Source organism: Mercenaria mercenaria, chromosome 4 (genome assembly GCF_021730395.1).
Source record: "Mercenaria mercenaria strain notata chromosome 4, MADL_Memer_1, whole genome shotgun sequence".
Classification (NCBI taxonomy): domain Eukaryota; kingdom Metazoa; phylum Mollusca; class Bivalvia; order Venerida; family Veneridae; genus Mercenaria; species Mercenaria mercenaria.
Window position 1 is genome coordinate 29,968,334 of NC_069364.1, and position 72,089 is coordinate 30,040,422.

The following is a 72,089-nucleotide window of genomic DNA, read 5'->3' on the forward strand; positions in this document are numbered from 1 at the left end:
TAAAAGAAACATAATTTATAAACAGCATGCCTGCATAATAATTAATTTTGTCAGACTGTATCTACATGTGTAATGAAGTAAACTCCAGACAAAAACATAACCACAACACTGTAACTATTCATCAAAACACATTTTAAAACAGCACAATCAACAAAAAAAAATGAGCATATTCTAATTCTGATATTTATAACTAAGCAGATCTTTATTACGTTTACAAACATATCTACAGCTAGACAACATGACATACCATTTATATTGATAAAAGCCGATGACATTGACGTCATCAAGTGTGTTGACAAATGGTTGATTTTCGAAAACGGCATGATTTCTGACACTGAGGCGGTAAACCGTCGCATAAATAAAGCGTAAATAATGCGGTCTTATTATATAGACGTAGTCAACAAAGTTGCCCATGCCAAGTTTGAGACAATCGAGGTGACATAAGACTTTTTATGGGTGAGATAAAGAAAGACAAAACAGCAACTAATGCAAAAATGCATCATAAAGCCGTTTCGTACTTTGACGTTTCGACAGACAGACAAAATTGTGAATACATTTTCAAGTGATGCTAAGGCTACAAATATTGTAGAACAGTTGCCTTATACAGTATACACACTGCTGTCATTACAGCGTATGTCTACAGTATCACGACGACAAAAGCAAACTCTCTGTATGACAAAGGGAATTTGATCAAGCTCATAGCGTGTCAGAAAGTGCTTAATTATACATACTCGTATATGATGTTATTATTGTGTGTTCTTGTTTTCATTGCTTCGCTATTCATTTATTACGCCTTGTTATTTTATACAATATTTCTTTATTTTAATTGTGTGATGTAACTGTGTTCGCATTCAATGTTTTGTTTCTCTTATTGCATTTTTTCAGTCATATTTTTGATTTTGTAATTGTCATCATATATCTCGATATGCGTATTGTTTGTCGTCACCCCTTGAACAGACTAATTTGATTATTCTTTAAGTGCCGTGTGGTAGCTGTAAAAAGTCTTCCCGTACTTGGATTCAGTGTTGTTATATTTTCTGGTCCTTTGGGATCATGGATTCCATTCAATATATGTATAATTGAGGTCCGCTAAAGCCGGTGCTAGGGGGCGTGAGAGCTGTTGCACATTTCATTATCTCTCATGAACAGACTCAATCAAACCGGGTCTGCTATTATTCTTCTTGGTTGCGTTCTTTGCTTCCAAAGGATCTTTTTACAAATTTTATTAACTATCACAATAACAATCTTTAAGTGCCGCATGGTGGTTCTAAAACATCTCCCCGTACTTGGATTCAGTGTTGTTATATTTTCTGGTCCTTTGGCATCATTGAGTCCATTCAACATATGTGTAATAGAGTTCCATAAGCCGCTACTAGGGGGCGCGAGAGGTGTTGCACATTTCATTATCTTTCATGAACAGACTCAATCAAACCGAGTCTGCTATTATTCTTCTTAGTTGCATTATTTGCTTCCAAAGGATCTTTTTACAGATTTTGTTAAGTTATATGCTTTCAAATGATCTTCTCCCCTAGAGTTTGTTGCTGTTTAACGTTTAACTGCTGATGTTTCCTGATTTATTGCGATAACGGTTGCTATCACAATCGGTACAAGTAGCAGCTGAAGACCAATACATAATACATTGTTATGTTGCATTCATCTTTAGGCATAAATGTGACATTTCTAATATACTCGTCTGCCGTAATATAGCTTACGATAGAATATAATTTACCAAGGCTGTTGGCGGGCATTTGTGAGCAGGTTAATCAAGACAATGTATCCCCTACTGAATATCTCGATACGAAATAATTACATATAGCTTATGGGTTGTGTTAGATTAGGTGAACAGATTTTTGTGCTTCAGTCTGAGGGAAACGGGAATCTAATGAACAGTAGGAATGATGTGATTTCTCATGGCAGAAATGTTGTTACAGTCAAACCTGTCTATAAAGACCACCCTTGGGAGAGCAAAAATGTGGTCTTTATTGGGAGATGGTCTCTTTGGAGCCAGGTGATCTCTGTTTAGAGGTGGTCTTTAACACAGGTTTGACAGTATTAAAATTTCTTTATACATAAAAATAGATATATATATATATATATATGGTTTTGTTTGAAAGTAATAACGCTTATTTTCCCAATAAACATCCATTTCCTTACTTTCATCATGTCTTTTAAAGACAAGTGCATACAATCCACAGATATCGCAACATACTAATCATTAATCGAAACGGAAAACTCGTGAAAAATATTTCGGTAAATAGTGGCGGTTTAAAGTTAGCTCAGACAAGAAAAGTGCTCAACGTGAGCTATTAACTTTTCGCGGTAACCGACACGTACCATCATGACGTGTATGACCTTATCGTAACATAGCAATGTTCTATAGTGTTGCGGCGTTACGTAATTCTTACTCCTGTGGTTTTATTTAATTCATTAAACTGTTTAGCATCACATCATAGACAGACATGCTTGTGTAATTGTCCGTAGGAATGAAGATGCAAACATGTTGCCTCAAATTTTGTTCCTGGTTGGACGTGCGCAAATTCAAACTTTATGGTATACCACTTCTTTAAGTCTCCAAATTGATGCAAATAACATTAACAGCACAAGGTTTACTTAGGTTTGAAATGGTCAACACAATTCAGAATCTTTAATTTAATATTGTTTCCAACCTGGCTGTTTATATACTATTCCGATTAGAACATCCTTTGCTCCTGAACATCCTTTGCTTGGACGTTTCTTGTAAAACTTTTTTCACTTTCTTCAGTACAGAGTTCTTTTAGAATCGTCCAGTGACTGTATGACAAGATGGACAAGACACTTTAAGACTGGCCCACTAGAATTGAAGAAAATGCGTATAACATCTTTTTCGAACTTACGGTTCTCTTTGCAATACAGGGGCGTTTTTTATCTTTTCGCTTCCATTGCTTATCATCAGCCCTTCTCTGTTGCTGAAACATGTGCTCCCAGGTTTCGTCGCCTGTTAGCAAGTTAGAAACAACCCGACTATCACAGCCTTCGTATGTTTTCAGAAGTTCTCGGGCACATTTAAGTCGTTGTTTCTTTTGCTCCTCAGTGAGCAAATGAGGTATCCACCTAGCGCAAACCTTTCTCAGGTCCAAGCGCTTTTTCAGAATTGTTTGTACACTACCTTCTGATATGCCAGTACAACAGGCTATATCTTTCACCGACAATCGCGCACATTGTTCGACCACAGCTTTTACAGCAGCGATGTTTGCCTTGGTAACAGAGGTTTGAGGCCTACCAGAACGGGTATCATCTTCGACAGATAAGTTCCAAGCTTTAAAAGCTTTAACCCAACTAAAACCTGTGCGCATTTAAATGGCCTGAGGTCCAATATATACCACACAATTCATCATATATCTGCTTTGAATCCATATTAAGCCGAATGCGGTATTTAATATAGCTGCGAATTTCAGTCTGTTCGTACATTTTCCAATATGACAAATAAATTGGTCAGTGTATATGACTGTTTGTATTTCAATATAAAATAACTCGGTCATTTGAAAAATAATTTGCACGAAATAAACGGGTATCGTTAGCTATTGGACACACCATTCACGTGCAATGAAGCGTTTTAAAAAATACCTGGGATATAACTACGGAAGCCCATTAGTGACAGAACTTTTTGCAGGACCCTCGTGTTTGCGAACTTTACATTTGCCTTAAACACAGATCAAAGAAACCATTTTATTTATAATATAAAACCAGAACGTCGTTTACTTAATAGTTTACGCCGATATATACATTGGATTATATTTATATTATACTATGTTGTATACATAGTAATTAAAACTTTCAAAGTCTACTACTTAAGTTTTTTTAAAAAACTTTGAACGATCATTTAGTGAATCCAACCCAATAAATAAATATAGATCTCTTTACCGTTTCCTCGTTTCCTCATCTTTTTATAATTACAGAAATATTTCACAGTCTAAATTTTGAAACAAAAGAGACAACTCAGTAATTTGGGATTTCACTAATTATGGCCTGTATCAAAAGTAACAGAAATTAAAAGAATTCAGAGAAACATAGTGTAATCTTAGGCCATTTTCAGCACTTTGAAGCCAGTTTTATTAGAATTGCTTTGTATTGTACAAAATTCAAAACCCAAGAGTCGCAATGTGTCGATAAACGTTTTGAGTGGAAGAAAATCATATGCTATTTATAAACCAAACCATACTAAACATTAACCTGAAAGAAGTATTAAAGACATTTCTGTGTAAGCATAGCCTTAATATTTTATTACCAATACTTTTCAATTTAAGAATACTTTCAAAGGATGTATTTTGTTTTCAAATATTGGTTTTTCTAAATATGATCTTTAATGAAAGGTCCCGTGGTAAATCTGTCTTGAAAGTTATTGTGTTATTTTTTTTTTTTGGAGCATATCAAACCAGAAAGACATAATGCAATACAAATATTTAACAGCCAAATTCATCATCAAGGATACCGTATTTCCGTGTGTTTATTTATTCAAAACAAAGAAAGTACTTGTAGACACTTAATGAGCCATAATACCACATAAACCGGCATTGATTTCATTAGGTTTCTTTCTATTTCAATAAACAGCGCAATTAATTTGTTTTGTAAACAAAAATGTTATAACCATCCCAGTGTTGTATTCTCCATTATTATAAAAGCCAACACATAGATGAAAAACATCTTCAAGAAAAAAAGTCTACCAATTATGGAAAATGTCCCCAGGGCAATGGAAATGACATGAGGGAAAGTTTTGTAGTGCATTTACTTAATTTCACTACCAGGCAGAGTAAACAGCTATCATTTCTGTTTTTATGATCTAAATTATTGATGTCATAGCGTTATTATGGTAACAATTTTCTTTGATATCCCTTTTGTTTTTAACTTTTTTAAATACATTTTGCTACTAGAACAATGTTGAAAATATGTTGATGTTTTTATGTCTGTTTATGCACTTAAATCAAAACAAAAAGGAGTATAAATGAAATAATGTTTTTACTCGCTTTTTAAAGGGAATTCCTATAGTTTTTTATGCGCATCTTTCTGCGCAGCCGACACTATCTATGGAAAATTGAAGTGAAGTCAACATTTGTTGAAGCATGTGACAGACAATATTAAATATGAATAATCTTGAATAAAATAACTTTTTAAATAAGTTTTATCAGTAATCAAATGTTGATACTGGTTTATGTTGTATTGACATGAATCATGCCTGACATGTATCATGCCATTTGTGTGGCTGTGTTTTGACGGCGCATTTTAGTACAAAGACAGTGTTGTTCATATATTGTTAGACAATTACCTTTGTATTGATAAGACAATATCTCCACTCAGATTATTTAGTATTCAATTATAGAAAGAATTAAGTTTTTAAAAACTTTTTTTAACTTCTAGCAAATATACATGTTATCAGTTTGGTCAGGTTCGCGCTATTTTTCGTCAAAACAGGTGCTGTATTCAAGCGGTCTTAACATAAAATTTAGCCTGGTGACTCATACATTTTAGCCATATTTATGTTCACAATACAATTATTTATACACAAGAAAAACAGGAAAAAATCTATGGAACACTTTTTTTCAAAATTAAAAAAAAATATTCTTCACTATGGGTATTTTTCATTGAAAAAAGTTCACAAAAGTGAATACGAAACAATACTTTTTTTAAATTTGTACCAATTATTGTAATGAAACAGTATTCCAAATATGACTATGATATCAAATACGTATATAACAAAATCTGTAAAAAGTATAAACCCTGTTGTGTTGTCTTCATGCATATTTTGGTTGGTATTTATAAAAAAAGAAAATTATGAAAATGTTGAAAAATCGCTGGCAGTTTCAGCAATAGTGGGTGTGTTCAAAATATTTTTTCACTAAAACAAGCCTGGTGACCCATTGTTTTTATTTGTTCATTGTTTTCAGCACAAATTTTCCTATCATATATATGAATTTGAAAAAAATCTATGAAAGGAAAAAACTGTATGAATTCTCTTTAAATTAGATACACATTTTTACTGAAAATCACCCTGGTACTTTATAACATCACTATAGAATTTTCAAAGGGATTGTAATACCACAACTGGCAGATATATCAACATGAACATCCTTTCTGTATATAGTCTTTTCGTATCAGAAATAGAATGACGTCATTGTCTAATATAGTCAATAGACCCTTTTTCGAAACCATTTTGCAGAGTTATCTGCGCATTGTTATACAAAAGGAGGTGTAGACTGCTGTGTGAAAACATAATCTTACAAAATTTAACTCTTTTTTTTAGTTTGTTGTTATAATATTATCTTGATAACAAGAACAAATCATTTGTAGTGTTAAAATATTAACTTTAATAAATTGCTGATTAATAGAAAACGTTTATGAAATCAATTATTTTAATAAAATCTGCAAAAAAAAAAACAAAGACAAATATCAAACAGGGAATGCCACGTACCAAAAACGCAGTCTCCCCAACAACGCGGTATAAGATACTTCTCATCTTGACAGAGGCCGAGACTTAAGACTGGCGAGAAACCTTTGCCTTGGAATTTTAAAATGTCACTCCTTTCCTTTTCTGTCTATGTCGGTCTGTTTTATAATTGTTCATAATTATTATATGTTCATGCGAATCAAAACCAAAGAAGCATGAAATTCGCGCATACAATGATACGATGTGATTTGATAAAATCTCTGTAATGTAAGTTGGTATTATATTTACAATGCGTTAGATATTTCAATAAGATAAAGGTGTTGGCAGCATGCGGGACACGGGACATTCTTGCTTGATTGACATCATCATATTTACTAGCTCATTACAGAGGCTAGTCAGTGTTTGTATGTTTATCGCTAAAGCCGTTGATAAGGGGCGTGAGGGGTGTTGATCTTCCCAATACCTCTCATGTACAGACTCAATCAGACCGAGTCTCTAGTTTTTTTTTTTTTTTTGGTTGCAGTCTATGCTTACAAAGGATCTTCATATAGATTTTATCTAATGCAGGGGAAATGTCTCAAGATTTTCGCCTCTTTTGACATAATATGCATTTGTACCGTATTTTCCGGACAATAGGCCGCTGCACCGTATTGGCCGCAGCCGTATATTTTAACTATATCAAAAATAAAATTTATGGTATAGGCCGCTCCGGCATATTTGCCGCGGCCAATACTCCGCAATGCGGCGAACTTGACCATGCTGTATAAAGACTAGCTGTCCTCGATAAAGAGTCATTGAAGTCGGTTGTATTTACTGGTAAGCACACTTGTTAATCCGTCGATTGCAGTGAACTATTAAGTCCGAACTGTAAGTTATCGTGAGCTGTTTTCAAAGGCCCTATCGGTAAAATTGTCCATTCTGTACTTTTTACCTGATTCGATCGGATAAATAAATATGGCTACACCGACAAGAAAGAGAAAATTGTTTGGTTGCATACGCTGAAGAGAATGAACGTCGGTATGTTGGTTGCTACTTTGAGGTATGTAACGGAAAACACTTTTCTGTTCGGTAATCAGATTGTCTATTTGCGTCTATTCATCTTTTGTCAACAGAACAATAGAGATGCGAAACAACTGGGCTAATTTCACAGTTTGTCTTTCGTGGAGATTTTACAAAAATGGGAATTCTTTATATTATGTACATAAAACATATTGATTTCGTGTTAAAATCTATTACCAATACCGAGATGTAATAATGATATTATAAATAGACCGCATGAAAGGCCCATTCAGAAACAATAAAATGACGTATAGGCCGCTTCGACGCATAGGCAGCACTCCTGAAAATTTTACTTTTTTAAACGTAATTGTCCGGAACATACGGTAATATATGCAAGTAAGAAGTTAAAATAACAAAAGCGATTCAGAGAATCTAGGTGTATTTCTGATACATTTTTGTGTATTTCCCTTTGATGTAATAGCAGTTTTTCCTTGGAGATAGGGTGTGGCTTGGAGGCATTTTCGCCACTGATTTTTTGATAATTCATGTAAACATAGTCTGAACTATGTACAGGTCGGCTTTGCTCTTAGTTACCGTGTCTACTTTGATTTTTTGCAGATAACCTATAACTAAATACATTTTTATTTTAACGTTCGTATTTGTGCTTTTGTCAGCAGAAGATTGAGTAGAAACATGGACGAAAATATATAATACAAATGGATAGAGAGTTCACTGTTAAATAAGACCTATTGCATTTATATTTCCATTTTCTAAGTACACACCTGTGTTGGATATTTTATAGCTGGCATGATCGCTTTTATACTCGTATCTAAAACAAAGTCCCGAATTAAGTATTCTTTTTCAAAACTCAAGTCTGAAAGACATTAAGCTACTAAAATTAAACATAATCGTGAAAAAAGGAAACATCCAGTTCATACCACAGCCGCTTATATTTCCAACTTGGGAGGCAAACTTTTAGCATCCTAATATATGCAAAGCTCGGTACAAAAGAGTTTACAAAGAAAATACAATGATTTTACTTGTAATAAATACCCTAATGCATCCAACTTTATTACAAAAACTGTGTATAATACATTTCAAAAAAGAATATTAAATATCGTAGCGGGAAGAATCATGCTACGTTCATATTCTGTTTGATGCTATACATTGTATAGATGGGTTATAAAACATAATATAGTACCGCAGCCGTTTTACTAGCTTTGTGCTGGGTCTACTTTACACGTTACAGGTCTTTGACTTATAAACCATATGATATAAATATAATTATTATGATGTATTAGCAAAATTATACACAATAGGCCATTTTTCAAACATTTTATTTCCTATTTAAGCTATTTTTCGCGTGCAATTATTCCCTTTGCCTATTCGGAATGACCGGTTATCTTCATGATCATTGATAATTGTCGTTTCTCTTGACATGTTAATGTTATCATAAAAAGCGGATCTCATCAAAACATTAAAGGCCAAAATGTCGTGAGATATAATTATTTAAGGTTACGTTGTAAATTAAGATTCATGGAGTTGTTCTGTTTGACCTTCCACTTCTAAACTTTGAATCTATTTCAATAAAACTTTACTATCACAGGCATTAAAGGCTTGTAGTAATCGAGTGCGGTTCTCACTTGCATTGAGCTGTAAAATGATGAGTTGAATTTAAGTGTAAATTGAAGTCATCATCCTGCCCTAATCACTTAACCGATCCTGCAATGGAGCATTTATAATTGTAGATCGCTAATTAAATTCGCAGATATATTTCCTTTGCGACAAACACTTAAGTCACAGTAACCAGACACAAATAACCAATTCCGTGACAGTCTGAAACAATTAAAAAAGCGCCACATACTTTTCATAGGCCATGTATATTGACTTTTGATATTTCAAGTTTTTGTCAAAATGAGACCATATCCTCCCCTCAACCCCTGAACTGAATCGGCAGCGAAACACCTCTTACTGCACATCACAAACTTCGCAATTCTTTGCAATACAGTGACGAACACTTAAGTCACCGTGACTCGATATTACTAAGACATGTAATATCGAGTGCGGATCTTACTTGGATTGAGCTGTATGATTATGAGCATGTACTTCCTTTGCAACTGAGCGACAAGAACTTAAGTAACAGTGACCAGATATTATATGAGTGGCAGGTAATATTATATGCGGTACTCACTTGCATTCAGCGGTACACAGGTGAATGCCGTGGCAGACTGAAACAATACAACAATCGCCCCATATTTTCCATAGGCCATGTATATTGACTTTTACTATTTAAAATTTCATTTTCTTTCTGTCCTAATTGAGACTGTTATCCTGCCCTAACCGAACAGATTCGGCATCAAAGCACATCTTCCTGTACTCACAATCTTAACACACTTGTATTGTTTTTGTATTCTTTGAGATACAGTGACATACACTTAGGTCACACTGACCCGATATTATTAAGGCTTGATATATGGAGTGCGGTTCTCTTTTGCATTTAGCTGTTTAATGTTGAGGTTAATTTTAGGTCCAAATTGAGACCATCATCATGCTCTAATTACTGAACCGATTCTGCATATAATTGTAAATCACTAGTTAAATATACACAGATATATTTCCTTTGCAATTCAACGACAAACACTTGAGTCACAGTGGCCGATTATCACTAAGGCCAGCAATATCATGTGCGGTTCTCACTTGCATTCAGCCGTACAAAGATGGGTTCCGTGATAGACTGAAACAATTCAGCAAGCGACACATATTAAACATAGGCCATGTGTATTGACTTTTGATATCTAATGTTACAATATATTGTCTAAACTGAAACGCTCATCTTCCTGTCAACCACTGGACCGATTCTGTAGCGAAGCACCTCTAACTGTAATAAACATCTGCATATTAACGAAAATGAACCAGTCTTATCGTAATGTGCCAACTCTTAAAGGGATGAATATTACATTATGTCTGATCTTGTATATATTGTCATTCGATCTGTCTAAACTGTACCATAAATAGATATGAAATTTGGCAAAACCTAGGTTATGCAGATCTCTCGTATTATTTTGTTTACTTTGTGCTAAATAAATATTTACTTGACTGATTGGTTGTTGTTATCTGAGCAACATTAGGCATGCCATACCCTAGTCCTTTCTTTAATCCCTGTTCTAACTTTTACTTCTGCTGATTTAATGTTATTGTTGTTGGGCACTCAAAAGATATTCTTGGACCGGCTTAACATTGCCTAACATTAATTAATTTCCAAACGAGCTCCTTTATTCGTTATTTAAATACAAACTAGGCAAACAAGACCATGTATAGTCAGTGCAGTGTTACCAAAACAGACTGATTATAATTACTAAATGAATGATTATTAAATAAATGAGATTTACTTCAAGATGTACATGATACCTGTCAGTAGGCTTATATATATATTATGTATTTTAGATGTTTTTTTTTGTCTGCGTATGTAACCGTTATATGAAGTTATCAGCACCTCTTTGCTGTGCCAAAAGCTTTACTATTATATGCAAGAGGTTTTATATCATAACAACTGTAGTTAATTTATCAGCGTTTGTAATGCGTGATGTAAACAATAATCTTGATTTATATTGTATTGTAAATTTGTGCCTTGTGAGTACACAACATAGTAATTCAGTCCATATCTTGCCGATAATATTTTCTGTTAGACTGTGTTTCGTAGACGAGCGTAATAAAGTTAATATTTGATATATTCTACCATCTTTTTCAAATTAATCATATTCTTAAACTTTTTAAAAATAAACTGGAAAGGACAAGACTCAGCGTAATAATTTCCACGTAACACACATCTCGCGCTTTCGTATTCGGCATGGATAAAAAATTTTAATTATTAGATTTAGAATATTTATTGTCCGTGTAAAATATTAAATATCTGCAAGATCTTTATTTTTGCTTATATTTGCGTGTTTCATTGTAAATTGAAAATGTTCGAAAAACAGTATACAAATGGTTTATCCCAACTGCACTTTGTGTTTGAAGTTTAAGAACGTCGCGATTTCAACATTTTGAAAAAAAAATAATTCTACAATTAAAAATCAAAATCACGCTGAAATCATCCTCAGTAAGATAATTAGCTTGATGGTAACTGCGTTCTAGAGCGACACACGCCATTATATGACAACGAGCAGATATATTTTGTATTTAACAAGCATTTTTTTGTTTCCTTAGATCTTATATATGGTCAATAGGTATAAAAGACCACCATAGCGGTTTCACAAGTTTCTTAGGAAAATCTACGTATGCACTCGAAAATATACTTATTATAGATTGTATGTTCTCATTCACGTCAGAAGTGGTACCTTTAAAAGAGAGATTAGTTCAGTGAAGTAGAATTTAATTTTATAGGATACTTTGATGAAAAAGCTAAAGAATATATTCGCAAAACCTTTTTAACTCTGATGTACATTCTCCCGAACTATATTAACCATTATGCTCAAACGTAATAGACTGAATCATTGTAAAATAGTTTTGATGACTAAGCGCCCGATCAAAAGGATCTGCAGCCAATATTCAACTTTGTCAATAAAGAAAAATTCATGTTAGGAGATATTTTATTTTCCTAAATAATTTATCGAAGCAAAACAATGCCATGTATGCTATAATTCTTACAGTTATCGGCTAGGTGCCATTGGAATAAAGATCAAGCAGGACAATTTACGACAACGTTTGGCAGTTAAATTGCCTTCTATTTGCTTTCTATATTCCCTGCATTCTAGACCACTTCCTGTGACAGAGCATTTCTTAAAATAATAAGATTCTTAGACATTTTTACCGTAGTTTCTGTAATGACGTCACATCATATTAAATTGAAACTTTGTGATTACGCAAGTACTCAAAAGAGCTATAGTTTAAGTAAGAGTTTTTGATTTGCTCCATTTTAATATCGTCATAAACACGCGAAGGTATAACTTAAAGCAAACTAATGTTCTGGGATTAAAATATAATCAAGACTCTATAATTGATATCTTTCCTCATAATAAACACATTGTGCTCACCAGACAAGCCCTTCTTTTCGTGTTTGACATAGACAAGAGGTTAAGGACAATCCTAATATGGGGACATGGAACCATCACAAATACAACTGACGTAACAGTCGAAAAATTATTGCTTTCTTTTACAAGTAAACGGCTTTGTGAAAATTATTTAACAATATTTGTATACATCTTTTAAAGTTTAGACCATTTATACTACACGAGACACGAAGATGTGAAAGCATCTCGTTCTAGTTCGCAAACGTGATATTAGCTAGAGAACAGGCAACTGCAACGGACAGCTGTTCAACCAATGACTTAAAACAAGCTCCATTATATTAAGTTTGAATTTATAAATAACGGAATTCAGAGATTTTACTCATTACTGTTTAATAAATACATCAATAAAAGAATTTTAGCAGAGCTTTCCAAATTACCTATTCGTGACTGACATCTGTTCTCCAGTTTGATGCATATAATGCCATTCATTGCAATGTAATAGAAGTCTCGTAGAAAATTGACTTAATGATTGAGATGGAAGTGCGCAAAACATGCTTTTTAAAGGATAAAAGTCTTTGCATATTTTGTATTTTATGTTGAATATATGCATACTTTATGTTGATTAAGATGACTGCGGAATATTCTTCTGGTTTTGTATTTTAGCTCCCGTGAAACAGATCAAATGGATACATTCAATATTTAATGGTGAAGTAAATCCTAAAAGGTCAGATAATCATTAACACTCCGTTAGTCAGCTGGATTATTTCATTATATGGCAGTTTTATTATTGAACGGTGAAAAAATCCAAGAACTGCAACATGTTGAATCAACATGGTCTAAACTATTTGGCCGCAACAGGTATGTGAGACCTTCACGCAGTAATGATAGATTATTGTATATTAGTTTTCATTATCGTATGCCTTAGGAAATCCATAACTTTATGAAGACAAAATAAGTCTTTTTTGCATTAGAAAGAATTTAAATAAGAAATATTTACAAGAAGTCATCCACTTTTATGAGAAATATTGTGTTATGCAGATCATATCTCTATGTCAAGCTGGAAAATTAGATATAAGCTGTATCAAACACGTTTGCCCTTATGCATGATTAACATAATTGCTAACTTTTGTCTTTTAGCTTCTATACGTTTTGTATCATGAATGCATTTCTTTGTTTTGGGTTTGTCAACGTTTTTAGACAGCATTTTCTTTTCATTCCCATTCATTTTCCTTTCACTCTTAACGAACGGCGGGCAGTTAACTAAGCCTGTGTTCTTCGATTCTGCACTTTCTCTGCAATATCTCCACATGCGTCGGAGCTTGAGGACGAAAGATTGCAGACACCTACGCCTTATCCGAAGATCGAATACTCGACTCAGAAAGTCAAAGACATGTGCTCTCTCTTTTGAGCTAAGCGGGTGAAAGATCATGAAATCAAGTTTAGGACAAATGTACAATATCTATGTGCACAAAACTCGCGTTAGATACACTGATTTACAGATCAAAATTTTATATATTTATATCTTTTAAACTCGAGAAATAACTTCGACCCGTTGCTGGAAACTGTTTACAGTTTTCTTGAAATACGATATCCACAATTCGTCTTATCTTTTGTAACGATTCGATGATTTCATATTATTAAGGAGCCGCAAAAATGGGAAAGAATCATTTATTGCTTAGAAACAATGCACCTGGGTAGAACCAACGAACTGGATGGCTTCGTCAGATGAAAATAAAGCCATCCAGCTGGCTTACGGAAGGTCGGTTGTTCTACCCTGGTGACCGCCCGTGATGAAATAATGTACAGAGGGGCAACTGGGTCTTCCTCCACCACCAAAAGCTGGAAAGTTGCCATATGACCTATTATTGTGTCGGTTAAACGCAACAAAGCACATCGTGCATCAAATGAACTGTCTAAGCATATAAACAGCACCTGCCGTCAACATTGAGTTGTTAAATAAAACGCCAAAATGTCTGCTAGAACAGAAATGACTTGGCAATATATTTGTAACTTGTATGAACCTTTCAGACCTGTCAAGGAGTAACCAACAGTGAGAGACTATTAATCTAAAGTGTTTAAAATGTGTTGGCTTAAAGGTAAATAAATGAAAATGAATTAAACTTATTTATATATATTGCATATTACATCATAATAATTGATTGATTTTTTTTCACTACGGGACCTAAATTAATGCCTTGCGCTGGTGATTAATGAACATTTTGGCATATAAATAACGCATTGTTTCTATAGTTAAGGTTTGCTTAATACGTTATCGATATGAATACTTACAAATTGATCCAGGAAATTTAAGACGTAATAACTCTTCTGTAATATCACTAGCTTCCTTTATCATGGTATTTGCCGTAAAATAGCAGAATACTTGAGATAAATGTACTTCATTTGTCAGTTCTAGTTTGAAATCGATACGATGTGCAGATGTGACTTAATAACACCGTTTTTGCATGGAACCAAACATTTTCTCCTCTATTTAAAAAATACTGTACAATGAATCGGTCTAATTTAGGAGACAAAATATAAATATATCAATAGCACCACTTGATAAAGATGACACTATAATTTGTTTCGGACGGACTATCATTCCCTAAGTAAACAGTTATGATTCATGACACATTGACTCTTATATATTCAATTATTCATTTTATATATTAAGGGGACGCATACTTTGAAATTAGAAAAAAGTGGGTGGGGTATTATAAAATTTACCTGCAAAAAAGTACAAGGTTTTGGTAAATGAAATGAATACTGTTTCAACTGTTATAAGTACACAAAGGATTGCTCACTAAAATAAAAATGAGAAAAACTTAAACAAGAAAGTTATTGTTGAATTACATAAGACTTCTTGTGTACATTCAAAGTCAACAATTAAGACTTTTTGGTGCGAAAATAATAGTGCTTCACTTTGTCCAAACATTTATCAATGTCCTACAGATTCTAATTTAAAGAAAGAATGTGAAATAAGTTCACTGTCTTGCTTTTCATTTCGCATATGTGAGCTAAAACACATTATTTAGTTTGTTTACAAAGTAGTGCATAAGAAAAGATACGGTGGTCAAGGAATGCCACATTACAAAACTAAAAAGAGTATATTCCCTTTAATACATTAAACATTTATCGTTACAGAAGTCTAGTGGCTTACAATAAAGGCCTAGAAATGTTGCCATTATTAATTTTTAACTTGGTATTCATGAACTACAATGCACTTAAATATCAAAACACATTCAACAAACTTTTGAATTGTATTGTCTTAAAAATCCCAAAAATAAGGTATGAAATTTGGTTGAGAGGTCCAATCAATGTGTACATGTGCAAAAGCAACATTCTAATCTTGTTTACAAAAGTTACTAATAAACAGCAGGAATGTCAATGATCAAAACTGGACGAATATACAGTTATCCTCACTTTAATGTCATTTATAATTTGTCCTTGAATTCTCCACCATACTTTTCATAATTCTGTTTGCACGAGTTGCACGAGAATGCTGTCATTCACATAAAAAAGGGGTCAAATAAATTGTAAATGCAATATCATCTAAACGTAATTAATGGATTATGCAATTCAAGATAAACTTTATCTCATAACGTAACGAACATGTATAATGTTGTAACAACAACTTTACTTACACTGATTTAAGTAGCAGTCGGTTTATAAGTGACTTTATTGATTCATTTTGTGTTTTGTTATTGTTGTCAAAAAGTATAACGGAAGTGCCTCACAACTGAAGCGGAAACCAGTTTGATGCGTAAAATAGTCCACTGTAAGTAATATTATTTGACAAATGTCCACAGAAATTAAAAATTTTCTAATATTAAAGACGAATATCTGAATAGTATTCATTATTTGATAAGAAATTGTAATCATCGACATGTTTTTTTAAAAATCGTACACGTGCTGACACCTAAGTTGTCTCCCGTTGTTTATTAGAGTTACCTTTCGTTCGGCGCAGTAATACATTTGCAGTGAATCGCCGAGAAGTCGTGGGAAAATTAAAAACCATGTAAACAAACTAAAATTAACCACCTTTTCAAGATAAATTTCAAGTGATCGACATTATGCACTTAACCCGCTTGACCTGTGTAGCATCTTAGATATCTGTTCTAAGGTATTCATTGTGTAGAATGTCATGTTATGCCCTTGCAATGCTAATCCCACTCTGATTTTTTTGTTTACATTTTTTATCAATGACAAATATGGCGTCCATCCCGAGATGAACAGACGTGGCGTTAAATTTTTACATGTTTAAGCAAACCTGGTGTGTTAGAAAGAAAATCTCATCCCTTCAACATTATTTGGAACACTGTTATTGTAAAAAAACTGTTTTTTCCTTATACAAAAGCTTAATATTTTGTGTTGAATGAACTTTCACAAAGACCTCTGTTTTCCTATTACATTCATAGTACCACATCCTTATCCACAAAATACTGAATATTACAGGTGTCCATCAGTATTATATCAGTTTAGGAATATGTTTTTTATTTTCCCACCATCGATTTCTTGAATATGCACCCCTTCCGCATTGCTATATGAACTGTGAATGTAGCAATATGCGTCCCCTTAATAGTGTTTGTTCAAAAACGTGGCAACCGTAACACCGTTGTGCCAAAAGGAAAATTAATTTTCTTGCAAAGAAGTGTTGACATTCAGTACAAGATGTTACAGTCACTCTAAAAACTGCACGATAACTATGATCAATGGTCTACTAAGTGTCAAGGCTATATAGCTCTGACTGTTTTCAAGAAAATACAACTCAAAGGTGCAAAATAAAGACAAATCTTAGAAAAAGACTACACATTTTGTAATACAGTACTAAACATTATGATAGCCGTGCAATATTCCCTTGAAATCAACACAAGAACAGAGAAACAAATGATTGTTTCTGTATTTTCTTAGACTGACATGGGTGGTCATTTTGTCCTACTTTCATGTTTATCGTTTTTCCGTAATCGGTCGGAAATTCTTCGGGATCACGTGATTTTAAAATTGTTTCAAACGAATATCTGTTTAAAGACGCGCGACAAAATAACTGTATTTCCATGATGGTAATTATACACGACTTGCACGAAAAATATGAAATGTACAAAATTTATGTTTAAAATTGACAGTGACATATATTAGGCAAAGACAATGTGTTTAATGTCTAAAATCTTATTAAATTAATGTAGTCATATGTACATAAATCAGTGTATTTAGGTAAATTTCAATCACATTTTGTTTCGGCAGTGTAAGACAGTTTTTCATTTATATTCTTAAAACTATACTGAAAAGAAATTAACTGACAAAGTTTGCAGACGAAATTGTTAAAACACTTTTATTCGGGAAGGGCCTGAATTGTCCTCCCGCAAACTTGTAGTATAGCTGTTTATTACCTGTATTATAAGAATGATTTTCATGAAGGTTTTGTGAGTTACAAAATTGTTGAATTCCATGTGCTAAGTTTGTAAAAATCACGTTATCGTTTGGGCATATAATATATTTTGCATCTTTTTATAAATTATAGCCTCGTTTCGGAGGATTCTGCCGAAAAAATCCGAAGCTGCTCGACGGGTTCGTAAGCAGTCAGAAAACATACTTTCGGTTTGACATAGGCAACATTTTTTGTTTATTTGTTAGTTATTCTTGAACATATTCATGACTATTTGGTCAGATCTGATGCAGTGAGCCATATTTTCAGTAAATAGGAAGTCTCAGCTACAAACTCTGGTTTTCATATAATACTCGTTCGGGTTTTAGTAATGGACCTTTAATCAATTTATAAGGAAATAGAAAGTCTTTTTCTACAAAGGTTCCGTTATGTTTACAATATGCAAGAAAACTATTTTGTTACTTGCGTACTGACCCAGTGAATGATACATGGATTTTACATTACCATCGTATTATTTATTAATAACATGAAAACACTGAAATCAAAAGAACAATCAATAAGCCGAGTAAGACAGGAAAAGTAATGTTTTGTTTTTGTAGAATACTTATTATAAGAAGTTACTATTTTAAAGGGAATTCCTATAGTTTTTTATGCGCATCTTTCTGCGCAGCTGACACTTTCTATGGAAAACTAAAATGAAGTCAACATTTGTTGAAACATGTGACAGACAACCTTAAATATGAGGAATCTTGAATGAAATAACATTTTTGATCAGTAATCAAATGTTGATACTGGGTTATGTTGTATTGACAAGTATCATGCCTGCCAGGTATCTTGCCATTTTTTGTGGTTGTGTTTTCAAATCGCATTTTAGTACAAAAACAGTGTTGTTCATATAATGTAAGACAATTGACTTAGTACTGATAAGACAATATCACCTTTCAGATTATTTAGTATTCAATTACAGAAAGAATTAAGAATTAAAGAAAAAATTAAAACTTCTTGCAGATATACATGTAATCAATTTGGTCAGGTTCGCGCCATTTTTCGTCCGAACAGGTGTTGTATTCAAGCGGTCTTAACACAAAATTTAGCCCGGTGGCCCATACATTTTTAGCCGTTTTCATGCTCACAATACAATTATTCATACACAAGAAAAATAGGAAAAAAATTCTATGAAACAGTTTTTTCAAAATTAAAAAAAAATATTCTTCTCTATGGGTATTTTCATTGAAAAAAGTTCACAAAAGTGAATAGGAAACAACATTTATTTTTCATTTGTACCCATTATTGTAACGATATAGTATTACAAATATGACTATGATATCTAAGTATATAATAAAATCTGTAAAAAGAATCAACCTTATTGTGCTGTTTTGATGTATATTTTGGTTGGTATTTATAAAAAAGCAGAAAATTATGAAAAAGTTGAAAACTCGCTGGCAGTTTCAGCAACAGTGGGTGTGTTCAAAACAATTTTTCACAAAAACAAGCCTGGTAACCAATTGTTTTTATTTGTTCATTGTTTTCAGCACAAACTTTCTTATCATATATGTGAATTTGAAAAATGTGTATGAAAGGAAAAAAACTATAGGAATTCTCTTTAATTACAAAAAACAATTGCACAGCTATCGTGATGTATCTAATGGTAAAATCTCATTATTTACATAGTCAGTATCATAATTTATGTCATGCATGGCGAATGTCTGTGCTAGAATTGCTCCCCTGTCATTTGTAATGAGAAATCGATAGGATGTGCAGCTGTGACTTTATGGCAACGACTCTTGCAAATTACATAATGCAAAGTGTATCCCGTCTTATGTAGCATACGTAACGCAATTATATCTACGTAATTAAGGACAAAGAAATACTTTAAGATCTGTAACGCTTTAATTAAGGTAAGAGGCTTATTAATGTGCGGCATCCCTGCTGGCGAATGTCTTCTTTACATTTTACGTGATAATTTCAATCTTTTATGTGTAAAAAATACCGATGCATATATAGACTATGATAGACTATTATTTTTTATTACTGTTTTATTTCGTAACTGATCTGAATATCAATATTACCTGACGTATTTTTGTAAAGGCCAGGGAAAAATCTGGCATTTATGAGGTACATAGGGATTTGTCCAACATCTAATGATAGAAGTGGGATAACGCAGCTCCTATGCCGTTGCGCCGAGATGCCCAAGGATTTGTTTTATCGTTTGCACGTTACATTATTCAAGGAAAAGGCACAAAATTCGCAAAACAAGAATCAGTCTAATCCGTCGATTACGATCCAATCGTAGTTGTTAGATTTGTATGATGTCTCTAGTAATTTGTGAGAAATGGGAAATCCTTAAAATGATATAATGCTATAGCCATTTATCACGTGCAGCTCATGAAACCAACTACAGTAAGATGGTAGAAAACCAATAACATCGGCAATATATTCGTCAAGTTTAGTTAACTCGTTACGGCGTTTTTATACACTTCACTGCCATTTAAAATGCGAGAAGCACTGTAACAATAACTGTTATTGATACAATTAAGTCTGACATCTTTCAGAACATGCAGACAGACACAGTAGTGACCTAAAGTGAAACTGCGTTATCCACTGTAATAACATTGTCTCCCCAATCTCACACTCGGGAGTATTATATTGAATTCTCAAGTTCTTTGGAATCATAGAATCTACTAGTATTCAATCATTTGTATAATAGAGTTTTGCTTATGTCCGTGCTAGGGCTTTTGTAAATTTCTTAACCTCTCATGATATTATGATGGCTGATTTCTGCCATTTCGTGTTCTCGTGTCGGCGAGGCAAAGTGTCGAAGTAACGAAAACACGAAAGGTCGAAATATTGCTTATTTGTTGTGTGTTCACCTTTCGACTTTCGAGGCGAATACACGAAGTAACGAAACATTAAAGGCGAAATAACGAGCTTTCAGAGGCGTACACACGAACTTTTGTATAATTAATCACTTTTCGTGTCGGCGGGTATTAAAACTTCGTGTTATCGCCCTTCTTTCGTTGTGTCCTCGTGTACTCGCCTCGAAAGGCGAAAGGCGAACACACGACAATTGAAGTGATTTCGACCTTTCGTTACTTCGACCCGCCGACACGAACACACGACAAATGGTTCGTGTAGGGTCTGCCTAAATACAGTTATATACAGTAATGAACCAAGACATATTTTATGGAATATAAATCATCATCCTTCATAACGTTAGGAAAAATATTATTTTGTAATAATGATAATAATAATAATAATAATAAATGATAATAATAATGATAATAATTCAAGGCCCAGGGCGGCGTAATGATGCCCCGTAAGATTGGTAGAAGCGTAATGTATGTATAAATTTAATACCAGCCTTAAAATACTTGCACAATGACATCTTTTATGGAATACAAGACATTATCTTTCATAAATTAATGAGAAATATCATTTTATAAATGGTAAAACACATTATCTAGATAGCATTCACAGGCCAGGTCGGCGTAATGATGCTCCGTAAGACTGGTGAAAGCGTAATGTATGTATAAATTTAATACCACAGATAAAATACTTGCACAATGACATTTTTTATTGAATATGAATAATTATCTTTCATAAATGAATGAGAAATATTATTTTATATGCGCTAAACACATCATATTAGATCACACTGATTATCAGTAAAGCTTGTAGAGGTGTACGTAATGTATGTAAATGTCATAACAATGAGTGACACGTTTTATCGAGTATAAAAGATTTTCCATAAATAATTATTTTATGTGTGGTAAAACGCATTATCGAGATAGCACTCGTAGCTGAGTCAGACGTAAGGATGCTGACAAAGTAGTATATAGAAGGCATTCTTTTTTGCCCCACAGCATTTATGTGTTCAAGCATAAGCAATGAAATGATCGCAATATTTATTTACTAATTTTAAGTTAAACACAAAGTGTATAAAATATTGAGAATGCTTGATCAATGTTATCTAACTTTCATAAGCAATTCATATTTTCTGTGTGACTAACGCTGTAGAGTTTTCTTACGTATTCGAAATTTTAAGTACATATGCATTTGATTTTGAATAATTACTGTCGTATCTTCTTGAACTAAGTTAAAAATATCTATGAGATTTTCCCCAAAATCTTAAAAGATTACATCAAATAAATCAAACGCGGCTGTTTATATTCATTAGACTACGCCAATGACAATTAATAATTAATGCGCATGCCTACCGGAAGGCGAATAAACGAAAGGACGAAATTGCACATTTGTCGTGTGTTCGTGTCGGCGGGTCAAAGACACGAAAACACAGAAGGTCGAAAACTGCTTATTTGTCGTGTGCTCGCCTTCCGACTTCCGAGGCGAATACACGAAGACACGACAAAAGAAGGGCGACAACACGAAGTTTTAATAACCGCCGACACGAAAAGTGAAAGATACAAAAGTTCGTGTGTTAGCCCTTGAATGTTTTGTGTCGTCGTGTGTCCGCCTCGAAAGTCGAAAGGCGAACACACGACAAATAAGCAGTTTTCGACCTTTCGCGTTTTCGACATTTCGACCCGTCGACACGAACAAATAGGCATTATTTCGACCTTTAGTGTTTTCGTTACTTCGACATTTCGCCTCGCCGACGCGAAAACACGAAATGGCAGAAATCAGTCACCATATGATATAGATTTAACTTAATCATATTTTTACCGATTCTTGAGAATTGGGTCTATCTAGCAATTACGTTACTGCTCTTAGGGTGATGCATATTATTACAAGAATAATTCATAGCATTTTCAATGCTTAGTAGTAGCTGTAATTTTCGTCTGTTTTTTATTATTTTATCATTCAAAGTATAGAACTAAAACAAACGTTTAGAAATAACCATTTATTTCCTAAAATTGCAGGGTGTCCTGCAAATAAAGTCCTAGAACATCAACTATCTCATTTCTGACGTAACAATAATTTTTATGCCATAAGTACACGAGCTCATACCAGAACTTTCAGTAAACTTTAAGTATATTCTGACTTTATTATTATTAAAGAAATTGCACGTTGTGGCCACTCAAAAGGTAAGTTTTTAGTCGACCGGAAGGAGACCGGACGCACCTCTCTAATATGGAATACCCGTATAAGCAGATTTATCAAGGCAAGATATAGCACACACCGCCGTCTGTGATTTACATTGGTTAACGCTAAGCAAATCCATGCAAGGGAATCTTTCAATAACCGTTAGATACCAGTCGGGAAAGTTATCTAAGCGAGGCTGCGACGGACGGAAGGCAAGATAAACACAAGCAAGGCTATGTAGGCATTATCTCAGTACTAGGACAATACCTATGCGATTACACCCGCCTTATTTAAAAGCTGGAATCTTATATACAGACAATCTGTTAACCGCAACAGATGACACTTGCCACTGACCCGAACAATTTCTATTACCCCGAGTTCAAGTTTCCGCTCTGCTCGGGTGCCCGAACTTTTACCGAAACCGGACTTCATGTTTTTAATTAATAAAAACATTAAAAATGCATGTAAATATTTACCATTAAGTTTACGACTGAGTCGACAGAATTTTCGGCCTTAATAATATAGTGAGTGACTGGATTTGTTTCGAATAGAAACCGTTATAAGACGTCAATATAACCACAAAGAAACAAGTATGACACATGGTAAATAAAGTAATAATCAATCATTGACGTCCATGTATATATAACATCAACGCGGTCCCTTCCAAGATTAACAAAAAATCCTCCCTTAAATATACCTATACCACTTGAAAAATAATCAAGTCACTATAATACTTCCTCCCAGTGTAACTAGTTCTCCCGAATAATCGTCAAAATATCGCTATACGTAAACAAAGTCCTGGCGACGCCATTACATATTGATGCAGATTGCAGTGATCCAGTTGTTCCTGGGTTTGTAAGGTTGCGTAACTTGGAATGTGATCTCAGTTATGGAAGGCTGTTCCTGAAATATAAAGCAAAGACAAAACATTATTTTGTTCAAAAAAGAAGAAAAGTAACATGTACATTAAACAGAAATACACCTGCTGAATTGAGGGTTTCTTTACATTGGATGCACTACAGTTACGTGGGGTGGTGGGTGGGAAAAAAATAATTGTGAACGTGTAACTGCTAGCAGTGTACTTGTCGAATGTAGTTTTTCAACTGAAAAGATTGCACGTAAATCGGATTCACTTGATTGCCTGCCTGGTTCCGATTCTTGTTTGTATAAGGTAGCATTGTATAAACCGGGAAACAAATCTGATTTTGCAACCAGCCGTGCGTGGAAAGCTGATCGCTTGACCACATATCTAGGCATATTTCCCCAAAAATAAACGGAATTATTTTTATGCAAAATAATTTTTAATATTTAGTTTCTGTTTCACGTATTTGTATGTAATCTGTCAATTGTTATAGATTTTATTGCACCACTGGTCGCAAAACCTTAAAGGGACGATCAGTCAAGACAAACTACGATTGATGTCAATAGTCGTGCAAATAGTCGATAATACCCGTGCGATCGTAAAACGTCGGGAGAATATCAGGATCAATCACGACAACGTCTCCCATGTCAAGATCTTTGACACCACAGTCGCCCGCATGCTTGTTAAAGACCTACATAAGACACACGCCATGTACCCGGATAATCTTAACTCTGTTCAGCGACCCTAACTCAGTGCCAATATGGCGGATGTAAAGCCGATACAACTTTGTTTTCTGTGTAATTACGATGTATAAAGGAATGTTTCTGTTGTTATATCTATCTCCATTGATAAGTGTATATTTATTTCAAAATGTATCATAGTAAATATATCAGCCCTTGTGTTTTCAGGTAGAAAAATGACGAACAAGGCAACTTTTTCAATGAAAACATTTACAAAAAATCTTTAAAAATACTTTTATGCTTTTGATGCCTCGACTATTTTGTTGTTTGAAAGCAAAGATATACTGCTTTATAGGCCCGTTTACACTATGTCGTTAACCCACTACATGTTGACACAATGCATGTTCAAATGTACTGACAGCGAGAAAAGGGATAAAAACCTAACTTTGATTTGATAAAAACAGAACGCAGTTTACATGAGGAATGGATAAAAACCTAACTTACACGAAATTGTGTGACGGATAAACACCTAACTGACTAGTATACTATAGAAATGAATGAGCTGACATGTACATGGTCTGATTATTGTAAACATTACTTTATAAGCGGTATTGTTTTCAAACTTTGTCATTAATTTTACAAGATGTTATATGTATGCCCACTACAGTCAAATATTTTTTTCATAATTTTAATATTATGCAAATAGCAATGTTTGGAAAAATCTGGATAAACCCTCAAAAATAACTTAGTATAAAAGTCAAAACTATTATGTTATTATATAAGAAATTATTTAATACCACCGATGTTCGAAGTTCCATACTCCCCACCCCCCTCTCTCTCTCTCTCTCTCTCTCACACACGCACGCACGCACGCACACACACACACACACACACACACACACACACTGTTTCAGAAGAATTGTGTTTGTTTCAAATCTTGTATATCGTATAGTGCAAGAGATTTTTTATAGAGGTGCTAATGAAATATTTTTGATATTGTTTAAATGGGATTAGATTTATAATTATTTGTTAAATATGATATATTTCAGACGGTAAATAGGGAAGAAAAGTGTGTGTGTGTGTGTGTGTGTGTGTGTGTGTGTGGTGTGATGGGGTGGGGGGCGTGATGCATGGACTGACGGGACAGGGGTGTGGGTATCCTTACATTTTTCACTTGTCCACGGACACTTAAAAATCCACTTGTCCATAGTCAAATTCACTTGCTCTGATTTGTAATATTAAACCTTCATGAAAGCGCAAATAGACTGGAGATCGAGTTCTTTATGTAGGACAATGAAAAGAAAAGCATATCACAGTAACTGTGATAAAAAATAAGCTGTTGAAATATTTGCCTTTTAACGTTTATAAAAGTCTGAAATCGCGTAAGCAGTGTTCGGAATCTTTTGAGGTCATGCCCGAAACACTGCCCACGCAATGGTACAAAGCCAGATGAATTCTGAGAAAGGCTGTTAAAACGTTCCGACTTGTTTTAGTCATACTTGCGATCTCTGTGTGCTTTTGGTTTTAATTTGGCTGACTACTTCCTTTGACAGTGACTTATTGTCTCAGCAGTTGGAATTCTACTTACAAACTTGTCATAATACTGTTTTAAGTTGTTTACCTTTCTGATGTCTTTAAATGTCCTTTTAGTTCTGTGTGTGTAACCCTTGTTTTCCCTTTTTAGTTTTTGTTACAGAATGCTATATGCTGATGATGCAAATATTTTTCTTCAGCTGCTTTAAGTAGTTCTTATTCTCCCTTTAGCATGTATATGATTTCTTCTTTTATGTGTGTGTGTTTTTAATGCATGTTGTAAAATGTGACTCTTCTTATTTTTGTGTAGTGTCAGCAGTAGTATAGTAATTGTTTGTGCGAGCATTATTTGGCCCCACCTGACCCTTTGCCCCTCTTTTAAAAAATTCAACACCGGCCAATTCAAATTTAAAAAATCAAAAACCAGCCAGAGTGGGGCCAAATAATGCTCGCACAAACAATTACTATACTACTCATGTATGTGAATAATTTGTGATTTGTTTCTTATCTACTTAGAGCCAGATGCTTTATTTGCTTTAATGTGCTTTAACATATTTGCATTTTATTACAGCGGTTTTACTTATGTTGAGCTTATTTACATGTGTTTGTCGGAAAATAGCTTTAAGCTAGTGTTATATGTTTATATTTATTCGACGTTAAATAAATCTTCGTGTATCTAAATCTTCTCTGATATTTTATCATAGTCACCGAGTTTCAGTATGCGCGAGACCTAGTCAAAGAACCCATTATCTTTATCACCTCCATACACTTGAAGCAACACACAATCTAAATAATATTTTATGTTTTCTCATTTTATACCTGAAAAAGTATGCTTGTCCGGGGACACACAGACTGAAAAATGCACTTGTCCGCCGGCAAAAAATCACGAGTCGGATAAGTTGGACATAGGAATCCCATATCCCTGCAGGGGTGGGTAGGTGAAAGAACTTCGAGCATCAACAGTCCATAAAAAAAGCACAGACGAACAGCAGTTTTCGTTTGGTTAGGTGTTTATCCATTCTAAGTTCGTATTTATCCAGCACTGTATCCTATACCAGTTAGGAATTATCCGCAAATTTAAACTTACCTCATAATCAATACAATTTTTAAGTTATAAAAATCAATTTCAAACTTTGATACTGTTAAACATTGTCAAAGAGATGTTTATGGAACTAATACATTTAATAAGTAAGGTCTTACTGCAATTTCTGGTACTTTAAAACAGTTAGAAACATAAAATATGTTCATTTCGAAGACTTCTTTGAGTACATTTAATGAATTCCAGCCACATAATGTGACATTTCGATTGAAATATTTAGTACACAAAACATGCTATCAATACATGATATTATGACTATCAAAAGTTTTACGATAACATTGCATACTAACATAAAAACATGCAAAAAGACAAGGAAATTAACTACATACATCGTCTTTATGTCAGCCATGTTGGCACTGAGTTAGGGTCGCTGAACAGAGTTAGGATTATCCGGGTACATGGCGTGAGACAAGCAACTACCAGTACGTTCGAATACAGATTGTTGTACATGATTGAAAGTCTCACGACCGAATTGGGTCGTGCGACCACCAAATACAAATCAAGAATGTTTTTCCTTTATGAAAAAAAGTCTTGAGGTAACTCCTGTTTATGAATATAAAACATTTCTGTAAAAAAACATTATGTTAGCTTACGATATTGCGAAATTCGTGTTGTCATGTAACAGAAAATGAAAACATTTAAATAAATTTCTTTTCTTTTCTTTTGAAACTTTAAATCCCGCTAAACATTCAAATCCGAGAATTATTTCATAGACTAGCTTTCCCACAAAAACATATATAACAGTTTTCCTCGAGAAAAACGAAACATGTGTGAAGATACATGACATTTGTATTCCCATTTTGTTTGAATGTTCTTGTCCATATAACGGTACTTTTGTTTAACTTTCATGCCTAGAAGTCTACTCTTTAAAACATGATAAAATAAAAGTAATGAACTAAGCAATACTGTATTTTATCCTACCCTCATACAATATATGGCACAAAATCGGCCTGCCTAATAAACTTTGCTTTATCTAATCAGTGTCAAGATATCACTTGTGCGGGAACTTTTGAAATCACATATTTTATCAAAATTTTGCATTGAAACCATCACCATTGAATTGGAAATGTCTGAATTTGGAAAATGAGTGGTCAAATCAAAGGTTTTAATCCTGAAACAAGAAAGTTATCGCTACTTTTCACTTTTATATCACATCAGCCAGAAATTTTGAAAACAATTCTTTTCCGATTTTTTTCATTGAAACTGTTATCATTGTATTGGAAATGTTCTAACTAAGAAAATAAGTGGTTATATCAAAAGTTTTTATCCAGAAACAAAAAAGTTATTGCATTTTATCAATTTCATCCATAAATTGAATTTCACTTGCAAACGTCACATATGACGTCAAGTCTGCACGCTGTTGCAACGACTTTTCCCCAATTTTCTGAGCAGGTAGGATAAATAGAATATTATATTACTGTCTAAAAATAATAACATTTATTAGGCTCGTCTACGAATAAATACAAAGCTCTGCACAGCCTCGCCTAATATATTTTCTTCGACTCGCCTAATAAATTTAAATTTATCAGACAGTAACCTAATATTCTCTATTGACAGGCATTGGCAAAAAAAAAACCCGAGCAATTTAACAAACTTAAAAAACATACATGTTAGTAAAACACATGTTTTATTAACTGGCCTTGATCCTAGGTTTTCCATAGAAATCAAGGAAAGAAAGAATCTATTTAATTGAATCAAGTCTGATTTTTCTTATCAGCATTGGTGTATGTGTATCATTGAGATCCGAACTCATTTTTTTTTTAAATTAGTTCTGATTCACCCTGTCTACTTATTTATAGTGTCTAAGTTACTTAGTCTTGTATAATCAATGATATACATAAATCAAATATGCCATTCAGATATGTGTTTATACATACTAAACAATTCAATCATGAAATCAAATTTATCCGTGTAAACTAAAGTCTTTTACTGTAGAAATCCTACAGTGCAAACTCATGGAAAGCATGCTATTATAATTTTTTTTCAAGCTTGGATTTCTTTTCTAAAATAGACATGATATTGCGCGTCTGTAAATTTCACCCTTTCTTTGCACAGCGTGGAAACCATGCTGTGTCTTTTGTTTAAATAAATGTACACATTCTCTCCCCCTCTCACCAGCTTTCAATAAGCGCCTTACTTGCAAATTACACTATTTCATAAGAGAATTATTCATTGACGTAGTTTTTTTTACCTGTCGTCGAATGTTTCAATATTCCAAAGATATTTAGCTTTCAGTCGGAAATAACGTAGTTTATGTTGATTCGTATGGTTCTCATAAACAGTTTGGTGAAAAATCACAGCTCTGTTCTATTCTGTTCTGTTCAATTTTTCTATTGTTTGACTAATGAGACAATTATGAACGTTATTATTTCGAAAGACTATATTGAATCGTACGTCAATTGTTGGTACATGCAGTTCCGTAAATTAACACCGTTTAAGTTACATCAGAACTTTTAAGAAATCCACAAGTTTTTTTTTATTTCTTATACACTGAAGTTAAATTGAAGCAAGAAGCCTTTACCCTATTACACTTATAGTTATACTATTGTATTGTTTATAAAGTCAAGAATACCTACATATGCGATAATAAATTGTCGTACTTTGGAAAACATAATTTATTTGCCTGTAAAATAAAAGAAATTGAAAAGTTTAGTATTTTTCACTATATGTTCAATACAAGCGATGGTTATACTTTTAAAACAAAATTGGAAGCAAAAAGATATTCAGTTAGAATAAATATTTTCACATTAAACTGAAGAGAAGAAATTGACACATACTGTCATATCTGGTAAAATATTCCCAAACCAAAAGACATATTTGAAATTAATCATTGAAAATAAATTCCCTGTATAATCTATTGCTCAAAGTAAAATCAGCAGGTAAACCAATATTGATTATCGGATAATTTTCGAGGGGGACAACCTACTGATAAGCCAGTCAAATATAATAATTTGGTTGACAATGCTTCTTCTGAGAGCTGGTGACATTCATCAAAACCCTGGACCCAATACAACCACGACATCTTCCACTGACAACTCTCTTTCAGATTCTTACATTTTCGAGGATTTCCAGACCTCACTGTCATTTGTCCATTATAACGTACAAAGCTTCTTTCATAAAAGGGATATTCTACAGGCTGAACTACAACATTTCGACGTTCTTTCTTTTTCTGAAACTTGGCTAAGTAATCAGATCGAGTCTTCTTCTCTCATATTTGAAAACTTTGCACCACCATTCCGGAAGGATCATAATGGCGATAATTATGGAGGTGTAATCGTGTACGTCAGAAGTTTATTTCACGCAGTTAGGCGCACTGACTTAAAAGTAGACGGCATTGAGTGCATTTGGCTTGAGATTCACATTAAACACAGAAACATTCTATTTGGTACCTTCTATCGACCAACTAACTCGTCTCCTATAGTTCTTACTCAAATTGAAAATTCTATTGCACTTGCTTATGATACTTCTATATCTGACATTATCATCACAGGTGATTTCAATCTAGACATCCACAAACCCTCAGCATGTTCCAAAATACAAGACATAATGATACAATACAACATGAAGCAAGTAATCACAGCCTCTAAACATTACACAGAACACTCTAACTCTTTAATTGACCTTTTTATACTATCTCCTACATGTCCGATCAAAACGTCTGGGGTCGGCGAAACCTTTCTTGACTAAAATATAAGATTCCACTGTCCTGTCTTCTGCTGTCTGGACGTACAAAGCCAAAACCAGCGACTTTTAAACGGAGAGTCTGAAAATTTGATCAAGGGGACTATGAAGGTCTACGACAAGAAGCTTCAATATTTGATTGACAGTCGCTCTATGATCATGATATCGACACATACACAAGTAATATTACCAACCAAATACTGTCTATGTCTAACAAATACATTCCAAATAAAATTGCTACAATACGACAATCAGAACCACCCTGGATTCACAACGACATACGCAAATATATCAGAAAAAGAAAACGTACATATGACAAAGTCAAAATATCACAAAACCCTCGACATTGGCAAGCATACAAACAACTTAGAAACAAAACAACTGACATGCTCACACAAGCCAAACACCACTTATCCCTAAAGATTTCAGATAAACTAAAACAGCCAGATCTTAAAACAACAGACTATTGGAGAATACTCAAACAATTCATAGCACCTACCAACAAATCAAGCATCGATACAGTACATGATAATGGAAACATGGTCACAGACAACTCAGACAAAGCCAACCTTCTGAACAATTTCTTTAAAACCCAAACACAACTCAATGATCAGAATAAAACACTTCCACCACTACATGTAAACCCAAATGCAAATGTCCTCACTAACATTCAAATCACAGAAGACGAAGTAGAGATTACACTTAAATCACTTAATACAGGCAAAGCATCAGGTCCAGACAACATAAACAGTAGAATACTCAAAGAACTCTCACACGAAATAGCAAGTCCTCTATGCTCTCTTTTCAACAGATCTCTCCATATAGGCAAGGTACCATCTCTTTGGAAACTAGCAAATGTCTGCGCTATTCATAAGAAAAACGATCCACATGCAGTCTCTAATTACAGACCTATATCACTACTAAGCACTATCAGTAAAACTCTTGAAAAAATCATGCATAAGCACACATACAACTTCTTCATGTCCAACAATAGTATCTCTTCACTTCTGTCAGGCTTTGTTCCCAACGACTCAACTTCCAATCAACTTGTTTCTATCTACAATTCTTTCTGCTAAGCCCTAGACGAAGGCAAAGAGGTCAGGGCTGTATTTTGTGATATTTCGAAAGCATTCGACCGAATTTGGCATCGTGGTCTCCTTCATCAACTGGAATCAAAAGGAATTTCAGGTCAGCTTCTTCTGTGGTTCAAGGACTATCTAACTGGTAGAAGGCAAAGGGTCGTTCTTTGTGGTTCCTCTTCTGAAACTGTAATTATATCTGCTGGTGTTCCACAAGGTACCATCCTTGGTCCTTTTCTTTTATTCTCTATATCAACGACATCGTTACGGACATCGGTTCTAATATTCGTCTCTTTGCTGATGACACAAGCCTCTACATAACTGTTGATGATCCTATACAATCAGCAATTACACTCAACACAGACCTCAATACTATCACAAACTGGGCCGAAAAATGACTAGTTGACTTCAATCCAAATAAAACATTTAAATATATGCAGTTACTATATTACCGTTTTAAAAACAAACAAAATGAGATAAGTATTTGTCTAGCTTTGGTAAGGTATTATTGATATGCATGTTTCATTTGCATGTTTTCCATAGTTTATAAATACTTAATTTTATTAGTTACCAGCTATCCCTGCTATCTATAAGGAACGAGTTTCTAAATAAGCTTAGCTTTCTACTCAATCCATGATTTATGTAAATATATGTTTGCTGTATATCTGCTGAAAATAAATATTGTTTAAACCAAATATAATAAAAGCTGGGGATGTTTGCTTTATTGCACATTTAATTTGGTTTTCTTTTAAATTATATACTCACTAAAATGTTTTATGATCAATTTATTAAAATATTATTATGTTCTTTCTGTTGTTATAATAAATATATTGCAAGATAAAAGTTAGTATAAAATACTTATACATCTATGACTGGTCTATAGTGCCACACCGACAGTGCTTATACATCTATGACTGGTCTATAGTGCAATACCGACAGTGCTTATACATCTATGACTGGTCTATAGTGCAACACCGACAGTGCTTATACATCTATGACTGGTCTATGGTGCAACACCGACAGTGCTTATACATCTATGACTGGCCTATGGTGCAACACCGACAGTGCTTATACATCTATGACTGGTCTACGGTGCAACACCGACAGTGCTTATACATCTATGACTGGTCTATAGTGCAACACCGACAGTGCTTATACATCTATGACTGGTCTATAGTGCAACACCGACAGTGCTTATACATCTATGACTGGTCTATCGTGCAACACCGACAGTGCTTATACATCTATGACTGGCCTATGGTGCAACACCGACAGTGCTTATACATCTATGACTGGCCTATGGTGCAACAACGACAGTGCTTATACATCTATGACTGGCCTATGGTGCAACACCGAAAGTGCTTATACATCTATGACTGGTCTATGGTGCAACACCGAAAGTGCTTATAAATCTATGACTGGTCTATGGTGCAACACCGACAGTGCTTATACATCTATGACTGGTCTATGGTGCAACACCGACAGTGCTTATACATCTATGACTGGTCTATGGTGCAACACCGACAGTGCTTATACATCTATGACTGGTCTATGGTGCAACACCGACAGTGCTTATACATCTATGACTGGTCTATGGTGCAACACAGACAGTGCTCATACATCTATGACGGGTCTATGGTGCAACACCGACAGTGCTCATACATCTATGACGGGTCTATGGTGCAACACCGACAGTTCTTAAACATCTATGACTGGTCTATGGTGCAACACCGACAGTGCTTATACATCTATGACTGGTCTATAGTGCAACACTGACAGTGCTTATACATCTATGACTGGTCTATAGTGAAACACCGACAGTGCTTATACATCTATAACTGGTCTATAGTGCAACACCGACAGTGCTTATACATTTATGACTGGTCATTATTACAACATCGACAGTACTTATACATCTATGACTGCTCTATAGTGCAACATCGACAGTGCTTATACATCTATGACTGGTCTACGGTGCAACACCGACAGTGCTTATACATCTATGGCTGGTCTACGTTGCAACACCGAGAGTGCTTAAACATCTATGACTGGTCTATGGTGCAACACCGAAAGTGCTTAAACATCTATGACTGGTCTACAGTGCAACACCGACAGTGTTTATACATCTATGACTGGTCTACAGTGCAACACCGACAGTGCTTATACATCTATGACTGGTCTACAGTGCAACACCGACAGTGCTTATACATCTATGACTGGTCTATAGTGCAACACCGACAGTGCTTATACATCTATGACTGGTCTACAGTGCAACACCGACAGTGCTTATACATCTATGACTGGTCTACAGTGCAACACCGACAGTGCTTATACATCTATGACTGGTCTACAGTGCAACACCGACAGTGCTTAGACATCTATGACTGGTCTATGGTGCAACACCGACAGTGATTATACATCTATGACTGGTCTATGGTGCAACACCGACAGTGCTTATACATCTATGACTGGTCTATGGTGCAACACCGACAGTGCTTATACATCTATGACTGGTCTATAGTGCAACACGGACAGTGCTTATACATCTATGACTGGTCTATGGTGCAACACGGACAGTGCTTATACATCTATGACTGGTCTATAGTGCAACACCAACAGTGCTTATACATCTATGACTGGTCTATAGTGCAACACCAACAGTGCTTATACATCTATGACTGGTCTATAGTGCAACACCAACAGTGCTTAAACATATATGAGTGGTCTATATTGCAACATCGCCAGTGCTTATACGTATACATATGACCGGTCTAAAGTTGAATATGGTGCAACACCGACAGTGCTTATACATCTATAACTGGTCTATGGTGCAACACCGACAGTGCTTATACATCTATGACAGGTCTATAGTGCAACACTGACAGTGCTTATACATCTATGACTGGTCTACAGTGCAACACCGACAGTGCTTATACATCTATGACTGGTCTATAGCGCAACACCGACAGTGCATATACATCTATGAGTGGTCTACAGTGCAACACCGACAGTGCTTATACATCTATGACTGGTCTACAGTGCAACACCGACAGTGCTTATACATCTATGAGTGGTCTACGGTGCAACACCGACAGTGCTTATACATCTATGAGTGGTCTACGGTGCAACACAGACAGTGCTTATACATCTATGACTGGTCTACGGTGCAACACCGACAGTGCTTATACATCTATGACTGGCCTATAGTGCAACACCGACAGTGCTTATACATCTATGACTGGTCTACAGTGCAACACCGACAGTGCTTATACATCTATGACTGGTCTACAGTGCAACACCGACAGTGCTTATACATCTATGACTGGTCTACAGTGCAACACCGACAGTGCTTATACATCTATGACTGGTCTATAGTGCAACACCGACAGTGCTTATACATCTATGGCTGGTCTACGTTGCAACACCGACAGTGCTTATACATCTATGGCTGGTCTACGTTGCAACACCGACAGTGCTTATACATATATGAGTGGTCTATAGTGCAACATCGACAGTGCTTATACATCTATGACTGGTCTATAGTGCAACACCGACAGTGCTTATACATCTATGACTGGTCTACGGTGCAACACCGACAGTGCTTATACATCTATGACTGGTCTACGGTGCAACACCGACAGTACTTATACATCTATGACTGGTCTACAGTGCAACATCGACAGTGCTTATACATCTATGACTGGTCTACAGTGCAAGATCGACAGTGCTTATACATCTATGACTGGTCTATAGTGCAACACCGACAGTGCTTATACATCTATGGCTGGTCTACGTTGCAACACCGACAGTGCTTATACATATATGAGTGGTCTATAGTGCAACATCGACAGTGCTTATACATCTATGACTGGTCTATAGTGCAACACCGACAGTGCTTATACATCTATGACTGGTCTACGGTGCAACACCGACAGTACTTATACATCTATGACTGGTCTACAGTGCAACATCGACAGTGCTTATACATCTATGACTGGTCTACAGTGCAACACCGACAGTGCTTATACATCTATGGCTGGTCTACAGTGCAACACCGACAGTGCTTATACATCGATGACTGGTCTACAGTGCAACATCGACAGTGCTTATACATCTATGACTGGTCTATAGTGCAACACCGACAGTGCTTATACATCTATGGCTGGTCTACGTTGCAACACCGACAGTGCTTATACATCTATGACTGGTCTACAGTGCAACACCGACAGTGCTTATACATCTATGAGTGGTCTAGAGTGCAACATCGACAGTGCTTATACATCTATGACTGGTCTACAGTGCAACATCGACAGTGCTTAAACATCTATGACTGGTCTATAGTGCAACACCGACGTTCTTAAACATCTATGACTGGTCTATGGTGCAACACCGACAGTGCTTATACATCTATGACTGGTCTATAGTGCAACACCGACAGTGCTTATACATCTATGACTGGTCTACAGTGCAACATCCACAGTGCTTATACATCTATGACTGGTCTACAGTGCAACATCGACAGTGCTGATACATCTATGACTGGTCTATAGTGCAACACCGGCAGTTCTTAAACATCTATGACTGGTCTATGGTGCAACACCGACAGTGCTTATACATCTATGACTGGTCTATAGTGCAACACTGACAGTGCTTATACATCTATGACTGGTCTATAGTGCAACACCGACAGTGCTTATACATCTATGACTGGTCTACAGTGCAACATCGACAGTGCTTAAACATCTATGACTGGTCTATAGTGCAACATCGACAGTTCTTATACAACTATGACTGGTCTATGGTGCAACACCGACAGTTCTTAAACATCTATGACTGGTCTATGGTGCAACACTGACAGTTCTTAAACATCTATGACTGGTCTATGGTGCAACACCGACAGTGCTTATACATCTATGACTGGTCTATAGTGCAACACCGACAGTGCTTATACATCTATGACTGGTCTACAGTGCAACACCGACAGTGCTTATACATCTATGACTGGTCTACAGTGCAACATTGACAGTGCTTAAACATCTATGACTGGTCTACAGTGCAACATCGACAGTGCTTATACATCTATGACTGGTCTACAGTGCAACATCGACAGTGCTTATACATCTATGACTGGTCTACAGTGCAACACCGACAGTGCTTATACATCTATGACTGGTCTACAGTGCAACACCGACAGTGCTTATACATCTATGACTGGTCTATAGTGCAACACCGACAGTGCTTATTCATCTATGACTGGTCTACAGTGCAATACCGACAGTGCTTATACATCTATGACTGGTCTATAGTGCAACATCGACAGTGCATCTATGACTGGTCTACAGTGCAACACCGACAGTGCTTATACATCTATGACTGGTCTACGGTGCAACACCGACAGTGCTTATACATCTATGACTGGTCTATGGTGCAACACCGACAGTGCTTATACATCTATGACTGGTCTACGGTGCAACACCGACAGTGCTTATACATCTATGTCTGGTCTACGGTGCAACACCGACAGTGCTTATACATCTATGTCTGGTCTATGGTGCAACACCGACAGTGCTGATACATCTATGACTGGTCTATGGTGCAACACCGACAGTGCTTATACATCTATGACTGGTCTATGGTGCAACACCGACAGTGCTTATACATCTATGACTGGTCTATGGTGCAACACCGACCGTGCTTATACATCTATGACTGGTCTATGGTGCAACACCGACAGTGCTTATACATCTATGACTGGTCTACGGTGCAACACCGACAGTGTTTATACATCTATGACTGGTCTACGGTGCAACATAGACAGTGCTTATACATCTATGACTGGTCTATGGTGCAACACCGACAGTGCTTATACATCTATGACTGGTCTATGGTGCAACACCGACAGTGCTGATACATCTATGTCTGGTCTATGGTGCAACACCGACAGTGCTTATACATCTATGACTGGTCTATGGTGCAACACCGACAGTGCTGATACATCTATGACTGGTCTATGGTGCAACACCGACAGTGCTTATACATCTATGACTGGTCTATAGTGCAACACCGACAGTGCTTATACATCTATGACTGGTCTATAGTGCAACACCAACAGTGCTTATACATCTATGACTGGTCTATAGTGCAACACCAACAGTGCTTATACATATACATATGACTGGTCTAAAGTTGAATATGGTGCAACACCGACAGTGCTTATACATCTATGACTGGTCTATAGTGCAACTATGACTGGTCTATAGTGCAACACCGACAGTGCTTATACATCTATGAGTGGTCTATAGTGCAACACCAACAGTGATTATACATCTATGACTGGTTTATAGTGCATACCGACAGTGCTTATACATTTATGACTGGTCTACGGTGCAACACCGACAGTGCCAGTGCTTATACATCTATGTCTGGTCTACGGTGCAACACCGACAGTGCTAATACATCTATGACTGGTCTACTATGCAACACCGACAGTGCTAATACATCTATGACTGGTCTATAGTGCAACACCGACAGTGCTTATACATCTATGACTGGTCTACGGTGCAACACCGACAGTGCTTACACATCTATGACTGGTCTACGGTGCAACACCGACAGTGCTTACACATCTATGACTGGTCTACGGTGCAACACCGACAGTGCTTATACATCTATGACTGGTCTACGGTGCAACATCGACAGTGCTTACACATCTATGACTGGTCTACAGTGCAACATCGACAGTGCTTATACATCTATGACTGGTCTAAAGTGCAACACCAACAGTGCTTAAACATCTATGACTGGTCTACAGTGCAACACCGACAGTGCTTATACATCTATGACTGGTCTATAGTGCAACACCGACAGTGCCAGTGCTTATACATCTATGACTGGTCTACGGTGCAACACCGACAGTGCTTATACATCTATGACTGGTCTATAGTGCAACACCGACAGTGCTTATACATCTATGACTGGTCTACGGTGCAACACCGACAGTGCTTATACATCTATGACTGGTCTATAATGCAACACCGACAGTGCTTATACATCTATGACTGGTCTATAGTGCAACACCGACAGTGCCAGTGCTTATACATCTATGACTGGTCTATAGTGCAACACCGACAGTGCTTATACATCTATGACTGGCCTACGGTGCAACACCAACAGTGCTTATACATCTATTACTGGCCTATGGTGCAACACCGACAGTGCTTATACATCTATGACTGGTCTATAGTGCTACACCGACAGTGCTTAAATATATATGACTGGTCTATTGTGCAACACCGACAGTGCTTATACATATTTGACTGGTCTATAGTGCAACACCGCCAGTGCTTAAACATATATGAGTGATCTATAGTGCAACATCGTCAGTGCTTAAACATTTTTGACTGGTCTATAGTGCAACACCAACAGTGCTTAAACATATATGACTGGTCTATAGTGCAACATCGCCAGTGCTTAAACATATATGACTGGTCTATAGTGCAACACCGACAGTGCTTAAACATATATGACTGGTCTATAGTCGCCAGTGCTTATACATATATATATGACCGGTCTATAGTTGAACTAATGTTTGAAGTGCTAATGTAGAAAACTGAGAAAGTCTCTAAAATTTATTTCTGAAATCACGCAATAAAACACTTATTGAATAACCTACCGGTTTTTCTTACTACAATAAGAGAAATATTTTGGTTGTATCACAGTGTTCCAGAAATTATTATCTTTCTCGGAATTGAAATTGTGCACTTACTGTACATACCTTGAAATACTGCTTGAAAAAAGGTTTCTGTATTTCATTTAATTCCAGTTAGTCGCAGGTGTTAAAACTGTTTCCAGATTATAGAAATTACTTGTTTTTACAAACTGCCAACTTCAAGATAACACAATTTAATAAAGTGCAAAGGATTTTAAATAAATTACGAGAACAATAAAATTCTCCTGGTTTGGAATTTGTAATTCTCTTACTCCGGGAAACAATCGGATTTTTCTCACATCGATACAAGTTCAGACATTAAGAAGACGACTATTTACAAAAAAAATTATAATAAATAATGAAATTTCCAAGAAAATGGAAAACTTTGCTGTTCAAAATATAAAAGAACTACTTGTTACTGTGAAAGCACCCATTGAACTTTTTATACGCAAGTTCGAAGACAATTTCTGACTAAATAAAGAAACATTTATTCGTTCCTTTTGCACCTCTGTAACGATAATTATGGACAGCAGTGCAGGGCATGAATTAGAGAAGGACAATAATAGATTAAAGAAAATTCTCCAACAGAGAGTGAGAGTGTTAAAATAAATGCAGACGGCTTAATAAGTATAAATAAAGTAGACATGTGTGAAAATTCAAAGTTTTAAAGCCCCAACTTTTACTACCCTGGCAGTAAGTTTTGTAGGAGGAGCCTATCAAATAACAACGCTACTCTAGGCTGTCTGTTAGCTAAAAATAGCTCACTTTAAATGATTCACAGGCAAATGTAAACAATGGTCAGTTGAAGAAGAAATTTGAACTAGTTTGCATGTTTTGATGGTTAAAAACTATTATTATCCATATTGTGCATCCATATCAGTATCAATCCTATGAAAAATTGAGTCAAGACTAGCATTCCTGATTTTTAATCTTGTTTATATAAACTTAACAATGAAACTCAAAATCAAACATTCATTTAACTAAAATTCTGTCATTGCTGGCTGGCCCATTAATTGAGATAACCTAGCAATAAATGTAGAAATAATAAACTTTAATTCTGGGATGCAGAACAATACACACAAATTAGCAAGTGCTGCTGTGATAAGGACTAATAAAAATGATAAGCTATTTGAAATTATATTTATCACTGTATGTCTGTAATTAGTAGTTCCCTATTTCTTTAAAACATTTTTATGATATGACATATAAAAATATAACTGTAGAAATGACTATGATATTCTATTTGGTTTAAAAATTCAAAATTACTTTCTGAAGATGTTTTGCAATGCACTCTAGCTAGGTGTTAATTCCATTGATATGAAGCCTTCTGACGATCAGGTTTGTTGATAAAATTAACCACGTGGGAATTGTTTACATTCTCTGTTCCTCTAGGGTTCATGACCTCATTAGCTCCTCCCGGCAAATTCAAATTTTTGGCAGTTAGGTTTAAATACTTTTTTGAAACTATACTTCAACATTTTTTGTTTTAAAAAATAAAAACACCAATTGATAAAGAATATTTCAATGTGTATTTATGCAATTTTTCATAACTTTTTATTCAGTGGTTTATTTAAAATTTTGAAAAAGGGCTCTCTGATGTGAAACATGCATAATTTATATAAAAACCTGCCCCGGCACCATCTTGTGGCTTTTATATGGTAGTTGGGGGTTTAAGAACACCCTTAAATTTTGATGACTAAATTGTCTGACTCTGAGACAGTCTGCTTGGATAAGTCTAAGCTACATTAGGCATGACAGTGATGCGATGGGGTACATCTTTCCAGAGTGCTGAAGAATAGGGAGTAAATTTGAAATAAACTTTGGCAGAGACAACAAATGTGCATAAGTCGGGTGATCATAATTCGGGCTCTTGAAAAATATTCTACCGAACGATATATGGTAGCTATATGAAATTAAATTATATTTCAATACTGAAGCCTTTATCTAGGAGAAACAATAAATCATTCTGATTAAGGGTGGGTGATCGGTAAATCGTTCAGTACAAACCATTTCAAGTTACGACAAGAAGTACAAGTACATTGGACTATCATTATCCAACATTTGCCATCACAAAATAGGATAAATACCAGGTATAAAGAGCGTACAAAGAGAAATGATTACAATACGATGCCTTTTTTTCTGTTTTTACTACTCCAGGCATTTCAGCTTTTCTAAAATGTTCTGACGTATCAATATGAGTATAAACAGTTATCAATTTTGTTTGTCAGTCATTGATTTCTCTGTATTGTCTGCTTCTTATACAACTTAATACTTCACCCGATCCTAGAGTAGGACGATATCTAACTTTGACAAATCGAAATTTTCGAGGAATACTTACACAGTAACAAGCTTCATCCGATGGAAATATCTGAATGTCGTTGTTACGATTGTATATGTAGTTTAAGGCTGAGATATACAAGCCTAGCAAATCTAGTTTAGTAAAGTGTCTCCAAGGTCAAGCGTGCATTATGCCTCTTTCACTTTCACCTACAATTTATACACCTATAAGAGCGAATCCTTTTTACTTTCAAAAGTTAGTGAGTTCGTGTCCCTGACGAGGTTGTCATTCTCTGTGATACATCTGAGACAATATAATCTAAAATAATTCCTCTTCCATTAATTTGAGGACATTTTAAATTTTTCTGGCAAAAGTTCAGACCCCATGAGAAATAATTGAAATGGCGAAGAACTGATCGCAAAACAAATTAGCCAGGAATAACTCCTACATTCGGGATATTTATTGTAAACAGTAAACGAATGCAACAATTTGACATTCTTATTTCGAGCAAGATTGTATGAAGTGTCTGCATTACTCCTACTAAAAAGATATGTCTAGACTCAGTGGTGTGCTTATAAATGAATTTCGACCAGTCATTGATTCGTTTATTATGTCATTAATAACATAAACATCACATGCCTTAATTGAAAACATTTATTTAATTGCGCCTGGTAATAATGACGCTACAGCTGAAGTTATGTAACGATCTGTAAAGGATATGTTGTAACGTTATGGAAAAATGTTACTTAAAACGGCTCGCTTCTTTCTCGAAAAAAAAAAGGAATCCTTATTGATTTTTAACTAAGTCTTTGTAAACCTTTGGTATACAGTTGACAAAGTAGGGTTCAAACAAAATTCTTTTAAAGAGGAACTGAAATAATCAACAAAATAAACATTTGATATCAGTATTTTCTTTAATATCTTCAATCTCGTTTTGCTTATTAATATCATTAATTTCTATTTACACATTGTATATCGCAATGTCCGTAAATGAAGACATTTATAATTTTAACCCTAACAATAAAAGAGAAGTTTAGATACAAATTGCAGACAACAACCATAGTAGACGAATCGTATTTTTAAATTAAATTGCATACCGTCGTCCTGAAATAAAATCAATCTTAGTTAAGCGTATCTTAATTAGTAGGATACCCTTTGTTCACGTTGTCCATTTAATCAGTTAACATGATTTTGTGTAGAACATTATTTTTACAATTAAGACATAAGATAGAAATAAAAGGACAAAGATATTTAGAAAATGTTGTTTTCTATACAATAAAACCATTCTCATGATAAATTTATCAATTTTGATACCTTTAAAATAAACAGAAGTTTGAAAACTTATGGCGGCTATATTGGCGGCAGTCTTGAAAATTTGGTGATTCCACCCGCTTTGACAACTAAGAAATGGATTTTCTGAAAATTCGTATTTTTAGCTGTCAAATGAAATAAAAAGTTTGCTTGGGCTCAAAAAGTAAATAAAAGTGTCCTATCTCTTGTACTAATTACCTGGTGTATCAATATCGCTTTATACAAGATCATGTTAACTAACTATAAAGAACCATTATTAACCTGTGATAGTCATCGATACATAAAGATGCGGCAGTCATAGAGGATATTACATGAGTGTCTTTCTTCATACTGAATTTATTAAACGAGTTGAATAAAATAATAGAATTCGAGGCTCTCTCGAGCATTTATCTATTTTATTCAACTTGTTTAATAAATTCAGTGCGGAAAGTCGTAAGTGTAATATTCTTTTTATCACATGTCAGCTTTTCCTGCCGAAACATCAAAAAAATTACTTCTTTAACTATTACAAACAAGTCAATTTGCACAACGTCTCATAAACATTGTACTTTAAAAGACGTCGACGTCAAAGCTTAATTACACTTGTGTATTTTCAATTTAATTTTTTTCAATTTGATGTAATGACTTTATTTCACTCCCGCGATGTGATAAACAGCATCAACAGTTTCATTAAGAACATTGTGCGTTAAAAAGTGGGTACATCAACTCATAAAATTGAAAGACATAGTAGCTTTTTTTAAAAATATGAATAGCATCGTTTTCGGAAATAATTAACTGCAACATTGGTTTGAAAAAAAAAAAAATCTTTGTCGTTACGCCAATTTTGTAATTGATATTGAGGTTGCAATTTCAATATATGCATGTGCTTATAAGTACGTGTAGTGAATCCATCGATCAGCTGTTTATATGTACATACAGAAAAGATTTGAACCGCAACATTAGCATTTACGAGATAGAGTTTTAACATTTTGTGTACATTAGCAAAATATTCGGGTGCTAAACGCGCAGTCCGATTCGCGCTGGGAATACGCTTAAAATGGATTGCGTGGCGTCCAGTGCTGGTGTTGCACGTAAAAAAAAAGACGAAATTAAGGTAAAGTTATGTTTTTGCTTAGTATGACACAATCATAAATGTTCTCTCCTGTCACATATATGATTGCAAAACCAGTTTTGACATAATTAGTCTCCGCTGTGAAAAATAGAGATGGTGTCTAAAATCATTATGTATGTCCTCCACCTCAGATTCATGTGGAGAAGTTGGCACTTATGGAAAACAGGTTACTTCTACAGGTACCGAATCTCTGGTTAGGATAACTGCCCACCCAAACATAAATGAACTGCAGTTTAAAAAAGGCGCTTAAGTCAAAAAGCAAACATCATGTTATGTTTTCTGTTCTTGTGTCGATTAATTCCATTTGATTTCAAATGTCTTGAGGCAAATGTTACATGACAGTTTATCATTGTGTTTGTTACCCTCAAAATGAACAACAATATAGTGTTGGAGTTGATTATATCTTGTTGCAAACACGGAATAGGGAAAGGTTGCCTTTCGTCGTTCCAATGGATGATTTTTTGACTCAGTTCTGTGTGAGAAAGTAAAGTACAAATTCTAAGTGATATATATCTGATCAACTGAAACAAAACATTTTCAAAGCACATTTAGTGCAAATACATTGGCATAATATTAATATAATAACTCATTATTAAATGTAGCTACTACAATTGTGCCTTATTAATAGATATATCATTTATATATTTTAGACTATTTAACATTGTCTGGTACTTAATATACATCTATGTTATGTTTCCTGTCAAAAAGATCTCTGTTAATAGCTAGCTTCTACAATATCTTCCATCGTTTAGCTGAGCATATAATTCGAAACGAAAATGCATTGAATCTTGTATTATGCACATCTCTTTGTATGCATACTAAACACTTTGTTGTGTTCAGTGGGTATATATAGTAAGTCAGTATAAGAATACGGACAATTCAAAAGTGTTTAGAATTTAAATAATGTCCTATAAACTTAAGTATTAAAATGTACTCGTTATCTTAAGCATTTGTCACAAAACAAGGTCAAATATTGGTGTGTGATTAAATATCCACAGTTCGATTGATACATTTTCTGAAGATGTTGACAATGTGTTTTCACTGTTTAAATATCAATAAAGGCAAGGAACAAATTGGTACGCAAGGGCCTCAACATGTCGTAATGAAATACAACAGTAGTATGACGTCAAGTCCAAACTCTAGTCTTTTTAGTCGGCATTGTTTGATTGAAACATATTTCAGCAACTGAAATGTTTAGCTTTCATATAAAACTGACGGAAAACACGATCTCATGCAAAGCAGTTGTCTCCGCACTTTTCTACTTTTACATTCAGCAATTAACAGCTCGACATGACAATATCTTTCGATTACTAATGGAAAAATCCATGTCGATTTGTAGATACTCTTGACAATTCAACAAACAAGAAAAAAAAACAGTATTTAATTCATCTTTTGAATGAATCTAAACCCAACAAGACATTACTGAATGGCTGCGTGTTACACTAACAATCTAGACACTAATGCACAAGGATAATTTACCATTATAATGTAAAATTAAGAAATTCGCACTCAGTCTGTCGAAGACACAATACTTTCTGAGCAGAATAAAATAAATATATTGCTTGCAAGAAGAAAATTAAGCTTCAGTTTGCTTCGCCAATTAGCTCTTCTTTCAAACAATAATTGAGCCGTGCCATGAGAAAACCAACATAGTTGGTTTGCGACCAGCATGGATCCAGACCAGCCTGCGCATCCGCGCAGTCTGGTCAGGATCCATGCTGTTCGCTTTTAAAGCCTACTGCAATTAGAGAAACTGTTAGCGAACAGCATGGATCCTGACCAGACTGCGCGGATGCGCAGGCTGGTCTGGATCCATGCTGGTCGCAAAGCCACTATGTTGATTTTCCCATGGCACGGCTCAATTGATGTTTTCCGGTTTTTGCATCAGGTTATGTTTGCCTGTGTTGTTTTAATTATTGTTTTGTGTGTATGTTGTCAAAAAAGCTCCTATCTTGTATCAGTTGAGATTTTCTGCTATTTCAATGCGTTTTCCGTAAATAGATTATGTGAGGATAGACTACAATAAACTTAATTTCAATTAATTTAAATTGTATTGTGTTTAATTTCTGGCGACTGATGATTTTTGAATTATTATACAAATCATGTCATTAATCTAAGCTGTATTGATATCATTCTGGTCAATGTATTTTATAATGCAAAGTATATAAAAATAGATTCGGTGTGGGGCTCAACATTCCGTGTATGTTCTTTTAGTATTCCAGAATGGGTGACTGTTCAATGTAAATATAAATAGTAAATATTAGTTATGTGGCGATTTTAAAACCTTTTTCCAGTTTAAATCATTTGCATATAAATTCATAAAGACTCTGTTTCATACATTAAACGTGAAACTGAGGCTTCATGTCTTTTGTCGTTTACTTATTTCTAGCTAACTGGAATGTATTCATGTGTTGATTTGTGCTGGCAAACATCACCGGGACAATAGAAAACAATTCAGGAATTAGTGGTTCTGTTAAAGATTTCAACGTTGAAATGTATACAAGCTGTGTTTCTGTTTTAATTACTTCAACAAATCTCATCTCGCACCACAACGGGTTACCATATGCAGCCATGACAACACTTCGGCTTTGTGTACAGAACAATGATTGACTGACACAAGATGTAAATATGTTATCTTTAAGAATATTTTCAAATGAACTGAAACGTATCAGTTCATTCGTAATCTTAAAGTGTTTTTATACATAATTAAAATGATAAGGTACTCGCCCACAGTTTGAATGAAAATTTTCAGTATGCTATTTTCCACCAAGTTTAGTATATATATCACACTGAAATATGTTAAAGTGGGTGAAGATAAAAGTTTATACACATTGGTAAAATTGCAAGAAGAATGTAAATTTTCTGCATTAATTTATTTCAAAAGCGTTCAAACGGATTACCACCTTTTGCTCATATTGTTGATCATTTGTAAAAATCTTATATAAGTTTGTACCACTAGTCACTTGCAGAGTACTCACTTTTTATGGATTTTTGAGAGAAATTATTCCTAAAATTTGCGGGTTAATCCTCGAAATGATTTGAACAAAATAATACAGACATTTTCTTCCATGCCTTTTGGAACACAGTCTGAAATTCCATCAGTACGACTGTAATTGTTGTTGTGGTTGTGACATCAGCGGATATTTTCAGCAATGAATGAAAATCTCCGAAAACTGCAGAAAATGTCGGTTTAGTTTCATAAAGTGTATCAGATTCGAAGACCGTCGAGTGTTGCAGGTGTATTTTGGTGTTCTTTCTTGAGCACGCTCGCAGAATTGCAATCACCTCGTGTCCCGTTCGTATTTGCAGATAACCCTTCATTCCTGGTGTTTATTTTATATACAGGGAGTATATTGTTTTAACTGATAGAATGTCAGACTCCTGGGGTTGGAATAACATTAAAAATAAAGATGGAGGTTGAATTAGAGAAAAATAACGTCGAATTACATATGGATAACGACAATGTTCATACAAATAGCCAGCACCAATATTGTTTTCTTAAACATGAACATTTTCAGACGATATTTTCCCTTCTTTACATCAATAGTTTCAGAGACAATGAATGAAATGAATATAAAAAGTCTGCAGTTTCTTGCAAAACGTTTATTTATACCATTGCTCACCCTTGTTACCCGGATAATACAACATGATGTGATAACTCCAACATGCTACAAACTGGATGAACTGTCAAACTTGGTAAGGACATTGTTTATTTCAATATTTTCTGATTACTCATTCTGATCGTTTAAAGTGTTATAACTGATTCAAAATAGTTTACAAGCTGAACCATTTGCACTAAACAATTTGCATATAGGACATATTATTCACTTTGGAAACCCGTTAACAATGTTTACATTTTGCTTTTGAGAACGAGCTTGGCGATTCAAACCGTTTTCAACCTCATTTTATGGACTTTCGGTAATGAATGTTATTTTGTAATTTTCAGTTAATTTATAAACAATGATATGAACATGTTAGGAAGTTTTTATCTTAGATCAAATAACCCAGATTTACAAATATATAAGCGTATGTATTAGTCGATGGATACTTACCAAAGTGTTCACAGAAATTTTGAAGATAAATCCCAAAATGTTATATGGATAATAGTCAACATTGTAAACTGACACGAAAAAGAAACGCAACAAGTATTGTAATAGTCAATATTTATAACCTATGATGTTTAGCCATACAAGTTTATATGTGTAATCAAAGTAAACATAACAGAAAAAAAATTATCATAAAAAATAAAATGAATATCGTCTGAGATCATTTTTCTTTCCATGCTTCAACGTCAATGCAGTCAATAACGCGTATAGCCACCATTTTTCTGTATGACAGCCTATACAAGGGTGGACTTGAAGGTGGAGTTTATTGTTGCCCATACTATGACTCTGCCACCATTGTACGGATAAACCTCACGCATACAGTTATTTGCAGAACGTTCGTTGCGGCGTCTGTATATTTTGACCTATCCGTCAGCGTGATGGAGATTAAATCTTGAATCGTCGCTAAATACGACAGTTCCCCACTGACGTCATCGGTTATTTAGAGCCCAGCGTTGCTTTTCTTGACGATGACAAGAACCTGACATCGAGTTGGAGGACGGAAATGAATCCCGCGTTTACGCAAACAATCTATGACTGTGTCACGGTGAATTGGTCGTCCGGGATTTTCAATTACAACATGCTTGTCAGACGCGGTGCAACTGAACGTGGACGGTCACTAGCTGTTTATGTAATGTTAACGTCAAAATTGTTAATTTTGAAACATTGTATCTGTGAAATTTCACCGGTTAAAAGTTCCAAAATTCGATTTCTCTCTGCCATATTTAGCCTTGGTATTTGAATAAGAAATTTAATCGGTGTTGAGTATACTCCTTGTAAATGAGGCAATGTATAGATTAACTTTATGCATCGAGGCGTGTCTGCACTTTTAGGTCATAACAATACTGCGGTAAACACCGAAAATAGAGGTTAAGTCACGCCTAATTGGCGTTGATTATACACAGCAAAGTTTGTATTGATTCGCCTCGTGGTAAAAAAGCACGAGGTTCACGATCATTTTGTGCAGCGCCATTTAGATGACAGGAAGCGAAATATGGAATATAAGTATTGATGTAGCTCTTAAAATGAAATGGTGAGGAAATATAATTGTTGCGTTAATTTGTCGTGTAAGTTTAGTTTGATATTTGCATATGGTGTTCTTCAGGTTGAATTTTGTATATTAGATAGGTATGAAATGTGGTAACTTATTGCTGTAGCATGCTCAGTGCAATGTATTATACACGTGGTCAGTAAGAGAGGTCTTGGTGTACCAATATGTACACCTAGGTATTCAGAATGTGAACAGGGTTTGTGTTATTAGTGATTATAAAAGGTAGTTGACAATCAAATACATGTATGTATTTTATATGGAATATGGAGACCGTGGGATAAAAAGGGACAGCGGGGGGAAATAATACTTATGCATATGTGTACTTGATACCAGGAAGGTGCAAGTTGTACACTGCGCCTGTTACCAGCATAAAAATGTTAACAGACTCATATCATCATGTTGTTACAAAGAAATTTATCAAAACATTTCCACGCACACAAAACTGGTCAGTCTGTAATAGGATGTCAATGAAAAAAAATCAATTTTGGTTATTATCCACTTTCAAAGACAACGCATGTAGGGCATTATCCATGGTCATTTTTGGATATTATCCATTTTTCATACACAGATAAATATAAATGGTTTTGACATTAAAACGGCAAAAGTAAACAACTTACTGTAAACTATGACAGATAGTGAAATGGTAGAGTCGTATGTACAGTGAATTACAAGTATGAAAAACAATTCTAAATATATTTTTATGATTTTTCAAACTAAACTTACATGGTTTTTGTAAACTATTTAACATATTGTGTATTGTATTCACAAAAATACAGTAAAATAGTTTGAGTTCCATGGAAACAAATCGCCATTCGTTCTTTTTGCAACATCTGGGGGTTAAAATCCCCTATCAAGCGACAGCAACTTACCGAAAAACGTGAAATTTTCAAAATCGTTTATCGGCCATTTTATAGCATGTTGGAGTTATCACATCATCTTGTATTATCCGGGTAACATGGTGTTGCTCTTGTGCAGCACATGGGTAGTAAAACCCAAGAAAACATGAGCATTTCGTACTCAAATTGATACAAAGGTAAAACACTTTGTACAGAATATCATATTTAATTTAATTTTAATTATCTTAATTTCGTTGAAGATAAGTTCTTAATGATAAAACAAATGCAAGCTTTCTTTAAAGACATATTTCACTTGACTTCGTCATGAAGAAAGTAAACAATCATTATAATTATTATATTACGTGTAATAATGTACATGTATGTCCATTTTCCATATTGATTAATAGGCATCTCACTTCGCATAAAGGCAAAACTTAATATTGTTGAAAGAGGTTCGGTTCCATTGCAGCGTGCTTATATAAAAGTACAAGTAGAAAAAGGTAAACAGCAACAACAGTTATACTTATTTTTCAGAATTATTGTTCCAATAGATTTTGTTAGAAAATAAACCATATTATAACTGTTAAACATATTAATCAAGCAATTTCATATTGGCCCTGTCCAATACGACTGCCCGAGGACAAATAACTAGGCCAATATGAAATCGCTTGATTAATGATAATATTATTATTTAACTTTCGACTGTTGGCAGTAACACCATAAGAACTCTGTGAGATACCTTATGGCAGCTACGCACGTTCAGGTGAAAAATCTTGACAAATTGTTTAAACTTATTTTTAGAAAGCATAATCATTTTAGCCGGTAAAACAGAAAGACTTGTACAGTCCCTGGCTCGCGGATTTTGCTATTTCCGTGTTACCACCGACATAAATATTTGCCTTGAGTGGAAAATTGCGATGATTTTTTCACATTGAACGGCTGTTGACAAGAGCGAAAAATCGCGATGATTATGTAATACACCGCAAAAAAAGTATCACTAAATGCCCGCGGCGAGTCACGAGGAATAATCTCAGCGGGTCGCGGTGGATTGCGATGGATCGCGGTGAACCACTGGCAATCAGCGCGAAATCCAGGTAAATTTTGTAGGTTAAATACATATAAACTCTCTACTGTTGTTACATGCATAATTGCATTAGTTTTTTCTGTTAAGATGGACAAATAATAGGGTTTAACAACAAATAAATAAAATTAATGTTGATATGTAATCATTCCATTAGTTTAATAATTTATCGATAGTATTTTACAAATTAAAATTTATTCCTATCTTACCCTTTGGATAAATTTCAAAATTTACACGTAAGGCTTAAATTGGCGTCGCAATTTTGTAGTTTTAAGTTGAAATTTACTGATTTCCTGTAAAGGATAAATGTTTATATTCATTCGCAAAATAAAACAGAAATATAAGTAATATATAGCATTTCACAAAAACTGCCTCATGTCATTGTGGAGTACCGAGGTTGGCGAAACAAAAATTGACCCGTTTCACACTTGCAGGAAGTGTCACTTTTCATACTGTTTATTGTCATCAATATTTTAAGCATAGTCAAATACTGTATGATACACGTACTTGACACTTGAAATAAGTCAAAATAAGTTACGAACCTACAGAATGTTTAAGAATGAGTGTAATGTAGAACCTTATTGTAAGTTGCTTATGCCTTTCTCTCATAGATCTGCATTGTCTAGATTCAGGTGCGGTGTTGCACCCATAAGACTCGAAACGGGTCGTTACGAAGGTTTAACAGAAAATCAACGATTGTGCCCATTTGGTTGTAATGCTGTAGAATCAGAGATACATGTTATTCTATGCTGTCCGCTTTATACTGTTGAACGAAGACTTCTATTAGAAAAGGTCACTTCTATATTTGTAAACTTTGGGAGTCTAAATGACAATGATAAACTGGTTCTGTTATTCACACATCCAAATTTGATAAGAATAGTTGCAAAAACCTGTAATGATATACTTAAAAAAAGAAGTAATACTTTATATAATATAAACACAGTTTAATGTACCTGTATAGATAGGCTTTTATTTATTTATAAATTTTTTTTACTAAATTGTATGTAGATTCTTTTAAATAATTACAGTATTTTAGTGTTAAGTAAGAGATATCTGCTAATCTGTTCTCTACCAATCTGATTGGTGGGGATACTTGATTCTTTAAGCCATTTTTTACTAGCGCACATTTAGTGCACCTGTCTAATCTGGTTCAGTGTCTTATAACCCTTTTTTTTTAATTAAATTTTAGGACACATCTTTGTGTTATGATTAGCAGACATGTCTTGCTTTTTACTGTAATATATGAGAATTGATTTATGTGAAATATGTGATATGTAGAAATTTTATATATATAGTCTCTTGTAATTCAAATTTGAGTGGCCATTTACTTGTGTTTTATTATGTATATGTCATGTTTTTATACTGTAAACATGTAAATGGATGAGACTGAAATAAACAAATAAACTTGAAACTTTTCTATTTTTGTAAAGAAGCAGTTGCACAATGTGATATGTATTATCAACAGACATTAGGCTATATCAGGCATTTTTTTTATAGAATATTATATAAAATATATAAAGAAATCGTTGTTTAAGTACTTTCTAAGTAAACCACTTTACATTTCGGCAAGGATGGTCACCTGTTTTTACCAAATTAGTTTTAAATATAACTTTATAATAAAATCTTACTAAATCTTTAGGCACAATAAAAATCAGAAATAAGAGTCTTTGTGTTTTCGTTTTCGGCAAAGCCGATTTTAGCTAGTTTTAACAGTTTTAACCAAATTTTACACATTTTTTACATATTTTACATAGAACAGAAACAAAGGTAATAAAACTTTAATAACTTTAAGAAATTCAGTAGGATTCACAGGCAGTAAATATTATTTAAAGTAAAGTTAGGCCAGCATTTGTAGATAGATGTTAGAGACCTATGGTGGCATAAACAAAATACAGAGCAGGGTAATATATATAAAGAAGTCCCCATAGGAAAATCCAGTAGTGAGGAAGTACAGTTAACAAGCAGACGACGACAGGCAACCGAAAGCAGGCAACAGGTAAATTTTAGCTAAGAATTATACCGCGAAATTGAGGTGTCCCGTACACAGGAAATGCGTGTAGAGCTTTTATTATCCAATAGATTTGCTTCAAACTTTTCACATAGTTAAAAGATAGATACATCTAGATTGTCAGGGCATTTTCATTAAGATATAAACATTAAACTAAACAAAATTACATAAAAAACGGCCGATTTTCAGTAAAATTACCGGTAAAATTTCATACCGCGCGGTCGTAAATAGCTATTATGTCTAAAAAGTAAATAAATTGAAATCAATGCTGATATTAAATTTGGACTTTCGGCTAGAAAAGGCAAAAAACAGAATTAAAAAATCTTTAATAATAAAAAAAATGCCGTTAATTTAAAAACATACAGTAAAGCGAAATTTTTAACCATAATGCGAATATTATTGCATGACTGCGGCATTTTCCTTTGAAGTTTTGTGTTTTCTAAATTCTGGTATCGCCACGGTTAGCCGTGCTCTAAATTCCGTTGCACACAGGTATCGCTCACAGTTTTCTCTGTCTGGGATGTAGAACAATACACACAAATTAGCAAGTGTTGCTGTGATAAGCTATTGAAAATGATAAGCTATTTGAAATAATTTATTACTGTATTTCTGTAGTTTAATTCCCTACATCTTGATTTAAAACTTGACATTTTAAATAACATAAAAATATAACTGCAAAAATGATTATGATATTCTATTCAGTTTAAAAATTCAAATTACGTTTCTGGCAAAGCTTTAGGTGTTCATTTCATCCATACATGAAACGTTTGTTGATAAAATTAGCCACGTGGGGTTTGTTTACATTCCCTATTTCTCCAGGGTTCATGACCTCGTTAGCGCCTCACCCCCCCCCCCCCCCCCCCCCCCACGGCAAATTCAAATTTTGAGCAGTTAGTTTAAATTATTTTTGAAACTCTATTTCACACCTTTTTGTTTTGAAAAACAATTACACCAATTGATAAAGAATGTTTCAATGCGTATTTATGCACTTTTTTTATAACTTTTTTTTTCAGTAGTTTATTTAAAATTTTGAAAAAGGGATCTGATGTGAAGCATGCATAATTTATATAAAAACCTACCCAGCGCCATCTTCTGGCTTTTATATGGTAGTTGGGGGTTTACCATGAAATGTTTCTAAGGGAGACTCAAGAGGGGAAATATTTTTAAATATTTTAAATTTAAGATATTTGAAAAATGTGTTCAGTTTACTGTTTTTAATCATGCAATAAATCAGTTAGACAATACATACGCGTGTGTTACTGGCGAGTATCATCATGCTTGGGAGAATCTCATGGAACGTAATTTGATAGCAAACTCGCCTGTACGAGGCTCGTTTGCTACCCAAATTACGTTCCCTGAGATTCCCCCGCGCATGATGATACCAGCCGGTAACACACTTTTATGTATTATCTAACTTATACGTAAAGTACATGGAGTAACATATTTACCGATATGACATACAGACGTGGCGTGTAATCTAAAAATAAACCTGTGAATGGAAGGTATCGGACGTATATACATTGTTGTTATAAATGTGTTTTTAAAGTTTTAATATATTTTAAATGTTTTAAAGTTAGTAAATAAAGTAGTAGTGCATACACTTTAGTTCATGAGCAGTGGCAGTCTTTTTTTTTTTTTTTTTGCGTAACGTAACAAATTTCATCAAACTGTTTCCAAAATAAATATAACAAAACAATGATGCGAAAAAGTAAAATGGCATTATAATTATATTCAAAGCGCATCTATAGCTTATCAGTGTTGTATATCTCTGTGTTGTTTTAACGCTCCTTATTTAGTGGCAATTCGGGGCCAATGAAATGGATAGATAGATCGCTTTTTTGTAATTTCATAAAAAGTTAGTTTATATAATGAAAACATACGTATTTCTGTTGGAGTTTAAAGCCCTGACTTAAAAATATTTTTATGATATTTATTTTGCATCCATGGAAAATTTATCTGTTATCAGGATTTTTACTTCTAGTTTTTATTAAATCAGTCATTATTATTGCAAATGTTTCATGAACATTATCGGGTGGAAAGTCAATTCCGTTTTAAATGCAGATACTTTATATACATTATAAAATCATTTTCGACATTTTTTTGATTTCACTATGTAACACCTTCAACGCCTTATTTACATGTAGCAGACTTGATCACTAAAATATTACAGAAAGCTGTAAATATATGATTTTTAAACTCGTAATTTGATAATATCTGGAAAAAAAATTCACTATATAATTGAGCCGCGCCATGAGAAAATCAACATAGTGGCTTTGTGACCGTGCAGTCTGGACAGGATCCAAGCTGTTTGCTTTCATAACCTACTGCAGTAAGAGAAACAGTTAGCGAACAACATTCTGATCAGACCGCGCGGATGCGCAGGCTGGTCAGGATCCACGCTGGTCGCAAAGCTGCTTTGTTGGTTTTCCCAAGGCGCGGCTCATATTATGCATGCAAAACTTCCGGAAAATAATAAGATATAAGATAACAAAGTGAAATATTCAATTACCTCATCGTTAGTTCTAATAAGTCCTTTAATTCCTGATCTGTTTCTTGTCGTCACACAAGTATTTTACAAGAAAATGCGAAATTTAAAACGCCCGTTGACGAAGTGCCATTATAGGTTACTTTTTAATTCCAGCGTAATTCTATAACTTTTAAGTTAATATGTTGAACAATGACTGTTTTCAAGTCTTTAATTTCCACGTGTACTTATTGCTTGACTAGTAACATTTTTATTGGTTAACGAACTGATCAGTGGAAAATTTAGAACATGGCATGAAACACTCAAATAAGTAATCAACTATAATTAAATTCATATCTCGGAATTAAAACAAATGGGCATCATTGTGAAAATAAGGTATTAAGCTTCATTGAGGAAAAGCTAAAAATTGACGATGCAAAAGAAACTATTAAACTACATAGGGCTCATCGATTAGGAAAATACAGAGCTGACAAAACACGGCCAATTGTGGCCAAATTTGCATATTACCCTGATAGAGAAAGGGTTAGAAAAGCGGCAAAGAATCTGAGTGGTACTTCTTTCGGTATAAGCGAACAGTTTCCCAAGGAAATCATGGAAACGCGAAAAAAATTGATCCCGATCATGAAACAAGCACGAGAAAATGGTGATGAGGCGTATTTGAAAGTGGACAAATTATACATAAACAAGGTGCTTTACAATGGAGATAGCGGTACAAAGTAGGTCACACGTGAGAGTGTTTTGAAGTGTGTCTCGTGGAATGTTGAAGGACTAACTGAGGCGAAACGATCATCGGAAGATTTTTTAGAAATTATAAAACAATATGATATTATATGTTTATCAGAAACATGGACAAATAAGAAATCGAAAATTAACTTAAAAGGGTACAGCAATCCAATTCATTCCTTTAGACGTTTTCAACATAGACGGGCTAGAAGATCGAGCGGCAGACTAATTATTTATATAAAAGATAGTTGTAGGAAAGGGGTGAAAGTAACACAGAATGATATTGACTGCTTAATTTGGTTGAAACTTGATAAATTATTTTTTCACCTAGAAAAGGATATTTATATTGCTGTAACATATATAGCTCCAGAAAATTCGCCAGTTCACAATACATACGATATAGATATTTTTAGAAAAATTGAAGAAGATATAAATAGATATAGTCATTTAGGAAAAGTATTTTTAACAGGTGACCTAAATTCGAGGGTTGGCAATAAGCATGATTATATTGTTAATGACCGAATCATAAATGGCAATGATTGGTTTGAGATCGATTCACCATTCCCACGTTCAACCTGTGACTTAACGGCAAATAGATTTGGAGAGTTTCTCATAGATCTGTGCAAATCAACAAACGTGCGAATTGTTAACGGTAGGCTTCATAAGGATAAAGGAATCGGCAAACTCTCATGCATGACCCATAATGGCCAAAGTTTGGTGGATTATGTTTTGACTGATTCGGTCAATTTCCAGGACATAGCCGATTTTTGTGTTGAAGATTTCAATACTTTTTCGAACCATGCCCCAGTTTCCTTTTGTTTGAAAATAAATACAGAATTATCTCATATATTCCAAGGTAAAAATATATTCTATAAATGGAACCCTGAGTATAAAGACGCCTTTGTAAATGAAGTAAGAAATGGTATTGCTGACCTAGAAACCAGTTTACTTAGCGATATTTCACGAGCGGAAGCACCGGATGTATTAGTGGGTAAATTTACAGACTTTTTACAAGAAAAAGGAAAATGTTATTTTGAACATTCCTCTAAAATAAAAGATGCATATTTTATACATACGGACAAAAACAAACAGAAATGGTACAATCAGGAATGCAAAGAAAAACATGAGCAGTATAAAAAGGCGGTATATGAATATAACATGAATCCATGTCAAGAAACAAGATGTAATATTTTTGAAAAGAAGAAAAGCTACAAGTATTATTGTCGTAAATGTAAAAACGAGTACAACAAGTTATTTTGTAAAAATCTTAATAGCATGAAACATAAATCCCCCCGTGAATTCTGGAATTTTTTTAAACAAAAGACTTCTAACAGTCAAGGGGAGCAAATTTCATGTAATGAGTTTTATAATCACTTTAAAGACCTTTCCTCTACGCAAGAACGGCACGAAAACGATGCGGTAAATACAGAATGTTATGACTTTGTTGAAGATTTTTTGAATAACGGTACAGATAACCCAACTTTTGATGAGCTTGACATACCTATTACAATTGATGAAATTGTACGGGCATCCAAATGTTTAAGTAATAATAAAATGTGTTCATCTGACAACATACTGTATGAATATTTCAAAGCAAATATTTATGATATAGTTAACCCATTGCACTTATTATTTAATTATATATTAGACAGTAGAACCTTTCCAAGATGTTGGTCATCTGGCATTATTATTCCATTGTATAAAAAGGGCGAGTCATCTGACCCTAATAACTATCGGGGTATTACAATTACTAGCTGTTTTGCAAAGTTTTTTACCGTTATTATAAATGAAAGGTTGAAAAAGTGGGCCATAGTAAATGAAAAGATTACTGATGCTCAATTTGGCTTTAAGAAAGATTACAGTACAGTAGATGCTATTTTTGTATTAAATTCATTAGTAGAAAAGTATATTACAGACCGGAAAAAATTGTTTTGTTGCTTTATTGACTTTAAGAAGGCATATGACCTAATTGATCGCAATTGTCTATGGTACAAACTTATAAAATGTGGCGTTGACGGTAAATTATTTTCGGTTATTTATTCCATGTACAAAGAGGTAAAATTACGTGTCAAGCATATCCATACATTGTCTGAATTTTTTGATAGTGAGATAGGGTTATTTCAAGGTGAGATTACGTCACCAATTATATTTAGTCTCTTTATAAATGATTTAGAGAACGCATTGCAAGAAAATTTAGATGTTGGTTTGACGCTAGATCAGATATCTATTTATCTTTTGTTATTCGCAGACGATGCTGTTATATGTTCTGACTCGATAGAAGGTCTTCAAAAATCCTTGGATAGCTTAGAAAAATATTGTTCAAAATGGAACCTGACAGTAAATGTAGACAAAACAAAAATAGTTGTATTCCGAAAAGGTGCTATAGTGAACAGAAATTGCAAATGGACATATGCAGGTTCCAATATAGAGGTTGTTAATACTTTTAATTATTTAGGAATTGTTATGTCAAGTGGTGGCTCATTTGTTCACGCTACAAATACTCTTAAAGGCAAGGCTTTAAGAGCAATGAGTTCATTATTGAGTGAAACAAAGGGCAAAGACATTCCAATAGATATTATGTTTAACTTGTTTGACTCATATGTTGCATCTATTTTGAATTACGGTTGTGAGATATGGGGCTACCTGCAAGCGGAAAATATAGAAATTGTTCATCGGAAATTTTGTAAATGGATGCTTAATGTAAAGATGTCGACAAACTCACTATCTTTGTATTCAGAACTAGGTAGATATCCTTTATATATCTCACGCCATATACGCATGGTAAAATATTTCATAAACCTGTATAAAGTTAAAAGCGAAAATTGTATTCTTAACTGTATGGTAAAACAGCAAAGGGCAGAAATTGAATTAAACCCTGGAATTGCTAATTGGTCTTCGAAGGTTAGAACTATTTTACAGAGTGCAGGTTTCAATGATGTTTGGATTTTTCCTGAGTCCGTCAACGTAGATATTTTTATACCATTATTACGATGTCGTATGAGAGATATTTATATTACATACTGGCGTAATGGTGTGGATTTGTGTTCATCATTATATATGTATAAAGACCTGAAATTTGATTTCAACAGAGCTGTCTATTTAAATATGATAACAAGTTATAAATTACGAAACACGTTAGCGAAACTTAGACTATCATCACATAATTTGTTTATAGAAACAGGAAGACATAATAATATTGACAAAAGTGAAAGAAAATGTACACTTTGTAACTGTAACGATATCGAAGACGAATATCATTTCGTAATAATTTGTCCCTTATACAATGAAATAAGAAATTTGTATATTTCTAATTACTACGTAAGACACCCTAGTATGTACAAGTTCATCGAACTCCTAAATTCCACGAGGAAATCAGTTGTGATAAAACTAGCCTTATATTGTAACAAGGCGTTTAAAATAAGAAACAATGCATTAAATGCGTTATATTAAGTCAACATGATTTGTTTGCACTATAATGTATAATGTACTAGTATCTTAGTTTTATTGCACACCAGAACTCTATGCGTTTTCAAGGCTCGACGTCTGCTGGCTGTCCTGTAGCTGTCCACTAAGTCCCGGAAATAGTCTGAAGGTTGCCTGTTTCTTTTTTGTATATGATTAATCTACCTTAAAGACGTTGAGTACTGAAACAGCGTGAAAGTCTGTTGTGCATATTATCTGTGGTTACGCTCTCCATTGTACTATCGCGAATGACTATTGAAAATGTGCTTGTATAATGTATGTTTTATTTTATTTGGACACGATATTGTAATGTTATATGTACACAGTTTCTCACTTGTTTTGAAAAGTTGTTCGTAAACCGCACAATGCTATGCTAAATATCGGTCACTCATGGATGCACGGGTTTATCGAGTTGTTCTTATAATCGTTTCATCGGAAAATTATTGACAGTAGGTTTTTTTTTTTTTTTTTTTTTTTTCGTGCGAATCACTGCACGTTCACAACTTTACAAGCGCATACAATTAACCTTTTATACACCGAAATTGTACACCAGAGAGCGTATCCTTAAAGATTTAGAAAATATCATTAGAGTGTAAAAATATATATGTACTGTAGTGTAAATATATAATATTATGTACTGTGTTGGAGAAAATATCCTCCAAATTGTAGCCCAATGGTTTTATTCACTCTCACTCAATGCTTAGATACTTATCATTTTCGTATGCATGCAAATATATTGTATTATAAAAGAAGATGAGCTGTTTATGCTTAATTCGAATAAAATGTATGTTCTGTTCTGTTCTGTTCATTGAACTTGGGGCAATTATCGACCACAATACGTTGATGAATGAAATCGAATTTTCGATGTGTGATGTTTTTTCGCAACTCAGCCATCAACATCAATTACTTCAACACAAATAGAGTATACGAGTTCAATGAAATTACATAACGCCGGAATTTTAAAAGCAATGACAGTCTTTTGTACATTTATGAAATTATAGAATTTAATGGAAATTATACTTGAAATAGAATAGTTAGAAGATATAAATGCTTGCAAAATACAAAATATACTATTTATTTTCATCTTGTCTAAATGAGTTAACAAATTATACAGTAGTACATGTATATATACATATATACATGTATACTCAAAAGCTTCAATTCCGTTTTCAAAAATAATTGTAAAATTATATTATGTTTCGTTGGCACTTTCTTATGCTATGATATAAAGCAGTTGAACCAAACGTAAATGTAACCTGTTTGACTGTCTTAGGTAATTTGTATTCATATATGAACTTTTCCTGCAAATACAATGTGGAAAACCAGTGAGGTTTTATCACCGTGGAAACTTAGCCTTATACAACGGATGACACACTTAGATTAGGATTGAATTAATCAAATTACAATTGCATTAACATTCAACAGATATAATCAGTCAGTTAAACATACATTCCCCCTGTATCCCAATTTATATGTAATGCAATGATTAGGAAACCTACAGCGTTGCCTCCTCACTTTGATGTTACTGGGGATAATTCTGGAGACATTTAAGCTAGTGCAGAAACAAAATGAAAATGTTTGTTCGTTAACATGCTAATAAAGCATTTGTATCTTAATGACATGATGCTATTATTAAGGTTAAACATGTTATTACGCTTGTAATAAACGTGTCTTTGATATTACTACGGGTGTTCACTATAAATTTAGGATTGTTAATACATAAACTTTGAAGTGACAGTTCCACTTTGTTATGTCAGAATGTCGAGCATGCGCGTCAAACAAACCGAAAACATTAAGTTCACCTGTGTATAAGCTATTTACATACATGTTTGTATGATTTTTGAGTAGTTTTACTAGTTTGAGAAAAATTGTGTTTCATATAGAATTGCGTTTGTCTGTACATATAACTCTCTGTTTAACTATAACCTGATTAATGCTGGTCATTATCATTTCGCACCTTTTGTTTATTTCCCTATATACATGTGTTAACGGCAATTACTATTCAGAAAACTACATGGAGCTGCAAGTAATGTTTACGTGTGTTACATTATTAGTTCCTGACGTCGAAAAAGAGCTTGACTTGTGTCAAATAAGGCCTTCAGTCAAACCAGCCTGCAACATTATTTATGTCTTGTTATTGAACCTATGGTTTTCCAACATTTTCCATTTTCTACAAGTACAATAAGCGTATAGATAGAAAGTATTTCTTTTTTATCTCGACTATTCGAAAAATAGGGGAGCTATCCTACTCGCCCCGGCGTCGGCGTGAGCGTGAGCGTTAGCGTCACACAAATGTTAAAGTTTGCGTACCACCGCAAATATTTTCAAAGTCCATTGAGATACTGGTTTCATATTTTGTATACTTATTAACCATCATGACCCCAGTCTGTAAAAAGGAGGAGGCAACTCTATCAAGCATTTTGACTGAATTATGACCCTTTTCGACTTAGAATATGCTTATTGTAATGTTAAAGTTTGTGTACCACACCAAATAATTTCAAAGTCCATTGAGATATTGCTTTTATATTTTGCATACTTGTTTACCATCATAACCCCAGTCTGTAAAAAGGAGGAGGCAACTCTATCAAGCATTTTGACTGAATTATGGCCTGTTTTCGACTTAGAATATGCTTATTGTAATGTTGAAATTTGCGTACTAGCCCAAATATTTTCAAAGTCCATTGAGATATTGCTTTCATATTTTGCATACTTGTTTACCATCACGACCCCAGTCTGTAAAAAGGAGGAGGCAACTCTATCAAGCATTTTGACTGAATTATGGCCTGTTTTCGACTTAGAATATGCTTATTGTAATGTTGAAGTTTGCGTACCACCCCAAATATTTTCAAAGTCCATGGAGATATTGCTTTCATATTTTGCATACTTGTTTACCATCACAACCCCAGTCTGTAAAAAGGAGGAGGCAACTCTATCAAGCATTTTGACTGAATTATGGCCCCTTTTTGACTTAGAATATGCTTACTGTAATGTTAAAGTTTGATTCATAGCTTATATTATAGTATCAAGCACTGAGAATAGTCGAGCGCGCTGTCAACTGACAGCTCTTGTTTATTTTTACAGCCTTACATGATTTTTTTTCAATGTCCATCAAATAGTTGTCCTTTCTTGATTCGTCTCAATTATATCATATACATATTTGTCTGGATATTTATTATTTGTCATCACTAGATTCTGATCAAAATCACTTCAAGTGTTTGCCATATAAATATCGTGTGTATAAAATTATTAAAGAATTACATCTTGGGCAGACATGATGATAACACAAATAAAAACACATGCATACTACACGACTTGTGGAAATTATATGATACATTTACATGTGTTATCAATAGAATGCACTCAAGAAAAACAGTCACAATCATTAATAAATGTTAATGTTCATGTAACATAACTTAAAGATAAAATTATGGGTAGGTATAAAATATATTTTAGAAGCATGGAATGAAACCAAGTAAAATTATAGCTGACGTTGTATGACTAAGTCCGTTCATGAGAGAAATATAAAGTACAACAAATGTCACACACATTAGCAACGACTTTTGAAATATGAAGTGCATGGACTCAAAAAAACCTAATGCGGGATCAGAAAACACACTGAATTCAAGTATGGGGAGACATTTTACAAACACAAAAGGCTATGACAATATCATTTGGAGTATAACACAAACAAGAAATATAATAGCAATTAATAATCAATAATTTTTCTACACAAATGTAATTCTTTTTCTCACAAATCGTTATATATATACACTTTATAAAATTTGTCTCTCACTAAGGTGGTTCCACTGGCACCAGATCAAAAAGAAAATGCCTCCGTATGTGTTATACCCTACCCCTAGGTATTCTATAAGAACCATGGTCATGAACGGGAAAATATACCAACCCATTTCAATCGCGTATTTCATACCTAAAACACGCAGTTCAGTAAATGTGTACTATTGATATTAAACAAGCGATAATTTATCTTCCATCATGCACAAGTCACATTGTCTCAATATTCCATATTGCAGAGATGCTCCATATATTTAATGCTTTAGTCAACGTTACAGAAAAACTTGCGTGAACTTCCCTAATGAACATCCGGTCTAGAGGTCACGGCAGTGTGCACATGTTAAACGAAATGTAAACAAACAAAAACAAAATACAATATATTCACAGTTTTACGATAAGACTCGAAATGATGAATGAAATTCATCTTGTATATGATTTTGAATTTGAAATCATACATTGGTATACATCTATTCTGTTTATTTAATTCATTTTGCACATGTATGCTGCATATAAACATTTTAGCGTGCACGTGTAGTAAAATGACGACTGACATACATTTTCACATCAGCCAATCAGAGTGTGTCTGTAATCTAGAACGGAACTTCACCAGGGAAGTTCAAGCAAGTTTTTTGTGTACCTTTGAAAAAACTGCAAACTACACGTTGTTTTTCTAAGATAAGAAGTATTGAAGAAATGTGACCGGTACACAACGGAAGATAAATTACCGCTTGTTTAATATCAATAGTACACATTTACTGAACAGCGTGTTTTAGGTATGAAATACGCGAATGAAATGGGTTAGTATATTTTCCCGTTCACGACCATGGTTCTTATAGAATACCTAGGGGTAGGGTATAACACGTACGGAGGCATTTTCTTTCTGATCTGGTGCCAGTGGGTGGTTCATATTTGTTACCTTGTTTTCGCAAAATTTCTGTTAACAATAGATGAAACAAGTTCAGAATCCGCTAAAGTTTTCAAATACAAGAGAAACACGTATCCATCTCTATCAATCTATTCCGACCGTAAATAGACACCTTGAAGTTTGACCATTCATTGTACTTTATAAAAAGAGTTCCGCTTATAGTGATAAATAACGCTTGAAGAAATCCCGTTCGCTGAAATCGTTTTTGTAATTTGATGATATATAGGAAGTATATAAATCTATACATTTTACAAAGTATTTTACGTATTTAGTCAGTATGAGATAAAACATAACAGATAATAATCCTTATGTCGAAAAGTGATACAGCTTACTAAGGGGAGTAAAATGTGTTACCCATCAAGACCTACAATGTACACTTAGAGAAACTGTCTGTACCCAAAAAAGCTGGGTACATTTTATACAGTGTTCCCTGATTCAGGGAAACGTGTCTTCAAATTTATTCTTCTTTATGTTCGATGACAATAGGCCTTGCCTCTTTGAGCAAACAGTCATAAAATCATTTTATTTTCAAAAGTCTGTTATTAAATTTCCTCCAGTAAGGAAGAGTAAATAAAATATGATAAAATGTTTTGGCATAGAGGGATATTCCTGGCTGTAAAATTACAAAAAAGAAACATTACAGGCTTTGAAAAAAGAAATACTTGCCATGTTTCTTTAACCGCCAGAATAAAACGTGTACTATCGAAAGTCTATAACATTACTTAAGCGTTACATTTGACGGTAAAGGGCGTCACTAGACAGATTGAATTACGCTTTGTAATTACCACCAGAATGATTTACAACTCGCTATTAGTCAGACAGTTTTGATAACAAATTACATTAAGTTCCTACACAAATCTGAAAACATACATCATTACTTTCTAAACGTTTGAATAACTGAGAAAAACCTTTGAACATCGTAAAGCTTTTTGTTGAATCAGAATGTAAACTAATATTGTGGAGACAAAATGTAAATTATATTTTCAACAACAAACTATTTGCGCTATCTCTTATGTACTTGTATATCTGTTTTCACCACCGCTTGATTAAACTAGTAGGAATAAATGCAAGTGTTTGTCAATGATATGATTTTGAATCACAAAATGCTGTCTCTTTGCTGGAGTGTCAGAAATGCAGTTTTAAGTTAAAACTGCATAGAAATTTTCGAACTATTTTGACAAGCGTCATAATTGTGTCAAGAAGTAATGCATTTCTTATGTAAACAACGCAAATCCCACCAACGCCGAATATCTTCATTAAAGATAATTCTTGTTTAAAGAGTGATATTATTCTGTGATGATGATATAGTTCATTTCATTCGTCCATAATAGCATTGCCCTCACACTGTTTCTTTGAACATCTTTAGATAATTTCCAAATTTTGGCGCGGAAAATAGTTTCACTACAGCTCTCAGAAGATAATGAAACCTCTGTGCCTTAAATGATTGTTCTGGCACAAACGCTAAACATAATAATAAAATAATGACGTGTTTTGTGCAACACTTATTGAATACTCGTTTATGCTTGTAACTATTTCAAGCTCATCCGAATAACGTAACTATCTTAGGTTATACACGAACCCTCTAAAATTTGCTTTCTTCTTTCAATCTTGTGATTTCGGAAAATTAAACTTACATTGTGTTTGAAGCATTTCAAACGTTTTCTCTACAAGTAACTGACAATACATTTATCAGACATGGCGTTGTATTGCCTTAAAGAAATCTCGTATAAATAAGACTATGTTTAAAGTGAACCCTGATTTCACCAACAAGGAAGTTAGCAATAATGAGTATTGTAATCATTTTATCTTTTCTTTGGTGTCACTAATATATATATATTGATCTGAATACCTGAACTACAATAAATATTTGCCATTAACCGGGCATTTATTTCTAATTTGTCTGCATGTATAGATGTATACAAATTATTGATTGTAATACTCTTGGTGGGAGTAATATAAGAATTTTCCGCTTTATAACATACCTTTATTTTCCGTTACATAGGTTGGTTTTCTAAAAATTGTAGACACCAGATTACCGAAGGTACCCGTAAAAAGTTTCATGATGGCAATTTTCGAAATGTACTTGGTACATGTAAAGGTACAAAACGTTTAATAAAATTTAAAAGCGAGTATGACCCGATTGGCTTTGGAGACCAAACATGTTTGATGTTCTCTTTAATTTTGCATGACGGAACATGTTGAGGACTAGGTAACGGTTTGTAAAACCTGCCAGTACGAATCTGATTTGATAATTGTTCTGTCCTTAAGATTTACTTTATATAAATTTACAAGAGCCTTTCTTATTTCAAATGTCGTCTGTAGCGTTGCCATTGCGCATGTTAGGGATTCATCTGCAGTTAAGAGAGTGGTTTGGTGCGCCCCTTAAACCTGTAAAGATTGATTTTGCCAGGGACCAGTGTGATCCGAACTTGCAAAATTCTTGAGGGCCGAATACAAAATCCCAGATCTATCTTTTATTATATACCTCCACCGTTTTGTTTGTTGTTTAATTATTTAACGAAATGTTTAATGTTTATCGATGTTAAAATGGAACTTAGTGAAGTTTTTATCTGCGCTATTTACAGAGCTACGTCAGGTCATGCATATTAATGAAAGTAGTCCGGGAATATACAATACTAAAGGCACAATACTGATTTTTTTCTGCCTGTTGATATTTACTTGTGAAATTATAGGCCGATTTTTTACAGAATTTATATAGGTATATAATAAAGCTAGTTATATTACACACTGGAGTGTAGTTAAACAATATCAAATAACATGTTTTTCACTGGTACTGATTTATAAATTCAAAATGTGTAAAAATTTATTATACTATTGGAAAGACGTAAATAAGACAAATTGTCTGTTAATATTTTAAAAACAATTATTTTTGTCAGGCAATGAGCTTCTACTGACTTCTACGTCAAACAAATGAGATTCTCATATGTATATCATTTACAAGCAGAAAACTTGTTTTATAAAAGCGTTCACCAAACAGTGAAACAGCTTTGTATAGATAATTGTTTTGGCACAAAGCACTTCATAACAATTAAATACTGCAGTGGTAATGCAGGAAACCTATTGAATGCTCATTTACTTTTTCTGCGATTGTTCTTCCGAATCAATTATGTACACTTATACAAAAGAACGACACTATACATTCAACTTAATGATATGAGTGCAGAAAAGCTGCCATGCTTGCTACTGGCTTGATGCAAAAACACTTTTAATCATACTACAAAACAGACAAATATTCAAAAAAACAAATAAAAACGCACAGACAATGAACCCATGTTGAAAATAAGAACAACACAAACCTATCAAGGATCTGATGAAATGATCAGCAACAAAGACACCACTGGTGTATAGAAGACTTATAGCCGAGTGGTTAGGGTGGATAGACTAAAATAGTAGCAGTGTTTCTGTTCATGAAGGTAATACAATTTACATCAGTTTTCGCGCCTTTCTAGCACAAGCTTAAGTGATTTATTTTCAAAAAAGCGTATGTGAAAATTAATTGTACTCCTTACAAAGGACGGACGAAACATAATACAAACAAATGTAAATATGTGGAGAAGAAAATCTAAGGAACCGAATACTGATGTACTAGAAACTTCTAAGTCTAAAGGATAAATTTCAAAGCATGTACACACCCTATAAACGACTGTACTCCCCCTCTTCCTCTTGCGAGTGATCAAAACAATAAACTGACAGCTAAAAGTTGAAAAACAGAATTTTAAAGTGACTGATTTGCTTTGAAGGTATGTATATTTATATTTTATTGGAAGCTGAACATGATTTGTTTCTGTAAATAATGTGTTAGTCTGATTACAGGTAGAATTATGACAAAAAACTCGATTGATTAGTGATTTTGTCCAGAAATTGTACATTGTCGACATCATAAGTACATACTTTCTTGCTTGAAGATTGACCTACATGTAAATTCCACTGTTTCGTGGATAAAGAAACAATACTAGTTTGGTAAAATTAAATAAAATCTTTGATTAATTCTCAAATTTGTTTATAACCGTCAATGGAAGAAGATTCGGTGTTATTTCCTGACTGTATGCATGCTTGCTTAAGTACTGTACTAGTGATTGCGAGTTTCGTAATAAGACTGTATGCCTGTTTGAGAGTGGCTTATTTATAAAATATTGGCGTTTCTTATGCTCCTGTAGTATTTCTTCATAATTATAACCCGCCAACAAAGTTTGAAGGAGGGTGGTACATAGCAGTCACCATGCAGTCTGTATGTTCGGTCTGTTTGTATATGTGTCCTCACAAATTTGGTCGTGCAATTACTTCACTATTACACTTACCTCTCTCAAAGTTTACACATAAACATCGGCAATATGTAGTTAATGTCCATCTTATTATTTTCCTTTTCTTTTTAGAGTGACACTCAAATGTGAAATATGGTCTGTTTTTCGTGCCCTTTCGTGTCGTTGTTCTTTATGCATAAAGGGATTCTGAAATAACTTGGCACAAATGTTCACCATCATGAGACCACAATGAGACGATGTGTCGCACACAAGACTATATTTTCTAGAATTTCAACCTATTGACACCGATATATTATCGTAACATCAAATAATAAGCTGTGAAAATATGAACAGTAAATGGGGAGATTTGTAGTGAAACGGCACCAGATTGAATCCACTAATCCTTTGTGGATCGCTTTCTTGACAGCGTCGCACAATAAACAGCTCTATTTTAGTTTTGTCTTTGTATTTGCTATAAACACACGAAATTTAACATCAAACTTATTTTATTTTGCTGAATATACATTCTGCGAATGAAATAAGTCCCCATTTTACAAGCAGAAGTTCCATTAGAGGAAAAATGAGGGTTTATTAGCTCACCTGAGCCAGAAGTGCTCAAGGTGAGCTTTTGTGATCACCCTGTGTCCGTCGTCCGTCGTCGTAATCGTCCGTCGTCAACAATTTGACTGTTAACACTGTAGGGGTCACATTTTTGGTCCAACCTTGATGAAACTTGGTCAGAATGTTACTCTCAATTAAATCTTGGACGAGTTCGATATTGGGTCATCTGGGCTTAAAATCTAGGTCACCAGGTCAAATCGAAGGAAAAGGTTGTTAACAGTCTAGAGATCAAAATTTGGCCCAATCTTAATGAAACTTGGTCAGAATATTACCCTCAATAAAATCTTTGGCTAGTTCGATATTGTGTCATCTGGGTTCAAAAATTAAGCCACCAGGTCAAATAAAAGGAAAAGCTAGTTAACACTCTAGAGGCAACATTTGTGACCATTTATTAATGATTTTTTTTTCAGAATGTTCCTTTTGATAATATTGAGGTCGAGTTTAAATCTTGGTCAGATGGGTCAAAAACTTGTTTACTAGGTCAAATCAAAGGAAAAGCTAGTTAACGCTGTAGAGGCCACATCAATGACCATATCGTAAAGAAACTTTGTCAGAATATTAATCTTGATAATCTTTAGGTGACGTTAAAATCTGGGTCAAGTGGGGTCAAAAACTAGGTCACCAGATAAATCAAAGGAAAAGCCTGTTAATTCTCTAGAGGCCATAATTATGTCAATATCTCTATTGCCTACCCACGACTACTCGCGGTGATTTGATACTCATTTCTAATACATTTGTACTTACCAAATAACACACAGCTTTCGATCTAAATGTCGGAATCTGCCGAAAATATTGAAACAAAGACAAGGTACAACTTGCCCCTCACCGATGTGGCTTCGAGCCTCACTCGGAGCGTTGAATTCTTCATGTGAGGAAGCCATCCAGGTGGCTTACGGAAGGTCGGTGGTTCTACCCAGGTGCCCGCTCGTGATGAAATAATGCACGGAGGGGCACCTAGGGGTCTTCTTCCACCATTAAAGGTGGAAAGTCGCCATATGACCTATCATGTGTCGGTGCGACTTTAAATCCAAAAAAAAAAAAAAAAAAAAAATCGCCATTTTTAAAACAACGGAAGTGGATTGAGCCAGGCTTAGCAATGAAAACGACTAAATCCGCAAGGACAGATTCCCGGCGTGTGCAAGCGCTATCACTATCGAATGTAAATTATTTCAAACATGAGAAATAACGGTTAAATCTTGACTAAACACGATGGCTGTACTACTCGATCGCGCATGGTATTTGTAACGATAACATGTTTATGTTATTATTGAGAAAGTGGGGCTCGGGTAGTGCAACCATTAGGCTATTCGTGTCGATAGAGTTGTACAACTTTTGAATCTTGCAGACTGATTTACCATGACGTTAACGCTGAATTACTAATAAGGACTTAATCGACTTTTCCGATGATGTTTTCGTTATCGTTTTCTATTTATACATCCATTCACAGGATACTTGCGGGTGCAATAGTTTTCAAAAAATCAGAGGATCATTTTTTTGGCAGACGGACAGACAGACGGGGTCAACCTGTAGTTCCCTCCAATCTCTTCTCGTCGATATTTTGAACTCGTCAGGAAATATTTCTTCGCGTGATTTCCATAGCGAATCGACGGTTAATTTCTTGCATGACATAGTAGGGACCCTGTCTTTCAGTTTCTAATTCTTGATTTTATGATAGTATATGTGTGTAAAACCAACACGGAATACTTGAATGTAAACGATGCTGAAGCATTCAATTCATTATATAATTAAATAGGGTAGCGAGTCACAAACACTCCACCCCACTCCCAATGGATTAGTACAAGCATAGCACGAGATCAAGAGACAATTTTGTATGTATTTTTTATCCCATATTCCATTTACGCATTTAAAGGACATAAATCGCCTACTGTGCTCGCAAGATGGAATACAGTGTCACTCGCAAATACGCGTTCAGATCAAATGTCAAAATTGACAAGTCGGAATACAGTGAATGTCTTTTCACCGACTAGGTAAAAATTAGTTTCATTCAAAAACGCAACAGATATGAAATTTTCATGCAATGAGTGTGATCAGTCAACATTTTGGCAGCATTTTGTAAACATTACCTGTCAGTTTCATCTATCATATAACCATATACACATATTTATGTTAGACTTATCATTAAACTTAAATACACAAACAGTGTAATGCAAAATAATTAATTTGAAGACGATTTCTTACCTTTCGAGTGTCTGTTTATTGTTTTGATCACTCGCAAGAGGAAGAGGGGGAGTACAGTCGTTTATAGGGTATGATGTAGGTTCCTATAGACATTGACATATGTCCCTCCTATACCATTTGATGCAATTTAAGAAGACCGTGTAGCATCCAACTCATAAAGAAATGAACACAAAGTAAACGTTGTAAGTCAACATGTTGGGTCATTACTTATCTTTTTTATTTTTACCGCATTCAATTTTTATTTTTCTTCCAAAGAAGAAAGTAATGTTTAATTAAGATTTTGACATGAATATTAGAATATTTGACATTATCGTCATTCCGAAACTAATGTGTTTTTACAAGTATTATGT